The sequence below is a fragment of the Rhipicephalus microplus genome, chromosome 8 (genome assembly GCF_043290135.1).
Source record: "Rhipicephalus microplus isolate Deutch F79 chromosome 8, USDA_Rmic, whole genome shotgun sequence".
Classification (NCBI taxonomy): domain Eukaryota; kingdom Metazoa; phylum Arthropoda; class Arachnida; order Ixodida; family Ixodidae; genus Rhipicephalus; species Rhipicephalus microplus.
This window is the reverse complement of record NC_134707.1, coordinates 68268298-68340386: the sequence shown is the minus strand read 5'-3', so window position 1 is coordinate 68340386 and position 72089 is coordinate 68268298. Positions and strand designations below refer to the sequence as shown.

Sequence of the window (72089 nt, the reverse complement as noted above, 5' to 3'; positions counted from 1 at the left end):
TCGTTGCGGAAGTGTGACGGTATCGTCGGCAATGCGAAGCGCAGTCTTCTGCTGATCGGTATCTCTACGCTTTGGACCATAGTCGTCAGCAAACGTTACGAGGCAGTCTTGAAGATTTATATAAGCGCCGTGCTTTCGAAGGAAATCATCCCAATGATAACTTTCCGGGAGCATTTGGGAAGCACAACAATAAAAACAATGAACGTCGACTTACAGATTTGCAGCCTTGCGGTACATCTCTTGATTGGTGTCAAGGCATGACCACCTGCTGTCTGAAGGTTTGGTCCATTCTCCCAAGGAGTCGTAACCTTCCTGAGTTCAGCCACAAGTTCAGCGCTGATAACTGAGTAGTCGGGCCTGTGTCGACCGGAGCAGTTACCGGATGGTTGTCGACAAGAACGGCAATGTGTCGGCTAAAAGGAATTGTCAAAGTCGGCGGATGGGTCGGAAGAGGTTGTTTTGACGATAGCTTAATAGCAGTCCCAACCCTGGAGGCCACTGATCCTAGTTTCCCTGGCGTGGACTTGAGGACCTAGCGGACCATCTCGCAACAACATCGGTGAAAGTGAAGTACTGATACGAGGACGTAGAGCGTCGATGAGACGGAGAGCGATTGGCGTCACTGAAGATTGGGAGACGGTAGGCTTGCCAAGTCTTATGCGTTATCGCGGGGTCGTTCCCCATCTCTGGGCTGACGAGTGTCAGGCTGAAATCTAGGCAGGCGCATCTGTGTGTACGAGCGCTCCCGGTACAAGTGACCTGGCTCACCACGGTGGCAGCAAAGTTGCTGATTGTTGGAAGCGCGCCACACGCTGGATCTCCACACATTAGGTCACGGATTCTTATAATGTGGCGGGCCTGAGAAGTACTGTGGCAACTGCACGCAAGTCGGTCGTGTGTTTTCTTAGTGTGGCAGGCCGGATAAGTGTTGCGGCGTCTGCAGGCTGGTCGTTTCGGGAAATAGCTGGCTACCGGCGCAGGAGTGCGCATAGCTTCCGCATACGTTAGCACAGGAGCATCAGTTGGAGGCGCCGCTAATGGTCGTACCAGCTGCCGTACCTCTCCATGGACGACGTCTGTCAGAGCAACCACTCGAGGCGGCGAAGGCACTGCGCGAAGCTTTTGCAGCTCGTCGCGCACAATGCTACGGACTAGCTCAGCAAGGTCTCTGACGCTCGTGACGTCGGGGCTTGCCAAGGGTGGTGACGGACATGCAAGGTTGTCGGACCGCTGATAATTCGAAGACGGCTGTCTTAGCACTCGCTTCATTGTTCTCGCTTCAAGGAGGAATTCCACCACAGTAACTGGTGGTTTTCGTACTAGTCCGGCTAACAGCTGCTCCTTGACGCCCCGCATAATAAAGCGTACCTTTTTGTCTTCCTTCATTGCGAAATCAGCTCCACGGAACAGACGAGACATCTCCTCAACGAACATGGCCACGCTTTCATTTGGTCTTTGATTGCGAGAATTGAGGAGACGTTTTGCATGTTCTTTCCGCTCGGCACTACCATACGTGTTCCGCAGCTGAGTGCAAAACACCGGCCAGGTTGTCAGGGTAGCTTCGTGGTTCTCAAACCAAATATGCGCTGAATCATCCAGATAGAAATAGACATAATGAAGTTTAGTAAAACAGCTGACAAGTGCATCATCGCGCGCTTTTGTTCACGCGAGAAGAAAAATGAGTTCCTTCGCAAAGCGCGTAAGGCGCGACTGCGTGCTTCCCAGTTAGGACTATCTGGAAGTAATGACAATCCAGTCTTTGTCAATGAACATCTTACCATTGCCAATAAAAAGCTGTTTATCAAAGCGCTTGCTCTAAAAGGGGAAAGTAAAAGGTGGTTCCTCTGGACAGAGAATTGTCATATCAAGGCCCGCAAGACATAAGACAACAGGTTATTTTGGATTATTACGGAATCTGATCTCAACCTATTCACGTGACGTTGACAAATTTCGTTCGCTTTTCCCACCTCATAGCTTTCGTCGTGTATCATCATGTCGTTGCTTCCTTTCGAGGAAACTAAATCCCTCCTTGCTAATTCTACTTGTTCATTGCTGCACATCAATCAATGCGCGTAGTTTGCCAAAAAACTACCATAACATCATTGGATTGACTGACTTACTCTATCATTCCTTTTCATTTTTATGTATTACTGAAACATGATGGCCATCTCGTGATGGCCATCTGTACGTATTTCGATCGTTTAACTCTCAATATTGTCACCGCGATTCGGGTCGCTACGGCGGCTCGGCCATATTTATATCGCCCGAGATAAAGTACAAGCGCAGGACTGACCTATCTTTGAATATACCGAACTGTGAATCTGTATGAATCGAGCCTGCCTTCCTCTCCTCTGTTAATCTAAATAAAGTTATCATTGCATGCATTTACCGTTCTCCATCTTCGTCTATTCCGCAATTTCTACATAATTTAGCTGCTGTACTCGTCATTATCACCACAGAAAATAAGGAAGTTGTTTTGGTTGGTGATATCAACATTAACCTAATGGATACAGATAACAGCACCATAGCATATAGTGTTTGTTTTCTTGGCTTCGGGCTTGAATCCTTAATTTCATCCCCTACTCGATTTTCACCCACTGGAACAAGCACGCTCATCGACCACGTATTAAGCAATTTTTCGCCAACCCCTAGCGCAGGAGTCATTGATGTGTGCATCACTGATCATCAACATGTCTTTGTAACTTTCGCCGTAAATCTACCTCGCCTTAACACGTGCCATTTCACGTCAACCTTCGATCAGGAAAACTTTATCAAGGCAATTTAAGGCTCTGAGTGGTCTTTCATTAGCACCTTAGAAAATCCTGAAGAAGCACTCTGCAACTTCTGCTCCCTATTTCTTAAAGCTGTGCATGCCAACACTAAAACTGTTAAATGCAAGAAAATATATAGGTTTCAACGTAATCCCTGGTTAACTCAAGGCTTGTCGACTAGTATGCGGAAAAAAGATAATCTTTACAGGAAAACAAAAAACAGCCATTTAATGTGAATTTAAGACTTAGGTATAAAAAATATAGTAAGATGTTGAACAAACTGCTGAAACAATCAAAACGACTTTATTATGAAAAAGAATTCTGTAAAGCAAGAAATGACCCCCCAAAAAATGGAAACCTTTCCATTACTTTTTAAACAGACCTCAGGTTAGTAATGTAATTGATAAAATTAGGTATAAACAGCAAACCTGTACTGAGTCCTCTGACATAGCCGAGTCTTTTAGTGACTACTTTTAAGAAATATACAATGATAGGCCCAAAGTATCCTCGTACACCCTTACCCGCTGTATCCATTCATTCTTTCTATTTCCTCTTACCATTGACGAAGTCTATTCTACAATCCTGAGTCTAAAAAACTGTAGCGCTGGACTAGACAATGTGTCGGCGTTTCATTTAAAACTTGCTGCTCCAGTCATCTCAGAAGACTTAAGCAATATAATTAATGTTATTTTTAAACATGGTATATTTACGAGCTCACTGAAAAAAGCCAAGTTAATCCCAGTACACAAAAAAGGTGATACGACAGACGTCCGTAATTACCGCCCTATTTCTATTTTGTCTTCTATCAACAAACTTATTGAAAAATTATTTCTGAAACGTATTAACAAGTACCTCAATAAATTTAAGCTGCTAAAGCCTTGTCAATTCGGTTTCCGGGCTGGTAGTTCTACGAATTTAGCATTGCTATCATTAACCGATTTCTTGAAAACGTCCATCGACAACGGTAGTTTCACAGGGTCTGTATTTCTTGATTTCACGAAAGCCTTTGATACCATTAGTCATAACATTTTATTTAGCAAATTAGAGTCCTTGGGTATCACTGGCCCATCCTTGACCTTCATAAAAAACTACCTTCTTGATCGTGAACTATCAGTCTGCATGGGGGGCGTTAAATCTAATGTTAAAATATATAATCAAGGGGTCCCACAGGGTTCTATTCTTGGACCTTTACTATTTTGTATCTATAATAATGATTTGCCTGACTGCCTTGAAGAATCTAAAGTTATTCTTTACGCTAATGATACGACCATTTCCATCTCGCATAAATCATTACCTACTCTGATCTAAATGTTGAACAATGAACTGACTAATGTCGTTGAATGGTGTCGCTTAAACAGCTTAATTTTAAACCCGCCCAAAACTCAGTTCATGGTTTCTAAAACATCACGAAAATGCTACCTTTCATTCCACAAGTGTTCATTGACAATCATTTCATTCCTGCGTCTAACTGTGTGTGTTTTCTGGGCGTAAAATTAGACCCTCATTTAGAGTTCACCAATCATATTCTTTACGTCAAACAAAAAACAGCGTTTGGTATAAGATCACTCAACAAATTTTGTCCTTTATTTTCACTTGAAGCCTTATTGTCTTTATATTTTGCCTTCATACATAGTCGCATCCCCCATGGCATTACATCATGGGGAAATACATATAACATTCATATTTCGTCTGTACAGCACATTCAGAATCGGGCCATTCGCATTATTAACAACAGTTCATTTTATTCTAATGCTACCCCACTCTTTCAGGCTAACTGTATTCTTACTGTGTCTGGTTTATTTAATTTTCACTTATTCATATTGTTATATAAACAACTTAACAAACAGCTTGCGTTTGATTTAATCGATGCTAGTTTACTTACTAACATCAATAGCACTAGATTCGCCCACTGTCACAACTTCCTTTTATCTAAATGTAACACCAATTATGGCAAAATGACGCCCGCCTTCGCGGTTATTAACTTGTGAAATAACCTGCCCTATACACTCAAATCATCATCAACTTTTTACGCATTCAAACGTGAACTTAAAAACTTCATCTTGCATAACTAGGTTGACAACGATGATTACTTAACGATTCTTATGTATCCGGGCATGAAATTGGAAAGTCTTTGCAAATTTAGGTTATTGCTTTATGGCCTGATTATGTTTTACTTGTACAACTTATTACTATTGTTCTTGTGTCGCATTCTGACTGCCTTTTTTGTTCGCTTGATGTTATTTTATGTACGTTTACTGTTTACTCTTCATTGGTGTTGCGTATTTTACGTGCTGTTATTATTAATTATTTTATTGTTATTGTTAACCAAGGGTCCCACTGCAGTCGCTTGACTTTGGGACCCTCGTCTGCATACTACAATCCACGAATTTTGTATTTTGACTGAATCAATAAACTGAATACACTGAACTGAAATTCTTTGAGAGCTTTTCACACGAGCAGTATTGAATAAATTTGCCACATTCGGAATTCTTTTCGGGGATCATGGTAAGTTCCAAGAATACAAATAAAATATGTGCTGGTGACCTGTCAATATGCTTGAAATTAAAAATAATTTAGGCGCTCATTGTATAGCAGATACTTTGAAAAAAATTGTGATTGTCACTTTGTTTGGGAAAACCTCGCTATTCAGCATCAAAAACTTGCCTTGGTGGTCGGAATATAAATATGCACAAAATTTCATTTCAAAGCTCTGTGGACAAGCTAATTATAGGCGGAATTACTGCAGGGTGTTATTTTTCAATTCAAAAAAGTTTTTTTCGAAATATGTATCTGCACCATCTTTTGGCCCACGTAACTCAAGCGACATGACACACTCGCAAGGGTAATCTTGAGCAGAATCTCACTGACCCGGAATACAGAGAGCGAATTCGGTGCTCTCTACAGAATAATTGAAATGAGAATAGGGTTATCATCTGCATTCTATCGCCGATGGAGGTGTGATACAAGGACTGTGTTCAGTGTGGTGACTTGCAGGTGAGCCATGCAGCTTTATAGATATAAAGTCAGACATCCTGCTTTTCTGGGGAGCACTGCCCAATGCAGTAGGTGTGTTTTATACACCTAATAAAATATTTAGTCCTATTCAGTACATATGTCTTATAGCATGCTAATAGCATTGATGCAATACACTGATAAACACTAGCGTAAAACAACCGTTTCTTATTCTTATGGCTTTCACGAGAGCACCCTGCACCCTGAGACTCAAAGCCTGTCATATGAATAGAGAAGTGAAAAAAAGTAATTCACTGAAAACTGGTAGCCAAGGCGATAGTCCTGTTTATGGTGTACATGAGGGATAGTTGTGTACTGTGTACTTTTTAACGACTTGATGGCTGATCTGGGAGTCATCACCTGTGGCGTAGCCAGGAATGAAGATGAGCTGCTTAACCCCCCCCCCCCCCACCTCCAACACAGTTCAGGTATTTTTTATCTTAAAGCCGTGGATTGTCGTTCTACTGTGACCGGTTTGTGACTGTTTAGTTTATCGATGACTCAGCAGAAGCGCTAGTGTGAGTCACAGACTGACAGGGAGATTCACGGTTACCGATAAAACCCTCTGAAGCTTCGCTCCACACATTATCAATCACTTCGTAGGTATGCTGTGATTTTCTTAATTCTGCATGTGCATATCTACATGCCCACATACAAACACACAATAATGTACCTGAAGTATGACCAAAGTCGCCTTCCCCTCACACATTACCCCCACGCGAAAAATATCTTTTTGCTACGCTACTGGTCTCGTCACTCTAGCGACATTCATTGTAGCGCACCTCTGTTGGCAATTAAATGCAGATGATGGCCCCTTTACAATTTCAATTGCTCCACACCAAGCTTGCTTTGTGTACGCCAGGTCTGTGGATGTCTGTTGAAGATTGATCTTGCGCGTGCTTCATGTCGCTTGAGTTAAGCAGGGGTAAAGTGGTGGTGGTGACACATCATTTCGAAAAAATACTTCTCGAGTTTAAAAAATAATACCCTTTAGTATATTTCACTTACCTTGAGGTAGTACATAGAGCTACAAATTGAAATGTTGTGCATGTTTTTTGACCGACCACCAAGGCAAGCGTTTTGATGCTAAATACAGAGCTTTTCCGCAAAAAAGTAGAATTCGCAGTTTTTTTAGACTATGTCCTGAAGTTCAGTGCACAAATTTTTAATTTGTAGCATGTCAGGAAGGTCACCAGCACATATTTAATTTGTTTCGTTGAAATTTGCCCTGTTACCAGAAAAAAATCTCAAACCTGGCAATAATATTCAATATTGCTTGCAGGAAAAGCTCTCGAAGAATTGATATAAAAAATTAAGTCATTATTAAAGACGATAATCTTTCTTGGGGACTTTCGACGCAAAAATTTTGGTTTGTCTGTCTGTACATTTGTTTGTTTGTCCACTCTTACCGGCATCGGGTACTTGAAACGGCAGACCTTGTTCGCAGCGCCCACCAATGTTGCTCAAGGTTGAGCGTTCATGCTTGTGCAATTGTCAAATGAAAAGCAATTATTGCGCATGTCTGGGGCACCAAAACGACTCACAAATATTCTGCGTATGCACCTCAAAATATAAAACGCATACATAAGTCATTTTAATGACCATAGCGCTTATCACACTACACTTACCGTGCAACGCTTTCACAGAAGAGGGATTGTTTTCAATGCTTTGTTAAGACGAGATGGTGGTGGCACCTACCTGTGACCTCGCGTTCTACACCTTTCACCTATGAGACAGGCGCGCGTGGCCATGCGCTTTGTTTTCCAAAAGATACTGCCAGATGGCGCTCATGTATGACGTGTGACGTGACTTGATGCGTTAATTCGCCTCTGCTGCACACTCTACGCACTCTATCGCAGCGCCTCCGGAATACCATTCACCGATTTTCTTGCGCAGAACATCAAACAAATGTTTTGTTCACTCTCTCCGCACGCAAGACTACCGTCTTTCGACGACTTTTGCAGATTACTTGCGGATATGGGGCCAATTTTTTTTTTGCTGGATCAGCTATTACCTTGCTAGAAATGTCATTTTTGATTGCATTCCTAAATGACTTCTGAATCAAATTGTTGTTTGATGAATTTTAGCTCTCTCCTAACTAGTGAGCAAAATTTTGGGCAACAGAATTAAGTCACGAGAATGAGTTTCCAACTTAAAGAAACGAAGATTTTCCCACCATATTCATGATGGTGAAAAAAAAACGCTGCGTGATTTTGCATGCCATAACCCTAACCGTTGTATTGTTTAACACATTGAATTATTCCTCGACATCTTTTAAAGTCACGAGAATGAGTTTCCAACTTCAAGAAACGTGAATATTTTCCCACCATATTCATGATGGTGAAAAAAAAACGCTGCGTGATTTTGCATGCCATAACCAAAACCGTTGTATTGTTTAACACATTGAATTACTCCTTGACATCTTTTACCTTAACTAGTATTGTTAGCCAATATTTTGGTGTGTTTATGAAGTTGTTTGTGGTTCCCGCCATTTTATTCTGTATTGTACGTATTTTTACTTATTGTGTGATCATTTCTGTTTCTTATGCAATCCAGTGCCTCTAACAAGGCCTATTAGGAGTCTTAAAATGAATAAATTATATGTGCTCGCACCGTTTTTTTCTCTGTACTCGCCTGGTGTGGTCTTGTTGACAAAATGTTTTTCCTCCTTCTCAGAAAAGAAGTCTGCAAACTACTGTTACAATAGGGCCAAAACACAGGTGCTTTGGGTATCTGGAAGTTATCATATTCCTCCTTCGTATTTTAAATTCCAGATACAAAGTTACCAAAATAAAATGAGTTTTTGACAATTTTTGTTCACACAGTTTGTAGCATGCCTGTGCTGTGTTTCGTTTTATGGTCATGGGAAAATGACATTAAATTTAAGTGAATAAGAAACTTTCCCTGATGGTTTTTAAACATTAGAATTCACTTCGTAAATTTTTTAGCATGTGCAGTTGCCGTCAAAAGTTCTCAGGTGACGCTGCCATAGGATTAGTTGGAATAGCAGCCTGGAAATTTTTGAATGACCTTGTTCTTGCAGATAAAAGATCTGCTGATTAAGTATGCATCATGATGAATTTGATGAAAACACGTTTGTAATTTATGAACATGTACCAATAGTAATATGAATAATGTGTGAGAAATGAACCTACAGAGCAAGTGTTCTTCCATAGCAGCTATTACTTTATTTTTTCAATGCGAAGATCTCCGTGAAAGTTGAACGAACTGTACCTTCTATGCCCTCTACGTGATTTCTGGTCTACTGTTTTCTTTTTACGGAAGAGGTGATCAGCATGTTACCTATGCCTTTTTACGTAATTAAGGTAAAACATTTTTTGCAGTGTAGTCACAGCAGTTGCCGCAGCAAAAACATATCAATTTTTGGTCCCATGCAGGTTGTTAACAAGACAGGAGTGTTTATTCGAAAGATTACGTTCTAGTTTTAGCTACAAACATTTCTCTAGATTTTCCACTTCTCTCAAGTCGTGCTACAGGTAAAGATACAAAGCATAACTGTATTTGATGCGCTGAAATAAAATACGTGTGACGGCACCAATAAAACCTAACAACGCGAGCGGCAACTCACTTTCTTGAGCCAAGAAATGTTTTCTTCGAAAACGTGCTGAGCAGCACTCCAAACAGTTTTTTTCGTGCGAAGCAATCCACGAAACTAGTATGTGAAATGAAGAGCACAAAAAAAGCTTTCAGCGCAAAAGAGCACAATGCGAGAAATGTTATTTCAAGGCTTCAATGATGAATGCAATACACACTTTACAAAATAATTATGGCGTTCGTGCCCAGCGGCAGTGGTCTAGTGGCTAAGGTATACTCGGCTGCTGACCCGCAGGTCGCGGGATCAAATCCCGGCTGTGGTGGCTGCATTTCCGATGGAAGCGGAAATGTTGTAGGCCCATGTGCTCACAATTGGGTGCACGTTAAAGAACCCCAGGTGGTCGAAATTTCCGGCGCCCTCCACTGCTGCGTCTCTCATACTCATATGGTGGTTTTGGGACATTAAAACCTACATATCGATCAATCAGCCCAACGATATCGCCCTGCACAATTACAGACGATGAAGACGGATTCAGGCTATAATCACGGTATCAGAACTTATAGGTATAATGCACTATAAAAGTTACCGCAGTAAAGAACTAGTACGTGTGTTTCCGTGAAGCTGTAAGTGATGTGTTGCCACCTTACGGCTGGCACGAAGCTGTGCAGCACCGCCACCGTAAAGTAACGTGAAAATGACAAGAGTGGTCACTCGGGTAAAAAAGCAGCTGAGTTAAGCAGCTTCACCCCAGCCACCAGATGGCAATAAACTCCTTACTGTTTTAAGGCAACACGCGTACTAGTTATTTATTGCAGTACCTTTTGTAGTGCATTATATGTATACGTCTTTTTGCGTATGTGATTGTTGCCTAAATCCGTCTTTATCGTCTGTGATTGAACGGTGTGATCATGGCAGCCTGGGACCAGGCATGAATTGGACGTGAGAGGAGTGCACATGATGTGAACGTGACAGCAACGTTATCATGCTCCATGTTCATAACCATTTGCGGCAGCGAAAAAGCATGGGCACCAGCAGGGAGATGCCATAAAAGATGTGCTATAACGTGCCTGGTGTGTGTCGTGGTCTTCGCTTGTTTCGGCTGCCTCCCAGCTTGGCCGCTGGTAGGTATGAACGCAATCAATAGTATGTCAAGTGCGTATTGCATTTGTCATTGAAGCCTTAATCTAACGTTTCTGGAATTGTGCTATTCAGTGGAGAGACGCTTTTGTGCTCTTCACTTTGCGTACTGTTTTTGTGGATTGCTTCGCACGAAAGAAAACTGTCTGGAATGTTTTGAGGTATTTTTTCAAAAAAATTCTTTTTTGGCTCAAGAAATTGAGTCGCCGCTCGTGTAGCTAGGTTTTATCTGTGCCACTACATGTATTCGAATACACTGCATAAGTGAGGCTTGGTGAAAAGCCCAGCTTTGCACAGTATCGTTACCTGTGCCGTTCGCGAATTTCTTGAAGCTCTAACGAGCGCAATAGGAGACAAGTGATGAATCTAGGGAAATTTTTGTGCGCTAAAGCTATAGCACTGTAAACAAAAATATAGCCAGCTGGGAGGAATCAAAGAAGGATGCGCCCACTCTGCTCCAGTGGCCTAACTCAAAGCAGATTACCGGAGCAAATACATTCGTTTTCCATCATTTTTTTCCCGTGATCGCTGGACAAAGGAAACCGGAGGAAAACGCGGTCAATCCCCTGATTATGTTCCCGTGGTTTCTCCATAAATGCTCCCGCGCACCGCTTTTGCCTCGGTGGATGCTCCGCCATTGGTCCGGGTGATTGATCACTGGCATTTATTGGCGGTTCGAGGAGTGGCGTAGGCAGCCTCGCTGCTGGGAGGCCGCTCCCCACAAATAAACAAGGCGCAGACCTAGCCGGTGCAGTAAGGGTTGTGCGAAGCGTTCGGCCGCGTTGTAGAATTGACATCATTCTGAGCACCTTCTGAATACAAGAAGTGAAAAGAAGCAACGAAGTTTATCAATGACAGATGGGAGTTGTGTGAACGGTAATCGTGTGATGGTTCCTGAAAGCGAACGATACATTGTGATCTCGCGAGTGTTGAGGGAGCCGGTGGTTGCTGGTGCGGTGGAAAAATGGTGAGTGAGCTCTTCATGAACTACCTATAGTTTTCTTGTCAGGTAGTGCTAAGATTGAATATTGTAGGGTTGATAAATCAAACATGTGATCAATAATTGGCTACTTTACCAAGAAGTCAGTGAAGAATCAGCATAATTTCAGTAATGCCTTGTTTGGACTATATACGTTTGTTTTTTTTCGTAACGTAACTTCGATAAAGCAAAATAGAAAGGTGAGTGAGTTGCTACTGATTCATTAGGGCGTAAATGTAGTGCAAAAAAAAATTAACACCACAAGCATTTGTGGTTATTCACTTTCTTGTTCTCGTCCTTTTTTCCCCAGCTCTAACGCCAGACTAGCTTCGGAGAGTTGAATCAAGTCGCTATAACGATTGCAGCACTGATTAAATATGCAACAATATAGAATATCAATGTTTTAGGTTGATTCTCTCAAAGGTTAATAATTGTTATAGGTAAACCTAGCTGGATAAAATAGATTTTTTTCTTGTCTTTACACATAAGTGTAAAGGACATTAGTCCGCTTTCCATATCAATAGATGCAGGGTCAAGGTCTACCATTGCGTAAAAGTTATTTTGATATAATATGTAGGCTGAACTAATAAAACTTGAATAACTAAAATCAGTGTAGATTCTTTAAAAATGTAGTGAATTCAGGTAGAGCAATGTAAATGATACATGCTTTTAAAACGCATACACGCACTCGTACTTGTGAAAAATTTATTTGGTTGTATAAATGGTATTTGAGATAATAATTTAGTAGTATACAAGACTTTGCGGGCTGTGGTGCTTTCAGGGATAGAAAGAGAAGGGCGAAACAAACTGACAATACTAAAGACGAGATATGCAAAAAAAACGTTCTCCGCCCCCTTACCGCAGTCTCACACCCCCGCCAGCTATTTATTCAAATCGGTCACCGTCTCCTAGGCACCGCTACCGTTCGCCGCCTCCGGAAAACTAGTCAGCGCGACCGTTGGAGGTGAGGTAGCTGGACAGTGTTCGATTTTCACAAAAAAACTTCCTTTAATGTGCATTTTTAGAAATAAGGTTCAAGTGCTTATCGACGGTGTCTCAACAATGGCCTCCGTGGACACAGGTACAACCATATGAGTGATGAGTCTAGCGTTCAAATTCCTTCTTGGACGAAAGATTGTGTTCCGTTGGGACCGTGCTGATACGTTTCGTGGAGTAAGCGGAGATCTCTTACAACCTGTTCGTATCTGCGCAGTGACTGGTAGTTTAGGGGGACAGAATTTAATTTCTGATGTTGCTGTTCTCTTTCATTCAACGCATGATGTAATTCTAGGACTCGATTTCCTGAATTTTTGTGGTGCCTCTGTCGATGGTCACACAGGAGAGATTACAGTATATTCTATTGTTCCGGTAGCGTTTATGAAAAGCCCACCCTGTATAGAAAGCACCCTTTGCGTGTCTATGGACACAAATGTACTACCATTGTCGGCCAAGCGTGTTCCTGTCGTCAGTTCCCTGCAACCGAGATGACATTTGCTGCCATCGTAGAGCCCATTCACATCAGCTGCATAAATAAAAATTTTCTAATACCCTATTGAACGTTGTCGGTTGTGCAGGGGCATACTGATTTGTGGGTGATCAACGGCTCCCATGAACCTTCGGTACTGCCAGAGGGTCTACAACTTGCTAAGATCCATCAACATCGTGTTCTTCTTTGCCATCGTTGCAAGGAGCAGTGATCTCCAGATAAGCCCGATTCCGATCATCTGCACGCTAGGGACACCTTCATAATAGCAATGATTGACAAGTCTCTTAGCACCAACGAGAGTGATGACCTGGTGAGTATTCTGCGCAAACATGCTGGTCTTGTCGATTTTGCACAGCTACAGGCTCCACTATCATTCTCTGCTTCTCGTGTAAAACACCGCATAGATACGGCATACCATAGACCTCTCCGACAAAAAGCCATACCGGGTATCGCCTTCGGAACGCGCAGTGATCAATGAACATGTTGGCGAGATGCTAAAGAAAAATGTGATTCAGGAATTATGCAGTCCGTGGGCCGCTCCTGTAATATTGGTCAGGAAGAAAGATGGAACATGGCGATTTTGCGTCGACTACTGCGATCTCAACGCCATCACAAAAAATTACGTATACCCACTTCCACGTATTGATGGTGCTTTAGACTGTCTTTCATCAGCCTCCTACTTTTCGTCTGTTGATTTGAGGTCTCGCTATTGGCAAATTTCAATGCACGAGGAAGGCAAAGAGAAAACGGCATTTGTTACACCAGATGGGCTTTTTGAACTCGATGTGATGCCATTCGGACAAAGCAACGCGCCTGCAACTTGTGAGCGCTTCATTGACAACATTCTACGTAGATTGAATTGGGTAGTATGTATGTGTTATCTGGACGATATGTTATCTGGCGCACATTCTGTGAGCACAACAAACGCCTTCACCTCATGCTGAACTGCCTTAGCAAAGCACGCTAAGTGCTCAACTCAAAGAAATGTCACTTCGGAAAGCGCCAAACACTCGTACTTGGACACTTGGTGAACAAAGAAGGCATACGGCCGGATCACTTGAAGACGGCTGCGGTGGAGGTGTTCAAGGAACCTCACTCAGCGAAACAACGACGGTGCTTTTTAGGCATCTTCTCATACTTCCGTCGATTCATTCGTGGGTTTGCCAATATCGCACAGCCCCTCATGTGCCTGCTTCAGAATGGCATGCCTTTTGACTGAACTCCGGAATGTGCGTCCGCTTTTTCTGAGTTGAAGTTGCTTTTCACATCCCATCCGATTCTTCGACAATTGAATCGTCTAGCTCCGACAGAACTTTACACAGACGGTAATGGTGTCGGGGTAGGCGCTGTGTTGGTTCAACGCTTGGATTCCAAAAAATATGTCGTTGCGTATGCAAGTCACTCGCTAAGCAAGTCCAAGCGTAACTACACCATCACAGAGCAAGAATGCTTCGCAGTAGTCTTCGCAGTGCAGCGTTTGTGGGTGTACGGACGTCCATTTACTATCGTGACAAATCATCATTCACTCTGCTGGTTGGTCAATCTGCGTGACCCATCTGGTCGACTAGCGCATTGGGCTCTCCGTCTGCAGGAATACGACTTTACGCTTTACTATAAAAGTCGTCGTCGTCAGACTGATGCAGATTGTATTTCGCGAGTACTGCTTCTATCGACGGACTGTGACGCGGCCAAATTCAACCCTAATATCGCACCATTGGACCGGCTATTTCCTGATACTAATGCTTTAGAATTGAGCAGAAAAGGGACCAGACCATACAGGAGCTCCTTTCTACAGAGTCAAGATCATCGGTGACTCGGTTTTGCGTGTGCGACGGGCTTGTGTACCAAAAGAACTATGCTACGACCGGCTTACGATAGCTTTTCGTGGTTCCGAAGAGTCTGCGCGTTTCCGTCTTGCAGGCTATGCATGATGACCCAACGTCCGGCCATTTATGCACAGCGAAAACTCTTTGCCGGCTTCAAGAAAAATTTTACTTGCCGAAAATGCGCCAGATGGCGAAACAGTACGTCTCTAGTTGCAACGAGTGCCAACGCCGCAAGCGCCCTACCAGTGCTTCTCCAGGGCAACTAAATCCTATTCCACCCTCTAGAACTCCATTTGAGCAAGTTGGGATTGACCTTCTAGGTCTCTTTCCGAGGTCTTCTAATGGCAATCGCTGGATGGTCGTATGTACCGATCACCTAACAAGGTGCTGCGAGACAGCTGCTTTACCGTCGGCAATTGCAGGTTACGTGTTTTATTTATGCTGTGTTTTGTGGTTCTATGACATGGACCCCCTAAAATTGTTATCAGTGATCGTTGGCGACAATCCACTTCAGACGTGGTGGAAGAGATGCTTTGTCTATGCGCTTCAAGCTTTCGGCACTCTACGCCATATCTTCCGCAAACAAACGTCTTCACTGAATGAATTAACAGGACTCTCACTAACATGCTATCTATGTATGTCGCAGCACATCACAAGAACTGGGACGGCGTGCTACCTTTCATCAATTACGCAATTAACACAGCACAGCATGAAACTACCAGCTAGAGTGTTTTTTTTTCTGTATGCTCAGCTGCCTCGTCATACCCTAGATATCGTCTTCCCGTTTTTTGACCACAATGATTCCGGTATATTTGAAATCGTCCGCCACGCCGTAAAAGGCCGATGACTTGCTTGCCTGTGCACCCTGCTCCGCAAGATCGCTCGAAGACATGTTTTGCCCGTGAACGTCAACACGTGACGTATATTCGCGGAGACCTCGTGTTGCTGTGGGTGCCAAATAAGAAACGTGGGTTGTATGAAAAATTGCTGGCGCGCCATAAGGGACTTCATGTTGTTCTAGACCGTATAGGCGATTTAACTTACCGCGTAGCACGCCTTCATTCAAATGGCCGGTGGTGTGCAAAGACTGAACTTGTCCATATAGCACGTTTGAAGCGCTATATTCTCAGAGAGACTCTTTAACTCGCCCGGTGGGCTTCGTCTGCAGGGAGGGAAATGTTACTGCATATGCAAATCGGGTATGAGCCTCTAGGTAACGCGGAAAAGGCAGATTAGAGAATAGGACGTTCAGCTAGTGAGACAGGCCTCCGGTGCACGACACCTTCAAGTCTTCCGCTACGCCACAGTGGAATGAGCACATTTCTAAACATAACAGTATGTTTATTTTTTGTGTGTAATATATAATCTTGACATGGCAGTTGTATTTTCGCTTCTCTCAGTGCAATCAACCTCTCTTTGTGCCTGCATCTATCAAAAATCAACAAAGGCGACATGTCCTGACAAAGATAATCACTTGAAAATTGAAGTTTGCACTCCTCTAAGTATTGTCATGTTTTAAATAAATTGTGTGAATAGGCACACATTGACATCGTGCGCTTGCCGCTCTAGCGGTGCGGCTTACACGAAGCTCATCGATGCATGGAAATGGCGCGTTAAAAAAGAAATTAAAGTATGTTCCCAGAGATTAGCACACACGTAAAGTGGTCTCGGAGGCTGTATAATAATCCTAGTTAGGAGAAGATGGCCTTCGAGACAGTCTTTTCTGTGGTCTGCCATCTCTGAGGCTGCAAAGTTTGAGCACAGCCATTTGGTGCACCACGAACCAAATCAGCCGCAGGGGTGTGTGGAAGTGTCCTCTACCTTTTATTAAACTCTATGCCGAGTCTTTTGGCCCGAGTGGCCACTCTTGTAGTTTACTCATGCCCAAGCTATTAAGCTTGATTTCATCTTTTGTTTACCTAACCGTTCGAGCCCAACGTCGGAATGCTCGCCCTGCTGCTGCTTCCGCGTTAACAAACAGTCATTATGTTTTTGTTGGGATGCGTTCTTCTCTCTGTATGGCATCCCACGAAATAATATTTCTATACTCACTTTATTTCAATGTAACGTCACTATAACATTCTTAGGTAACTAATAACTCTTTACTCTTCTTTTAAATTTTAAGTTATTTTCCTCCGTCAGTGACCGTCGGTGTAATGGAAAACCCATAAGTGCAAGTAAGCTAGCAAGCAACAAAGCGAGCAACGCCTTCAGTCAATACAAAAAAGCAAAAAAAAATGCTGTCGACACTCGAAAATAGTGCACTTTTTGCCAGGGTGGACAACTCGGCATTCAATTTCAATAATTGCCTTTACGCCCATGCCAGGAAGCACGGCCGCGATGTAAGCACAACAACGGTGTTAACGCTGTCGGAAAGAATTGCTATATTGTATATCGAAATATTTTTAGACCAATCTCGGTAGCTCTTTCAAGCTACAAATAAACTTTCTAAACTATAAGACAGATACAAGTTTCAGTCTTGAGTACCGACAATGTTCGGCTACGTAGGCTTAAGCAATGATATTGCCACGTTCCTTTCTTCATTTGAGGCATTTTGGGAAGGTAAACGTCCAGGCAAATTATTGTTTGAGCAGGCCATATTACAATGTCAGTTACAAAAACTGCGTCCTTTTCCGTTCCCAGTATACTAAGAGGAAATCCGTCTGCTAAGTATTGTCCCCGTCCAGCTGAGCGGGCGACGAGTTGAACAAAGACAGCGACACCAACCTCATAATGCAACGTCTATTCAGCTATCACCTTCTGTTAAACGAGCAAAAGCATCCCGCCGCGAATTTGATACGGTGCGCACGCACACCGACATGTCTCGTCCCCCGATGCCCAACGTCAGGTGGGAGGGCGATGCAGTTTTATCTGAGTGCGACCACCCCTCGCAAGTTCCGACTTACCTTACCAGTGGGTGTACTTCTGTGATATAGACATCACGTGTGGTTGACGTCAATTGCAGCAAAGCGCCGTGCACAAAAGTTGGTATTCGCAGCACTATCTAGCGCTACCATTTTCCAAATACAAGCGCTAGATGTCAACTTGCAGCTTCTAGTTTTGGTCATACCCATGCCGCTGTTATTGTTTCGTAGCCGTGGACTTCTTATGAAAACATATGCGACTCTTCAACATATGTCTGCGTGTACTGCATTGGTACATATCTCACACGTAATTTCTTGACGTTTAGGTTTATAATAAACATTACAGTACAGCTACCTTCTCTCCACATGATTCGCATAACCTAATACCCCATGGTAATTGTTGTTAGCTGAATTTTTTTCACATGGTTGGTAGTCTGCCTATCATGCAAGGAACCATTTAGGCAGCCTCCATCGCGTTGACAGCCTGAAGCGGGCGCTGCGGCTTTCTGTAGGTCCAAATTATTTTGGCATTAAAAAAATTGATTGAAATAAACTCTGCGTTTTCACATTATACAAAGATACGTTCTGCGAGGTTATTTGTATACTGTCGACAGCAAAACTACGGGGAGCTCATCGGCGGCATCATGCACAGCACACAATCGAGGCGCGTTCTGTAGAGGACGACTCCGTAGGTCGTCACCTTCTCTAGCTGTCTGAATTATAGCAGCACTAATTGAGATTTTTTCACAGCAATAAAAGCGCAGCCAGGATTAGCACCCTAGTTAATTTAGTGAACGCGAAATGACATCTGTATTGTAGGAGTACCTATTTATGTGCACTGCTTGTTATACTATTATAGGGCTGGCACTTCAAACAATTGACGTTGCACAAATAATACACCGAATTAGCCTTTTTTCAAAGCAATTTAGACACCTGCAAATGAAGCACTAGCAGGCCAAGCCAGGCCTACGGACCGAATTGTGCCGGGTAACAGATTGTCAGATTGAGCCTGGGCCAGGCTTGGGCTCATGAACATTGATCTCGGGTGAGGCTCGGGCCTGAGCCAGACCCTCATTAGGCCTGGGTCTCATACATTTCTGTATAATTGAGTTTGTAGGCTGTTTTGCTTTGCTCTTTGAGCTTATCGTTCAAGTGAAATGAAGCCCACTGAAGCAGTAAAATATTTTCAATTCACGTGAAATGTCCTTCCACTCGGGCGCTAGGCCTGTTGAAAGTTAGCGTATTCTTCACTATTCGCCTTTCCTTCCTTCTATGGTCACCATTTGTTTTCCTTTTTGCCACAGATCTCATCTCCTTCATTGTCACTGCCGCGAGCTCTGAGCTTGGAACGATAACCGCGAGCCAGAGGCGGCCAGACTTCGCTATCTAGTTTGCGATGAGGCCTTCAGCCATCAGCGGCTAGGCATCCCCCTCTTCCGCTTACGCTTCCTGCGGGGGATTGCTGTCTGGACACACACCTGACATGCCTCGTTCGACGAGAAGCCCTAAAGAAACCGCTGACTGAGCCTTAAGTCTATTCTTGCTTTAATGCATAACACTTTTGAAGATCGAAAGCTGCCTAACTAAGAGAACGACATAGGCATCTTCTGGGAACAGCGAGGTCAGCGGCTCTTTCTCGCTAATGGGTGTAGCTGGCTTTGACATATATCTATGGCACTGGCGTGGCGGTGATCCGGGGAAGAAAAACGCTGAGTCAAAGAACTTTTCAACTTGATTGTGTTAATGCTCCAGAGCGATTCCGGCACCCATGTCGGCGATGGAGTCTGCTTAAGTGTGAGCATTGTTGGTTGTAAGCGAAAAATCATCTTGTGCGTGATCGAAAAATCATGAAAGATGCAAATATACTTATTATTAAAAACCTACTCAGGATCGAACTAGGGTACTTTGCATGGCAAGTAGGTGTTCTTGCTAACAGTCTTGCCTGTTCTTGGAAATGCTGTGAAATTTAACTTTCCGCGCTTGTAAATTTACGTTAAATAACGTTCTTGCTTTCTAAACACATGCTTTTTAAAACCGTTTTTAACATAACCTTAAATATTGAACCTTTATTGCGTGCTACAAAAATACAATCCCCTTTGGCGTCAGAAAGTATTCTTATCATAACGACTTCGTGGTTTGAAGGCGGCCAAGCAATACGAAAGGCACGTTACTGTGCGTATTTCCTCAAGACCAAGTAATGGGTGCATAGCAGCTTCGAAACCATTTCACGTGCACAATTACACGTGATTTAATGCAAGCGACCCATTACGAATAATTGAGTCATATGTGAAAGCTTCACTTTCAAGTCATTTGCAAATCTATCGATCACATTGTAGTAAATCACAATTCGAACTTCTATAACAACAATATTCAATAAAAATAGACTGTAAGCGGCTGAAGTCGGCACTAGTGACAAAATATTTTGTTATCGCGTCCAACTTTTGAAGACGAATTTCGCACCCCACCTTCCCCCTATCTCAAGTTTCGCTTTGAGCTTGAATGCGTAATGTGCATTGGGCGCAGTTACCTGCCGAGAAGTTGGCACAGAGCTTTATGTAACACTGCCCAGCCTGGTGTATTCTTTCCGGAATCAATAAGAGCACGCTTTTATTATTGTTTTGTGCCATAAGTCAACTTTGCAAAACAATACTTTTCTTCAACAGCCAAAGCTCTTATGCAAGTTAAGTAGACTGAAACTCTAAATGTTTGCCACTTTTTCTGATTTACGGGAGATAATATTTCACAGTTGTTCTGTGAAATGCAAAAAGAAAACTACGTGGTTAGCCCTGCGTAGATGAGGCAGCTAGCTATGACGGCAATTATAAATTATAATGTCCTGCAATACTTTCACAATGGGTTACTGTGGTATTAACCAAAAATAAGCGCAGGCCTGTAAAAGTTGAGACAAAATAGGTTCTCAAAACTGCAGAAAATATCTAGTTTGCGGCAGGTATCTTCAAAATAATTGATCATCGGACAATGCCTTGTTTACGGTCAATGCATAATTCACCGCCATGCGCAAACCTCGAAAGCCTTGGTCGAGTACCGGCCATATTTCAAAGCACTGCGCTCAGGCGGGTCGGACCATAGCGTTTTCGAAGCGTGCCGGGACAGGGACGAAAAAAAAAACAGCCCGTGCAATGAAGAAGACCTGGGAAAACTTAGGGTGGTATAACTGACTGCGACGTATAATGGTTGGGTTTGATTCATACTGCAATATGTTCATTTTTTCATTCGTCAGCACTGCAGACTTCAGTCTGTTCAATTTTATCGCATTTAAATAACCAATGTATATCCTCGCCATTTAAAAATAGAAAACTGTCACTGACCAATGGCGCGATTGTGTTCCGCTGCCCGTGGCTGATGGCCAGGTTATACACGTGTCTAGAAGAAAGGGTTTGGCAGTGCACGCGACAACGTTGTCCAGCTATTCAGGTTCCAAGTAGAAAGCCACATTTGGCTGATCGCCTTACGCACCGATGCAATTTTTTATACGCGGCGTTTCGGACGCAATCCAAGAGCACCGGATAGGTTGGGAGAAACGCCGATTGCCTTTGGTTCGCTGATGAGTTCTTTATTTTATTGATGGCTGCTTTTGCCACATCAATGTGAATCCTGCTTTTTGAAACCACAATGATCGTGCGCCAGACGCCATTCTATGACGAAAATGATGAAGCCACGCATTCATGAGCAATACAACATTAAATAAAGTAGCCTCGGCCCAACAATATTTACGCGTAGCTTGCTGATGCTTAAAATATACACGTGTGCAATGTAGCTCTTATTTCTATGTCGAGTAATCGAATAGGAAAATTGATTACTTCTAGAAAACTCTCTGCTGACCATACTCATTTTGTTTGAGGTTATTTTCTCTGGTCAGAACTAGATTCTTTTATGCCAAATAGTATAATGTATGTTGCTCGACAACAATCATAAGGAACTTTCACATCAGAAATATGTAGACTAATTGCAGAAAACGTACATCTCAAAACCTAACACTGTAAAGTGCGTCGTGCACCAGTCCCATAATTTTATTCTGCTGGAAAAAACGTGTCTTTAGCAACCTCTGGTGGCTACTTGCTACCAGCCTATTTCCAGAATACAGTTCCGACTGCCATCGTTGCCACCATGTCGAAGCCGCTTTCAAAAGCTACTCCAGCTCTCCAACCAGAGTGAAAAGTTTTTTGACAATTAATGCATGGTCGAAGACTCCAGGTTCTGGGCCAAGAGTTGCAGGGAACGCTTGGCCGTCGAGGTGTTTTTTTGCTGACAGTGAAGCAATATGCCACTGTGCCTTGTTCCAGAAGCTTTGTCTTATCTTGTGCTGCAAGTATGCGGTGGCTGGGTGGCTATTTCCAACACATGCCCTGACCGCATCGCAAACAGCCACTCGTCCAGTTTCGTGTTTGAGCGCGTCGGCATTCCAAGACTCATATGGAAGTTCGTCACCACCCCTCCTCAAGGGATTACGGGTGAACATTGATCGTAACGTTAGGATAACTTGCCTCACTGAGTGCTTGTCTGGATCCCATGAGATTCTTCCGAAAGCCGTGCCCAGCAGTTTCAAGATGACGTCTTCCGTTTCAAATATCTGTAGGTGAAACTTGACATTTCCGAAGTCGGTGGTCAAGAAGCGCACTTTCGGAGGTACAGATGGATATCTGCCGGGTAATCTGATAAGAAAATAAAAATAACCACCCTCAAACGGGGTGTTCCTCGGCCCGACAATAATAACGTGTAGCTTGCTTATGTCATTTTCTTCAGCATCGAAGTACACTTCTCGCATAAGGGGAGCTCGAAACAGTTCTGCTAATTCCCACTGGATTCTTCGTATGGCGTCAATAGAAAGGATCTCGTCTGGTGACCATGCCCAAACGTCAGGGCCTCCGCCACAAGGATTTCCGTCGCATTCATCGTCAATCTGCACAAAATAGTAATGTTTATGACGGCTTTCCTTTTAATAATTGCATGCATCACTACGGAACGTGCGCCAAGAACTAAGTATGCCTAAGCCCAGGAGTGCTCATACTTGTTGCTGTTATTTTCAGTCTTCTTAATACACTTTATTTTTTTCACCCTACGCTGCCCTTTTCTGCCCACTTAAAATCGTAATTTCCAGTCCGGAATTCCTTAACAGTTATCGTGATGACTCATTTTAATATTACGAATACATTTTGCTCGCTGAGATAGGCATCAATATACTAAAACACGATACAGTGAAAGAGCTGATATTCCGGATATTCCGGCGTTGGCATCGTTAGTTGTGAGCGAAACATAGTAGTCCTATGCATAAAAAATTTAGAATTATGCAAATAAATATATTAAAAAAAATTGGCATCGCCGTCGTGACGCGACAAAACGAACGCCGGCGCAGCACGCGTGCCGGCGTTTGTTTTGTATTTGCGCCTTGAGTGTGGCATGTAGTCAAGTTTTAGTGGCAAAGCTCCTTATAGCGGCACCCGTTTTGTATTTGCGCCTTGAGTGTGGCATGTAGTCAAGTTTTAGTGGCAAAGCTCCTTATAGCGGCACCCGTTTGTCCCTCATATTCGTAGTAGTCGTAGTGTGTAACAAGTCTTACATTTTGACCTCCAAGGTGAGGCCGGTGAGAGATTTCTTGTGTGCGTTGAACAATAAAAAAATGCAGCGTGCGCGTTAACTAAAAGCCAAATTCTCCTGTCTCTCATTCCCCTTTAGCAGCCATTGGCATGTACATTGAGCACTATCTGACAAGAAAGCGTTGCTACGTTATACTCGCTGGGCATAACCTCCTTGCTTTTAGAAAGGTTTAGCGAGCGTTGGGTCGCAATGCCATAAATACAGTGAACTAGTATATACCATGAACTCGAGGTGGTTAAAGATGGGAAGAAGACACGAAGCGCAAGCCATAAGAAAGTGTGCGTGTGCCAACTCTCGTTTAGTCCCTGGAATGTCCGCTGAATGGCCGTGCATATGCGGAATATATAATGAAAAGATGCGAGATGGTGGTACTTGGAGTGTTGAATAGATGGACGAACGGACACAGACAGATGCAAGGACGGACTCATGAATGGCTGCACCGACGGATAGATGCATGGACGGAAGCAGGGGCGGATGCATAGACGAAGGCCGGGATGGAGCACAGATGGACGTGTGGACGCACGAACATACGGACGCACGGAGGGGAGAATGGACACACGGGCGGTCACATAGACGGACTCATGGACGGACGGAAGCAAGAACGAATGAACGGACGGATGCTTCGCCCCACTCTCCATATTCACTGCGTGGATATGCTGCCATTTTTTACATGACATGGATCTTATGATTATCATGTTTGCACCAGTCACATATCTTTTATATTCATTCACGTGACGTAATACCAAATCCGGCATTTGTGAAGCCAGCGAAAGGGCCGTGAGCGCATCACGAGTGTGGCATGTAGCCATGCTGTTACTTGACACGCATGTCATGAATATTATGTATGAACGTGTCATTTCCCTATGTCGCCCGTGCGCATCACGTAATACCGAAATTGGTATATTTGAAAATAGCGAAAGGGCCGTGAGCACATTATGAGCGTAGCATGTAGTCATGCTGTTACATGACACGCATCTCATCAACATAATGTTTAAACCAGTCATATACCTTCGCCGTTCAGTCACGTCCCGTAATACCAGACTTGGTATATGTGAAGCTAGCGAAACCACCGAGAGCACATCATGAGTGTGGCATGTAGTCAAGTTGTTACATGACACGCACCTGATGCTTATCATGTTTGCATCGGTTACGTACCTTCGTCATCCAATAACGTCCCGTAATACCACATTTCATAGAAGCGTAGCTAGCGAAACGACCGCGAGCGAATGATTACGGCATGTAGTCATGTTGTTACATGCCATCGCATGTCATCAATTTCATGTTGGGGTCTGTCGCTTGTGTTCGCCATGTATACATGTCATAAGATGCCAATTTATCAACATGTAATGCAAACGAAATCATCGCAAGAGTAGCAACACTATGAAATGTAAATCATGACGTTCATGACATACATGTCATGATTTTCATGTTATGACTAGTCAAGTATTCTAGTCATACAGTCATGTTACGGCATACCAAGTTTTATATTGATACCAATATGGAAACAGCCAGGAGAGCTAAAAGTTGTAGATAGATAGATAGATAGATAGATAGATAGATAGATAGATAGATAGATAGATAGATAGATAGATAGATAGATAGATAGATAGATAGATAGATAGACACGCTGAAAGTCACTGAAGTTTGCTAAGAAATGCTTCGCATTCAAATCCTGGGTCAGACTAGGAATCGAACCAATGTCGTTTTGGTTCCAGGGGGATTGAACTCGTTTCGATTACAGGGCAAACGGAGGTTTCATCACACAGTCTGCTGGTACATACGGCGCAAATAGCTTCTCCTGCTTAGAAAGGCAGCACAAGTAACATTCCTGCTTTACAAACATAGGCGTCCTCTATATATGCTTAACACTACAACATGGAATAGTGCACTAACGATGAGTGGTACAAGCGTCCATTGCCATAGGCCGTCAGAACATGTCATCATTTTAATGACCTCGTGTTAAATCATAGGGGATTATGACGGCGCGCGCATAAGAGCGACACCTCTAAGCTCGTGTCCTACGAATGTGTTTTCCTATACTTTGTTTCATACATCAAATGCAACGCTGAGAAGGCTAGCGAGACTTCTTGCAATAAATGCATTCGCACAGAGAAATAGTGTGGTAACTTTTTATCTGAAACATGATATATCAACCTCTTTGTGATTTACGCGTCGTGGACAAAAGCGCCTCGGTGTACGGCTTCTCAAGTTCCCGGTGTTTTATTTGAAGGCTTTCGCGACGCTGTCCAGAAGCGTTCGTGCTCGTCTCGCACGAGCGTTTACAACGAAGAAGGCAAAGCGCGAGAAGCGCTACGTTACACGTATTTCTGACCAAATTTCTCGCATAGCTTGGTCGCCGAGTAGCGAGAGCATGCGACGGACGCGAATCACATCGGCTCCGGCTCAGGTTCATTTTCAAGAAGAATTTCTTCCTGGCGACCTGTCGCAACAATAGGAACTTGTTCCTAGCATCATCACTGTCAAGCCTATACCGGACTTCAACCTGTGAGTGCGTTTTAAACGTTTTAGCGCTTTCGAAAGTTCTTGAAGAGGCCCACCTCGCTAACACTAACAAGCCGGAAACGCGGCTTGGACAGAACGCCGCCCCGCTCTACAACGGATGGCGAGCGTCTCTGGGAGCGTCGCAGCCGACGAGAAGCACTCACTGCCCTCTCGCTCCACGGACCACATGATGGATACGCAGACCAGTCAAGACGCCGATACGCAGGTGAGCAATGAGCACAACGCGAATCCATGGATCACTGTTACCAAGAGAGTGAACAAACGCCGACAGCTGCAACCCCATAGCGTACCGACTCAACAGCTGCCCAGCACGCCGTCGGAGCCCGCTCTACGCCAGAGCCGGCCTAAGACGCGTCTACCAAGACTCCCACCGCTCCCTGCCGAGGACTACAAGCTAGCAATCCGTCCCCATGGTGGATTAAATCTGAGCAAGGTTAGCCCCAAGACATTACTTCTCGCCGTAGTTCATGCAGCAAATATACGCAGTGAGAAGCCTGATATCAAGCTTCGAGTTGACGAAAATCAAAATGTGCTAACAATAAGCACCTCATCTGAACACATCGCCATGGCACTTGGACAAATCACCAAAATTACAGTGCACGCAGCAACCTACGACATCACCTCTTATGGAATTGCGCCTGATAATTCGTGCAAAGGGGTGGTCAACGGAATAGGCCATGAAATCACACCAGACGACTTCCTGACAGAAGTTGAAGTACCGGGCTACGAGGTCCTTACGTGCAGACGCCTCGGCAACTCCGGAGCAATGGTGCTCACATTTTGTGGCAAGCGAGTCTCTTTCTTCGTGAACACGTACGGACAGGCTCTTCGCTGCTACCTCTACAAACGAACTATTCCCCACTGTAGAAAGTGCAACAAAACTGGACACCGTGAGGATGTGTGCCCACAGCCTCCTGACACACTGAAATGTCGAGTGTGCGGGGATTCACTATCACCCAACAACCACGAGTGCCGCCCTTCTTGCATGCTTTGTGGTGGCGACCACCCGACGGCTGCCAAACCATGCCCAAAGCGGTTCTTGCCACCAGTCAACCGACGCAAACCACCCCGGTCAGCTACTCCCACCAAGAAGGCCCAGTCACCATCTCCCAGCCCCGGACGGCAGAGCAGTGCGTCCGGGAGTGCAGCCAGGCGAAGGAGCCATTCCAGGGATAAGTCGGGGCTCAAGCGAGGAAACTCGTCATCGCGGAGCGGTTTCGCTGGCCAGCCGAGATCTCAAGGCTGGCACACGGACGGGACAACGCATCATCATGGCCAGCAAAGCGGTTCCCACAAGAAAGCACAAACGGTAAGCTGGGCAGGGCAGTTCCCTCCTCTCCCTCCCTCCCCACACCAGTCCCACTCCCTCACACAAACATCAACGCAGGAAAGAACACCACAACCAACGCCACCTAGACTACCACAACCCATGTCAGTAGACACTCAGCTTCACCCTGACATGTCGTCAACTACGGCACGATCCGACTAATGCACACGAGAGGCGTTGAACGAAATGGCTACTTCTTTAAGGAACGAATTCGCATCTATGATGCAGGTAGAAATGCAGAAAATAAAGGATAGCATTATGGCTGAACTAACAGCTCCACTCCAACAATTGATCCAGCAGGCCCTGCAACCTGCTGTCCAGCAGATTGTAACGGATGTTAAACAGCAGATATCGGCTGCACTTGGCCAACCTAATATTTCGCCATCTGCATCAAAACGCACCACGTCTCGGACACGTGAAACACAGCGACCGCAACCTTACATACGCCCCTCCCGTTTCCTATCACCGTCCCGAAAAACCGTCCCAACAGCCGCAGCTGCTGCAGTCCCAATTCCCACCACCCTCCACCAAGATTCAGCACAGTCTGAAATGCCTCCGTGTACTACCGAGGCCCCGCTATTGCATGATCATGGCGAGAAACCGTAGGTCAACGCGTGACACGCCTCAACTCCTACGTGTGTGGCAGTGGAATTGCAGAGGGTATCGTAGGAAACGCGGAGCTCTAATGCAATTCATTGCGACGCAGCAGATTACTCCCGATGTCATAGCGTTACAAGAAGTACAATGTACCCCTACGCTTCCGGGTTACACCACATACACGGACGTAACGAACAGTACACCACATCGCACAGCTACATTAGTTTCTAAGCATGTCACTGTCATAGAACACACCCTTCAAAGCACCTCCATCTCACACGTACTTCTCGAATCAGTCCCGTGCTCTTGTTCCAGTAGCAGCCTGTACGTGCTTAACGTTTACAGTGCACCTAACGCCAGGAACGATGACTTCGGTCATCTATTTGCACAACTATGCAAGTTGGGTAAACACATAGTTATTGTAGGAGATTTCAATGCCCCCCATCCGGCTTGGGGCTACGCAACAGAAACGCCTAAAGGCCGAGGACTCGCACAGGTTCTCGCAATTCATCGCATGACCCTGCTGACAGAACCTGATCAACCCACTCGCCTAGGTAATAGTGTGAGCAGGGACACATGCCCCGACCTCACGATAGTCAAGGGGGTTAGTCACCATTCCTGGTGCAACCTCATGGTGAATCTAGGCAGTGATCACCATATACTAACTACAGAGCTCCAAGTAGCAGCCACGCGTGCCCCAGAGCGCATCATAAAACTAACAAATTGGGATGAATTTAGGCGTAATCGTACAACTACCCATCAGGACTCTCCTTCTCTAGAGGCTTGGATATTACAACTTCACTCCGATTTTCAAAGAGCTACCAAACTCATCGCTGCGACGACAGAAACGCCGGATGTGGACTGACATCTGCTACATCTCTGGGATGCCCACAGAGGCTTGACACGGTGGTGGCGGCGACAGAAACATAACCGAAAACTTCGTCTCAGAGTCGCCAAACTAGCTACTGAGGCACATGACTATGCGAACATCCTCACCAGCAACAATTGGCATAACTTCTGTGATCGACTCAACGGCTCACTAAGTACACCTCGAACGAGGCGTATACTCCGTGCTCTTTTAAATCCCACGCAGACAAAATCACACACTGCTAACGCAATCCGCACCATTCTCCACAAATCAGGGCTCGACGATAACACTCTGCTGCACACCTTAAAGCAACACTATGTATCCACGGGCCCCCGTCCCGCCTACCGTGATTATCCACACGTACACGATACGCCTCTAGATGAGGACATTACAGAAGCAGAGGTTAGGGCAGCTTTGCAAAGCATTAAGCGCAACACAGCACCCGGTACAGACGTGATTACATACACACTTCTGCGTAATTTAGATGACCAGTCCATTGAATATTTAACCGCTTTTTACAACGAACATTGGAAAAACGGCACGCTACCACAGGAGTGGCGACACGCAGAAATCATACTTATTCCAAAGCCTGGCAAGCCGCTATCCCTCCAGAATCTTCGCCCTATATCCTTAACTTCATGTGTAGCTAAACTCTTTGAACGCGTTGTCCTCTCTCGACTACAACCATTTCTCGAAGACAATCACTTTTTTCCTGATACACTATTCGGCTACCATCCTGGTATCTCTACACAGGACGTATTATTACAGCTTAAGGAGGACGTGTTAGATAGCCCCACTTCAAACCAGGTCCGAGCTATTCTGGCCCTGGATTTGAAGGGTGCTTTTGACAACGTCTCCCACGACCTTATTCTTGACAATCTCGCTTCATCTCAGTGTGGCTCACGTATCTACAATTACGTCAGGTCCTTTCTTTCTGACTGCACGGCCACTATTGGGATTGGAGACCTCCGTTCGGACGTCATTCGTCTCGCAGGCAGAGGAACACCACAGGGCTCGGTTCTCTCGCCCACTTTGTTCAACGTGGCTATGGCTAAACTCCCTTCCCTATTACAACAGGTTCCCAACATCCAGCATGCCATATATGCAGATGACATTACAATTTGGGCAACCAAAGGATCAGACGGAACCATTCAGGACGCCCTACAGGAAGCTGTGTCTGTGGTACAAGACTATGCTGCTGCCGGCAGTCTTACGTGCTCAGTGGATAAGTCGGAGTTGTTATTGGTATACAAGCGGCGCCGCAAAACCGCTGATTCTCCTGACATTTCGCTGTTTCTTGATGGCCATCCTATCCCTCTGGTACCACGAATTCGCATTTTAGGCCTCTACCTTCAGTCCGACGGCAAGGCCTCGCACACTACACACCTTCTGGCTCAGCAGATAACTCAAATTACACACATGATCCAACGCATCACCAATCGCAGGAGAGGCCTCTGTGAGAAGGATGTCCTCCGCTTAGTACAAGCACTCATAGTTAGTCGGCTCACCTATCATCTTCCCTTTCACAATCTCACGCTAGCTCAAATAAAAAAGATGGACATCCTTCTACGGACAGCTGTGAAGGCGGCTATTGGCTTGCCTCCACACGCATCTACACAACGCCTCCTTCAATTAGGAGTCCACAACACCATAACCGAACTCATCGAGGCCCAGCACAACAGTCGGCTCCAACGGCTCAGGCAGACCCGTCAGGGCTGCGCCATCCTGTCTCGTCTTGGCTACCCGATTCCTCGAAAACCCGCACAAGTACCGCGACATAAACTTGCTTCTACAATCCGCGCACTCATCAAAGTGCCTCCGATTCCACGCAATATGAATCCCTCCCGCCACGCCGGTCGTCGACGTGCCCGAGTTCAGGCTATGACACGCGTCTTTGGTGATGGTACTTCAGACTTACAAGTACTTTACACTGATGCAGCACGCTACCCAGAGAAGTCAGCCATGTGTTTAGCCGTGATAGATGACACAGACGCCCTTGTGGCGTCTGCCACATTTCGCACTACAGACAGTGGTCTGGCAGAGGAGGGAGCTCTCGCTCTGGCAATTGTTCACGCTACGACACTGTCACATGACTCCCCTGTCACTATTGTAACAGATTCACAAGCTGCTTGCCGTGCTTTCGCTCAAGGACTTGTGGCTGCACATACACACAATATCCTCTCTTCTGTCTCACCGTCTGCATTACGTCCTGTGCGTATCGTCTGGACTCCTGGACACGCTTCTCTCCATGGTAATGAACGCGTTCATGCGGTTGCCCGAGAGCTGACCGGCCGGGCTCCATTGGAAGAGCTGTCTAATCCAGACGACGCATCGACAGAACCACTAAACTACAACGCTACGCTGGAGTACTACCGACAGAGCCGTTATACATATCCTCCCCCTCATCCTTCACTTAACAGAGCAGATGCTGTCGCTTGGCGGCAACTACAGACCAATTCATTTCCTTGCCTTTATATGCTAAATCGCTTTCATCCGACTCTCTACCTCTCCTACTGCCCCTTCTGTGGATCCGTACCGACGGTGTACCACTCCACGTGGGAATGCGCTGCCCCACAGGGCGTTCCTCCCATTCCCAATCCCACCCCTTCCTCTTGGGAGTCTGCACTGCTCAGCTTACGCCGGCAGGAACAGCAGCAGCTGGTCCAGTGGGCTCGCAGGGTCGCGCAAGGCAATGGAGCCCTGGACTGAGGGCCCCACCCAAAGAAGACTCAGTGTGCATTTGTTAATAATAAGTGTTTATTCTCTCTCTCTCTCGCATAGCTTCTACGGCGTCGCACCTCATCAAACGAAGGGTGCAGGGCAGGTGACCCTGCCCCTTCTAGTTTTCTGAGAGTCGGTTCGTGAAGTCTGTCCCGTTCTATAGTGCCTAAAATATTCTAGGCACTGTACGAATGCTATAATTTGATTGATAGGAAGTAACCATTGCGAATAACTATTGACCTTCCCCCCCCCCTGAATCCCGGCTGCGGCGGCTGCATTTCCGATGGAGGCGGAAATGTTGTAGGCCCGTGTGCTCAGATTTGGGTGCACGTTAAAGAACCCCAGGTGGTCGAAATTTTCGGAGCCCTCCTTTACGGCGCCTCTCATACCAGTTCAACATGACTACTTGCCACACTCATGATCCACATGCGGCCATTTCGCTAGCGTCACATATACCAAATTTGGTATTGTGGTATGTGAATGATTGACAAATGTTGACACTCTTTGGCTAGTGCAAACATGATGATTGACACTCCATGATAATTGACACTGAATGATAATTGAAATTGAAACTTGATAATTGACACTGAATCACTGACACTCCTTGACTAGTGCAAACATGATAATCATTAAATGCGTTCATGTGACAACATGTGTACATGCCGCCCTCATTATGCGCTGGTGGCCGTTTCGCTAGCTTCACTTATACCAAACTTGGTATTACGAGACGTGAATGAATCACGAAGGTATGATACTGGTGCAAACATGATTAACATGAGATGCGTGTCATGTAGCAACATGGCTACATGCCCCACTCATGATGTGCTCGCGGCCGTTTCACTAGCTTCACATGTACCAAACTCGGTATTACCCGACGCGAACGGACGACATAGGTAAATGGCACCTCCAGACATGATATTCATGACATGCGTGTCATGTAACAACATGACGACATGCCACAATGATGATGCGCTCGCGGCCATTTTGCTAGCTTCACATATGCCGAATTTGGTATTACGTGACGTGAATGGATGACGAAGGCATGTGACTGGTTGAAACACGATAATCATGAGATGCGTGTCATGTGGCAACAGGACTACATGCCGCAGTCAAAGCGCCAATACATTTCGACGTGACGTGGTGCGCGTGCTCGCTGGCGTTCATTTTGTCGCGTCACGCTTGCGTTGCCACACCAGGCCCGGTCCTGCCGTATACTTAGAGTTACTGCATATGCTACCTTTAGATAGCAGTGTTGCGCCACTGTTTTCCGGGCGCCGCTCACTCCGCCTACAGGAATTCTGCACCCCTATTCACCGAGCGCCATAACGTGGCCATAAGTGGTTCAAATGCACTGCGGAGGAGCCACCGCTACGATGATTCCGGGCAAATAAAGCGTGGTTGACATCGGCTGTTCTTTCACATCAGCTGTCATGAGCCGCGATTGTAATACGAGCGCAATAGAGAGCCGTGCGTAATATGGGCGTCGCATGGGCACTCTCGATTGCTGTTGAGCTCGATTAAGTTGAAGGAGATACAACTACACCTGGCTCCCTGACACAGTTAACGAATGAGTCCGACATGATGAAAAAATTTCTCCCCTAACTGGTTCAATTGCATTCAAAAGTGAAACAATAATTTCATCTTTGTAAATGAAAAAAAAACAGGGAAAAAGGTGAAGCTAGTGTACTCAACCATAAATATGTATCTCACTGGTTCAACGAGCTACGCACTTTGTTTTATTATTACATAACATGAACGTAAGCATCAAATCAAGGTTTCCAGGTGTGAAAAGAGCAAGCGAGTTTCTCTCATTTATGAAAAAAAATGAAAGAAAGCAAAAAAATAAATAAAGCAACGCTAGTACTATAATCCATCAATATTGAGAGACTGTAGCACTCTGAAGCGCGAGCATTGCTCCTACACGGGTTGTGAGTAGCTTTCCCGCAAGACATTCGACCTCAAGATGGCGTACCTTAGCGCAAATCTGCTACCTAAAGGTAGCATATATAGTAACTCTACGTATACTCACAGGTGCGCGCCGCGCTGCGTTGCTTTCACGCATGCGCGTTTCAGCTCGTTCGGCGTCCCTCATTCACGAAAAGAGTGCAACGCAGTCTTGTCTGGGTAACGCATCATCGTGCATTTCGCGCCATTTGCCGTCGGGCCGCGCCGACGGCTGCTGGTCGGGCCGATAGCGCCTGGCGTTAGACTATATAGTGCTCGCGTTTTGCTAACGTAGTGCGTTGTGCCCAGCCTGCGAGTGCGTCCACGCTACTTTGAAGTATATAATGCGGTTCTTCATGATGCGCTCGTGGCCGTTTAGCTAGCTTCACATTTACCATATTGGGTCTTACGTGACATCAATGGATGACGAAATATATGACTAGTGCAAACATGATAATTCTGACAGGCGTTTCATGTAAGAACATGACAACATACCATGGCAATAGCATGCCCGCGGCCGTTCCGCTAGCTCCACATATACTAAATTTGGTATCACGTGACGTGGATAGATGACACATCTAAACATAGTAATCATGACATGAAAGTCATGTACGGCATCATTTACCTCCATTTCGTAACGTTGTGCGGATTTCAAAGTGACATATCAACTTTTCTTATTCGTGCTTTGCATATCAATGATTCCCGTTATACGGGGAATCAATTAATTTTTAAATGACGATTGCACAAGCATGAAAGCTCAACCTTGAGCAACATTGGTGGTCACTGCGGAAGGGTTCGGCCGTTTGAAGTACCCGATGCCGGTAAGAGTGGACGAACAGATAATTGTACAGACAGACAGACAGACAGACAGAGCAAAATGTTTGCACCATCTTTAAAACACCATAGTCGAAATCAAGAAGAAGAAATGAACATGAACAGGCATTAAGGATAACTGACTGGATTCTCAGAAAAGGCAAGCTGGCTGGGGCAGGACAGGAGGAAATTAGATTGGTAGATGAGATTAGGAAGCTTGCGGGTATAAAGTGGCAGCAGCAAGCATTGGGCCGAGTTGCCTGGTGGTGCTTTGGAGAGGACTTCATCCTGCAGGGAACGTAGTCAGGCTGATGATGATGATAATGATGGTGATGGCATACGAAACGCAGCAGTTGGTATGCGGTTGATGCAAGACGAAGCCTGAGGCTCCATACATTGGTACTAGCTGGTTTGTTTCTGTTTGTCAGGCCCCCGTTTTTTTTTTTAAAGACGTGCGCCTTTTTCGGCGATTTCCGAAACAAAAATTTTGCTCTGTCTCTCTGTACATTTGTAAGTTTGTTCATCCTTAACGATGCCGGGTACGCTAAACGGCATCAGCCGATACTCCATATGGCTGACCGCATCCGCAGCGCCCACAACTGTAGCTGAAGATTCAGCGTACATACTTGTGCAATTTTCAATGAAAAAGCAACTATTGGGCATATCTGAGGCACAGTCACAACACGTACATATTCTGTATGTGTGTCTTACTTGAAAGGGCATACATAAGTAATTCTAAGGACCGTAGCGTTAATCCCGCTGCGCTGAACATGCAACGCTTCAACGAAAAGACAACGGTTTTTAACGCTTTTCTAGGACGACACGGTGGTGGCACCTACCAGTCGACATGCGTTCTACACCTTATAACCTCTGAGACGGGCGCACATGCCTGTATCAGAGCCTCGCGCTTCGTTTTTCAAGATAACTGCCAGATAGCGCTCATGTCTCACGTGTAACGTGACTTGATGCGCTCGTTCGCCTCCGCTTTATGCTCGAGGCACTCTAACGCAGCGCCTCATGAATACCATTCACCAATTTTCTTGCGCAGAACATCAAATTTACGTTTTGTTCACTCTGTCCATACGAAAGGCTATCGTTTTTTGACGACAATTTCAGTTTAACGTGCAGATACAAGGCCAATTGTTTCCTTTTTTTCTTTTCTAATTTGAACATGTTAATTTGCGGTGCAGAAAGAGGATCAAACGTAGTTTAGCCCAAAATTTCCATTTGTAGCTCTACAAATCGATGCCAGTTCACGATAAAATCTCGCATTTATTCACGAAATCCAAGAGCACTGCTGCAATCTGAAATGTTTAGCTCCCCTTTTTCTCAAAATGAAGTTGACAATAAGAAGAGACCAGCACATCAAAGGACTTGCTTCTTGTATGCTTGCGAGCACGCAGGCTCTAATTGCCCGCCGGGACGACAACATTGGGTGGCCTTGCACCCGACAAGAACCGGCACACGAAATATTAGAATCCGACATCTACTTCTCGCACCTGGGCCATGCTTATCTGGTGTTTTCCAAGTAAAAATTTTTTGGCGAGCACAACGCACTAAATATTTTAAGCAGCTCTGATATAAGCACTTTGACGCTACCATTCCTTCCTGTCAGCTCTACAATGAGAGAGAGCCAAACTACATCGTGTAGTTGATGCAATCATCTGCTCCAGCGTCCAATTGCATTGCGGCTGCAGCTGCCGATTATATGATAACCTCAGTTATGCAACTACCAAAGTCCTCATGGTGTTCAGAAAATCACTCCGGTAAAAAGGGTATATTCTCTCCCCTATGTAAGGATGCAAAAATCACTGACTCCGAAACCAAGCAAAGTGGTTAAAGGGGCCCTGCAACACTTTTTGAGCATGCCGGGAAAGTACTGCTGATCGTAAGTAAAGGCTCTCTACAACACACGAGCCAAATATTAAAGCACAGCACGCGGCCTGGAACTTACAATAAATTATCAAAGCTAAAAAGATCTTCTGTCGACAAATGACCTAAAACGCTCGAAAACCACTCCTAATAAGCTAATCTATCAGCCATTGGCTGATTTGAACATGGTGCGCTCAATCGTTACGAAGATCGCCGTGAAAGGCCGCAACCAACACCTCCTTGAAAAACTATGCCTGGAACGTCGCTTTCTTTTCAATTGAGAGCCTCCTGACAGCACTTCATTTCGGAGGCCATGCCTCTGGCCTTGTGTTGCGACCGGTCGCCGCATGAGACCACTCACCTCCGAACCACTCGGTCACGTGACATCACGTCGCTCGGAGGTAACTGTGGGGGCATTGCTTTCTTCGCAGGGAGCGGCCGTCAGAGACGCTTGCCGTCGTACCGACGGAGGCGAGAAAAGTCAGAGAGGGTGGAGGAGTGCGTCCGCGGCTCACGTTCCAGGCATAACTTTTTTAGGAGGCGTTGCCGCAAATTGTCCACGCATGTGCACGTGATCGCATTGAAAAAGCCGCGCATTGAAAGGGAAAAAAAGTGAACAAATTCACGAGGCGCGCCTGACGTATTTTCTTTGAGCCTGCCATTTCTCCCGGTTTAGCTCCCAGCACTTACATTGGGACGAGAGAAGAGAGAATGCAATTGCAGCATCTGACAAAGCTTTGTAAATTTAGTCCCATCGGACCGGTTCTTTAACTTTTTGCGCCATTGAATTCGTGAGGCAATAAGCTCGTTCAGTAAATTATTTCAATAGTTACTTGAAGAAGTTTCAGGGCACCTTTAAGATCGACAACCCTGCACTTACAAATATCCAGTGCGATATCTATAGAAGGGTGTTTACCACCGTCTCCAGAACATCATATAAAATCACTCACTCCTTGTATGATTTCTGAGATTGCTTAATACTCAAGATATCCTGTCTCCTCTTTATTATCAGCTCTAATTAGAGTGCCACCATGGAGCTCACATCCTTCTTACCCTGGATATGGAAGGTCCCTTTGACAATGACAATCCTTCAGTATACTTGCATCTCTATCTCTCTCTCTCTCTCTCCAGTATACTGGACGAACTCACTGCCCCCAATCGCAGCTACGAAACGGTTGAATGCATAAAAGCCTCACTTAGAAGCCACACTGTGATAACAGGGTTAGGTAGTTTCCGTTCCCCTCCACAAATGTCGCTAAAAGGGAACCCCTTACGAGTGTGTCGTTTCACCGCTATTTTTCAGCAAAACATTACCAGGCCTCCCACATTAACTACAACAAATTGAGAAGATTCTGCTACGCTCTCTCAACGAATCATACTACAGTATAAACCACACCTGGCTCCCATGCAGAAAAAAAAACATCTGCAACAAACAACGCCTCTATGTTGAGGACAATAAGCCTTGTCGTAGCGTCACCTGCTTATATTATTTCTCCTCAAAGTCTAAAGGGACGTGAATCGTACCATGCGCTTCTGCTCAGCCATAATCAACGTTGTTATCACCAGCCTCACTATGGCCACTGCAAGTCAAAAGCTCGTGCCATGCTTCGCCTTTATACTCAATCCTGTGCTTGCTGCTGTCACGTGACACCCACAAACTTCCTGATCTCATCTGCCCACCTCACACGCTATCTTTTTTTCGCCCGCTTGTCCTTTCTTGGAATGCATTATGTAATCCTTAATGATTAAATGTTGTTTCGCGTTCGTGCTACGCGCCCTGCCCATCACCGTTTCTTCTTCTTGATTTCAACTATGATGTCCTTAGCACCCGTTTGTTCCTCGATTCTCTGTGCTCTCTGCTTGTTCCTTAGGGTTACACCTATGATTTTCCTTTCCATTGGCCGCTGCATGACCCTAACCTAAGGTAAACCCTCTTTGAAATCCTCCAGGTTTCTGCTCCGTAGGTAAGTACTGTAAGATACAGCAGTTATATACCTTTCCCTAGAGGGATGATGGCAATCTACCAGTCAACATTTGAGAATGCCTACCGAATGTTCTTCACCCTATTTCTATTGTTCTTGTCACTACAATTCCGTGGTTAGACCCACGGTTACTACCTGTTTTAAGTAGACCCAATGCTTTACCACTGCTTTACAACTTCATACGAACTGCGACCTATCTCAAAGCACTATTCCCTTCCGACATTGTTGCACTATACACTCGTTTCCTGAATATTGGTTTTAATACCTATTTTTCTGTTATCGTTGTGTAAATCAGCAATCGAGAATTGCAATTCACCCCATGTGTTACTTAGCAGTGCAACATCATCCGTGATGCGCAGCTTTCTAAGGTTCTAAGGTACCCTATATAAACTCGTATTTCTTACTTTTCCAATTCTAGACCTCTGAAAGCTCCTGTAAGCATACGGTAAATAGCATTGATGAGGTCGTATCCTCTTGTTTGTCTCAAACCCTCAGCCATTTTGCACGATAATATCATGTGGGCTTTTACGTCCCACTACCTTCATATACCTGTCCTTCATATATCTGGACAGGTATGGCGTATACCTACATGTTATACCTGTCATCTAGAGAGCAATCTGTGTTTATCGATGACGTCAACTCAGATTCTGCCTCCGTCCACTCCGGCATTCCCCAAGGCTCCGTCCTTGGAGCATCATTCCTTTTTTTATCTTCATAAATGACTTCTCTTAAGATATACCGGCAAAAATTTGTTTATTTGCAGATGACTGCATCCTGTATGATGAAATCCACAGTTCTGACGATCAGCTTTGCCTTAAACAATCATTAGCCCAAATCCAAAACTGGTGTACCTTGTGGCAGATGCAAATAAACCAAAGTAACACAACAGCTATGGCCAGCACCCGTAAGAACAACCCCCCTCAGTTTCACTTATAGTATGAGCGGCAATACCCTATCTATAGTCTAGAATTATAAATACTTGCTGGTTGTCATTACAGCTGATCTTCTATGAAATGATAACGTTACCTACACAGCAAGAAGTCCATGCGATAACTAGGGCACTTACGGCGAGTGCTTTCGAAGGCTTCAAAGGACGTGAAGCTCTTAGCTTACAAAACATATATAAGACCAACACTTGAATACGCTGCAGCAGTATGGGATACGCACACGAATACAATATACAAAAACTAGAAAATATTCAAAGAAAGGCAGCTAGGGTTATTTTTAATTCATACAGTTGGAAAACGTCGCCTAGCACTCTTAACTTCAGCAAATCTAGAACCTCTACAAAGCCAACGCTATCGCAAAACGCTTAAAATATTCTCTTTGATATATCATGACAAGCTTGGAATCAGCAAAAGCACGTACTTGAAGCGCTTTATGCAGAAGCGTCCCACCCAGTCTTCCCGCTCAAACAAAGTCAGCGAGATTTAGTGCAAAACTAACTCTTACATCAATTCTTTTTTCTCTGTACAATCTGAGATTAGAACCGTTTGTTGAGAGAAGAAATCGAGTGACCTTCTGTTTCCGCGTTCACTGCCGCAATTCAAGGGGCATAATGATAGCGCTTTTATCACTAGCGCTGTAGCAATGTGTCATAAGAGCTTCGCTCCTGAGTCACTCATCATTGCTCGATGTATTCTTTTTTAGTTATACCTTTGATATCACGCATTGTGTTAAAATGCGAAATTCACTTAAGAGGCACTTGATTTCTTTTTCCATGATTTGAAGGATTCGACAATGCATTGTATTACGTGCCACTACTCACGCTGGAAAACCCATTGTTCGCCTATACATATCGTAATATAGTATGGCAGTTCAACAACTCACACGCCATATGGTCTTTTTTGCGATTTTGTTTGTAAGCTCTTTTTATTTTTTAAGTGCATTTCCACAGAAAATGTAACGCCTCCACTCCTGCTTAAGGCCTGGAAATTCAAGTCAGCAGTATTGAATAAACAAAAAAATAACTATGATTGCGAGACGGCTTAGTGGAGAGCTCCAGAAACTTTGACCATCTGGTGTACTGTACCGCGCAATAACATCGCACATTATGCGGGCCTCCATCATTCCGCCTCCATCGATATGTGACCGCCACAGCCTTCGAGTCAGCAGTCGAGCACCTTAGCCACTGTTCCCCTGAGAAGGATATGTTATCACACCGAAGTGTATCACTGAAGGAAAAAAGTGTAAATTTTATTGCCCTCTTATTTTTTTGGTATACACACTATGAATGAAAAAGACAAGGATGCGAAGGAAGGTACAGAGGTTGTAATTAGAAATACTTTCAATGTAAACGTGAACAACGTGAAATGAATGAAAAGTAGGGCAGCGGACAGGAGCGGAACCTGTGGCCTCTGAATAACGCGTCAGATACTGTATCAACCATGCTATAGCGGCAGTCATTACCTTTATAATGAAGGATTATATGTATACTTGAACCTGGAAGCGTCAACTGCGTCGTATGAAGTTATGACGACAAAATCGAAACACGTTTTTTTGTGCTTGCAGGCACCACGAAGCACGTGATTAGTTTAGGAACTGGCTGCTGAGCAATAATCCTTTGTTTTGTTCGAGAATGAATCTGTTGTTTTGTTCGAGCCTGTTTTGTTTGAGAATGAATCTGACTCATAGTTGCATCCCTTTATATTGCAATGCTAACTACACCGAGATCAAAAACTGTTGGAGTAGTAGCCCACAGGAAAAGAGTTCACTTCTAATGTTATTTTGAATTTATTCACCACCTTGTATCATTCACCCTCTTTACTTTAATTGAAAAGTTTACAAGGAACTATTTAGGAGCATCTCAAATTTGCATTTGTTTCATGTTTTGTTAGGAAGTCTGCAATGGTACTGTCAAGTGTGGGTCAGTGGTAAGACATTCATTTTCATGCATACAAAAAACCTAATTGACTTTTTGTATTCTTTTCAGAAAGACATTTATGGGAAAGCCGCAGGAGTTACACACCCACCTGTTTGTGTACAAAACCGTGTATTGGGGGAACATTCACCTGTGTTTCACTGGACACCAACTCGAAATTTTCGTACATCTTACAGTATTTGGAATAATACCCTAACTATTTTTGCTATATACACAGAGTGTTATGCATGGTACTGCATAGGGCCTGTCCAATAGTGTGCCCATTTCAAAGTTTCGCATTGTTAGAAACGACACACAGTCGAACCGGCTTTATACAGCAAACTTATTTATAACTTATTTATATATACACCTTAAGGGCCTCTCGGGCATTATATAAAGGGGGTTTTATACAGTAATAACTAACAACAGCAATTTTTTAACAAAAAAAGAAGACAAAAAACAAGGAAACATGCGCAGGCTACACAGTCCGTCAACGAAGATACCCAAGAAATAGCCCAGCAAGGTTTTCACAAGCGAGCACATTGAAAAATCTGCACGGCACGTTATACAGCAATGCCTAAGATTGTCCAACACATCCAAGGAAGGCAAACAATACAGACTGAAAAGATGATTGCTGTGTATGCATTACAATGCTGGCAGGCAGAGCATTCCACTCGGTTATCGCTAAGAGAAGGGGTGAGTATTGGTGTTTTTTGTGCGAGAAATTATAGGTTCAATTTTATGATCATGGTCAACGCGCGTGGAAATGTACAAAGCAGGGTGAATGAACGTAAGGCAGAACGGCGAATCACTGTGGTATAATTTGTGGAAGAAAGATAGGCGGAAATATCTCCTGCGCATGGCAAGAGGGGGGAGATTAATTTTTTCCTAATGAATGACACACTTTCATAGCAGGAATAACATGATAAAATAAATCGCGCCGCTTTATTTTAGACAGTTTTGAGGGTATCAGCGAGGGTTGCTGTGTGGGGGTGCCATACTACGGAAGCATATTCCAGGGTGTGCCGGAAAGCAGTATTGTATGCGTGAAGTTTGGTGTCTTTGTTTGCAAGTTTCAGGCGGTGCTTAAGAAGACCAAGTTTTCGTAGTGCTTTCGCGGTAATGTATTCTACGTGGCTAGTCCAGGTTATATCAAAGTGGAATAAAATACCTAGATATTTAATAGGTGGAACTGTCTGAATTACCAAGTTTTTTATGACATACTCATTGGGCGAAGGATGTGCAACGGATGAAACGCGTACGTATTTAGTTTTGTTTACATTTATTTCCATTTGCCATAAATGGCACCATTCTGATAATTTTGTCAAGTCGGACTGCAATATGTTTACGTCGTTTAGTTTGGTGATTTCCTTATAAATTACGCAATACTCTGCAAAAAGGTGCAGTGAAGAGTTAATATTAGATCCGATATCATTATTATAGACTAGAAACAACAAAGGGCCTAGTACGGATCCCTGGGGTACCCCGGATTGGACAGGTCTGGGAGTAGAGATAACGATGCTCAGCTTAACTGACTGCACCCTGTTAGTAAGGAAACCGCTTATCCACTGGGTTGTTTCATCGTCTAGCTGTTGATTACAGATTTAGACATCAACCTTTTATGTTGCACGTGGTCAAATGCTTTAGCAAAATCTATAAAAATTACGTCAGTGTAGCGGGAGTTATTCAGAGAATCATTAGGATCAGTTACCAATTCGAACAGCTGAGTTTCGCACGAGCGGTTATTGCGGAAGCCATGTTGGTTGTCTATTAGCAAGTTATTTTTTATTGAGGTGAGATACGATGTGCGTAAACAGAATATGCTCGAGTATTTTGCACGGAATAGAAGTAAGAGAGATTGGCCGGTAATTATTAGCACACGATTTTAACACAAATTTGAATATAGGTACCACTAATTGTGACTTCCAATCATCTGGGACGCAACCTGTGTTCAGTGACTGCTGAAATATTAGTTTCAATAGGTACGATGACTTTTGAGCGGTTAATTTCAGAAGTTTGGAGCTAATGCCATCGGGCCCTGGACTCGTCTTGTACTCAAGTCGCTCAATGACACGTGCTACGCCATTTTCGGTGATTTCTATTGGAAGAAAGATATCATGAATGACGTTCTCTGGTAGGTCGAGAAAATCTAATGGAAGCTCCTTTGAAAATACCGATGCAAATTGATCACTGATTATTTCCGCAGTTTCTTCAGCTGACGGAGAATCGCCATGCTCACCGTCTAGCAAGCTCAAAGAACCAGTGCTTTTAGGGTTTACCACTTCCCAGAATTTTTTAGGGTCAGTTTTGAGGAGTTTAGGCAGTGTGCAATTAAATTTATGTTTGGCTTCTTTAATGATGGCTTCGGTTTTTCTTGATACATTCCTATAGTTATCCCAATGTACTGTCAATTTTGTCCGGGATGCCTTCCTAAACGCACACTTCTTTTTATTAGGACTTCTTTTCACATCCTGTGTGAACCACGGACCATTTTTGTTTAATCTAATAGCCATTTTCGGTACGCAACTATCTTCGATTTGTTTTATTATGCCACGAAATTTAATCCAGTTTTCATTTGCAGTGCACTTTGCAAAGCTGGCTTCGAACTGGGGTGTAAACTCTTCCAGCATATGATTCATGTTCTCGACATTGGTGCGTGCATATTGAGTATGTGCTTGTCCGTTATGGTTTTATCGGGCAGTGGGATAGATAAGGAGCAATGTACGCCGCGGTGATCGCCGATTTCCTCCAGGACATGAGTAAGTGCATCATGAGGCTGGTTAGCGAGTATTAGGTCTAATAAGTTGTTTCCGCGTGTTGGTTCCGTCACGAGCTGGGACATGTTGTGCAAATGTGCTAGGTTTATGAAGTTAAGGCGCTCTTGACGATGGCTAGCACAGCTAACAGTGAAAGAGGACCAGTCTATGTCGGGGTAATTGAAGTTCCCTCCAAAAATCGCAACAGAGTTTGGTTGCTTGTTTAAGACATAATTAATGAAATCATTCAGGTGTTCAATGAACTCTGGGCCACTCTCGGGAGGTCTGTAGCACACGCCTATGACGCACGGTACATGCCCTTAGCGTGCCGCAACCAACGTAAATTCAAGGGGCGAGTCATAGACTATGACGGAAGGACGAAATTCTTTCCTAATGGCAATAATCACGCCTCCACCATGACGAGTGGCTCTGTCTTGTCGAAATTTTGTGTACTCCGCAGGGAAGCCAAGTTCACTGTTTTCCGTGTCAGAGTTTAGCAACGTCTCCATGCCAAGAATAACATCAGTATTGCACGTGCGTATAAGGGCTTCAAGTTAGTCAAGTTTGCTATATATACTGCGAAAATTCGCAAGGATTATTGATAGTTTTTTATTCGCAGTTGATTTCTTAGCGGATGATAGTGAGGCGGATACTTTGTGTCAAGCCGTTACAGGTCCATAATTTGTGGCTACGCCTGCGCTGTTCTGTTCCCCCGTATTATTATTTGCATAATTTTGGTATTTGGCGGGTACTTGGACGATACCATCTGTGCTAGATTCATACCTATAAGAGTTTTTACGAAAGTAAAGGAGGTTGAAGCGGAGTGAATAGCTTTTATTATCATTGCGAGTAGCTTTGACGAAGTCCCGAAGCTTTTTGCGCGCCTATTGTACTTTAGGGGAAAAATCGTCGTCGAGCCAGATTTTCAGGTTTTCTAGCTTATTAGGTTTAGGAGCATTGCGCAAAACATACATTTTTTATTGAAAGTTGAGAAATTTTACGATTATGAGCCGGTCGACGTTCGCACGCCGCTGACCCAATCGGTGAGTGCGTTCGATGTCTCCAGTTTGTACACCTAGGTGAGTTGCAAAGAATTCTTTCACGATTGCTTCTGACTCTTCGTACCCCTCGTTTTCTGTTTCGGCTATGCCCGTGACAATCAAGTTGTTCCTTCGCATTATGTTATTGATATCATCAACTACGTCAAATAATTCATCGTTTACCTTTGTGATGCTTTTACCTCACTTCGCGCACAGAGTCGCCTACATTCTCACACTTTGTTTCGATTTGTGACAATTTACTCAGGTTATTTTCTATTGCACAGAGTCTTGAATTAATACTATTGATTGACTGTTTCATCGTGATCAAAGTAGCTGTGTTTTCATCGTGAAAGTCTTTCATTAGGGCGAGAACATCATCGATCTTAGGACCAGGGTTAGATTCCACGTCACCACAGCAGAGCAGAATGAGTGAAAGAACAAAACCTAGAAGCAGGAAGGTTGGTCTAGGGCACAGAGATCCAACAAAAGCGGAGGCAAAGCTAAAGCGAGCATTGCGGGACTTCCTAAGTTGCCGGCAAGCAACAAATCAGCCAATCCTCACGCGATAGGTCAACACCCATCACACTTCCAAAAAAAGCAAAAAAGATACAACAGAGTGGGTTAAGCGGCCATACACTCGAGGAAACGTATAAAGCAGCAACGTGTGCCAAACTACATGCCTAGCTAAAACAGTGAGAGCAGAACTTAGCCGTGAGAGCCGTTGGCCGCGGATCCGAGAGAGTTGATGGCCGGTACTCTTTTTGTAGCCCACGGTGGCGCTGCTCTTTTTGTGACGTCAGTGGATGAAATCACGAGAACAACGATGATGCAGGAACGGAATGAAGCGGCCCCGATTCTCGGTGACGACAGCGGCTGGACATCAATCAGCGGCACGAGGCAATGGTAACTGAAACAGCGAGGGCAGAACTTAGCCGTGGGAGCCGTTGGCCGCGAATCCCAGAGAGTTGATGGCCGGTACTCTTTTTGTAGCCCACGGTGGCGCTGCTCTTTTTGGGACGTCAGTGGATGAAATCATGGGAATATCGATGATGCAGGAACGGAATGAAGCGGCCCCGATTCTCGGTGACGACAGCGGCCGGACAGCAATCAGCGGCACGAGGCAATGGTATCTAAAACAGCGAGAGCAAAACTTAGCCGTGGGAGTCGTTGACCGCGGATCCGACAGAGTTGATGGCCGGTACTCTTTTTGTAGCCCACGGTGGCGCTGCTCTTTTTGTGACGTCAGTGGATGAAATCATGGGAATATCGATGATGCAGGAACGGAATGAAGCGGCCCCGATTCTCGGTGACGACAGCGGCCGGACAGCAATCAGCGGCACGAGGCAATGGTATCTAAAACAGCGAGAGCAAAACTTAGCCGTGGGAGCCGTTGACCGCGGATCCGACAGAGTTGATGGCCGGTACTCTTTTTGTAGCCCACGGTGGCGCTGCTCTTTTTGGGACGTCAGTGGATGAAATCATGGGAATATCGATGATGCAGGAACGGAATGAAGCGGCCCCGATTCTCGGTGACGACAGCGGCCGGACAGCAATCAGCGGCACGAGGCAATGGTATCTAAAACAGCGAGAGCAAAACTTAGCCGTGGGAGCCGTTGACCGCGGATCCGACAGAGTTGATGGCCGGTACTCTTTTTGTAGCCCACGGTGGCGCTGCTCTTTTTGTGACGTCAGTGGATGAAATCACGGGAACATCGATGATGCAGGAACCGACTGAAGCGGCCTCGATTCTCGGTGACGACAGCGGCCGGACAGCAATCAGCGGTACGAGGCAATGGTATCTAAAACAGCGAGAGCAAAACTTAGCCGTGGGAGCCGTTGGCCGCGAATCCCCGTTGTCCGCGTTTATGAACAGTTGGGCGAGTCGATGAGTAAAAGAGTGAGAGAAAGAATGGAAAAGAGGGCAACATCGTAGTGAAATGAGAATAAAACGCTCGAGACCATGCGCTACTGGAAAGGGAAGTGTGATGCCAACCACAAAAAGATACACATACATAGTATGACAACATTACAAGATGCAGAATGAGTACGAACGTGACTTAAATAACCATACATGCGATAAACTTCACCTTATAGTACTGTATATATGTTGTTTATTTGTTTCTATGTTGGTTGTTATTTCCGTTTCTATGTTGGTTTGTTATGGCACTTTTTTTACTATGGACTGAAGTCCTAACTGCTTTGTACTCCCTTTAAAATTGTGGTAAATTTAGTTTCAACCTCATGGCATACCAAAAACACCACATGCTAAGCACCATCTGCTATATATTGGAAGTCTTAAATTTTAGGCCTGCAATTGTTTAATTTCAAGTTCTATGCAGCCCGGGTACCTGGAATATTTTAATGTTGTAAATATGCATAATCCATGAAGTGAAGAATTGAAGGTGACGAACTTCTTATGTAGCAGGTGACATTGGTTAGCATAAATACATTGTAAACATTTCTGTACTAATTATGTACAAATAAAACACCGCTGTATTGCAGCTGTGTGATAATGCCGACAAGTTCCCAAGCATACGTAATTCCAGAAAATTACGTTATTTTTCAGCTATGAGTGAGTAAACTTGTGAATAATTGTACGAATACATTGTTGTTATTTAGTTGGACTGAACATGGTTGATACTCATGACGCGCTAGAACTGAACACTAAAAGACACACTGAGGCAAAGGTAGGACACACATGAGCGTGAACTCACAACTGTTTATTCGATGCAAATATGACAAACAAATTAAGGGAAAAAAGGAAAGAACAAAAGAAAGAGCGTAAACCTGTGCACTGCCCACTACAAGAAAGCAATCATCTGTGTGACATCAAATCTGGTGGCCTTTTCAGCTATCTAAAATATCCACGTAAAAAAGCATATTAATTGTTGGACAAATGAGTAGATCGTACAGTAACACACTTGTCTTCACCAAGCCTGCACACCATGAAAGCTTCTACAATTTCTCTTCCAATTTCGCCTCTGGATTTTGACAAAAGAATGAGGCTTTCAAAGTTTGTCTTACAGTGACACTTCATGCGACTGGTAGCTAAGGCACCGTGGTGACTGATGTGCTTGCAGTTGTAATAATGCTCGTGTAAACGTGAATCAAAGCAGCTACATGTTTGCCCAACGTACCATTTTCTGCGTGGCTAAGGAGTACCATAAACAACATTTTTTCCACATGGTACCAAACTTGTTCACATGCTTAACAGAACATGTATGATTGTTCTTCTGGTTGTTGCTGTTTATTTGGTGACAAAGAGAAACTGATTTGTGAAGTGCTGTAAAGGTCACGGGTATGTCATGCCTACTTGCAATTTTTTTCTGTCCGTGCGAAACGCCGTGGACGTAGGGCATAACAATAGGCCTCTTTTTTGACTTCTCTTTTATTCCTACGTTCGTTCTGCACATGTTGCCGATGACTTTCAAGAGCCTCTCAGCCAAGGCTGTGATCAAGGCATCAGGGTGATTGTTGTCCCTGCGTCTATCATTTGCTTCATCAAACTTGGCGCTACCGTGTGGTCACACGACTTTCGGCTACTATTGGACATGCACGCATATGCGACGTTTCAGTGTGTTTTTTAATGTTCGATTCTAGCGCGTCATAAGTGTCAACCATGTACAACGAGCTAGCACATACTGTGGCCCTTATGAATGAACACTTTTTTCATAGTTGGGTAAGTGGATGTACGACGAACTCAACAGGTCTCATTTGGACTTTTATGCAAAAGAAAAAACTGAACTTATGATCATATCACACAACTTCTTATGCCATAGGTCAAGCTTATGCAATAAAAAACAACATGCTTATCTGGATGGTTGCATATTTCATAAAGTTGATACTAGCCTTATCATACTAATTTGCTAACGTTCATGTGTAGACAAACACCAAGTTTCGTGTGCATCCCATTTTTTAGATTGTGCTTATATTCTTTGGATTGTGCACTGTAAAGTGTACTTGTTAGAGTGTGTTATCATGAGATTTTTTGCTCTAGTTTCTTCTTGCTATACTTCGGTGAATGATATGTGGTGCTTGTTCTGTGCTGTGTATGTTACTAAGGTTTTGTATTAGGTGTAAGTACTGTATGAAAATATGTAAATATACATATGCGTACGCAGATATGACAACTGATGCTGTTATGGTTAAAATAAAATATTTCAAACACCGCATCTTTAATCATTTGAGGTATGCGATAGGAATTGCTGAAATGCTGCTGGCTCAAATTATGGCTTGTGCTTTTATTACCAAGCAAGTAGAGCAGATGTTTTATTCTTCACAATTATTCTGGAAGAACAATAGGTGACAGGCAAACACCCAGAAAGTTTTTTGCTCACTTGATGCATACAATAGTGGGTGCTTCATCAATCGTAGCATATTTGATGTGGCATGCTGCATAAATAAAGTTTAACATAATATCCAGGGGACGACATAGTGCTAAATTGAGTAAAAGTTTCTAGTTTTGTGTCTATTTCCTACACTCCTCAGCGTTTCTCTGTTATGGCTACGAAATTCTGAATGGCAAAGAAGCCAACCTGTCTTCTTCTGTGCGTATGGTATACTAGCAATTAAAAATTGTTTAGTGAAAAACAGCTGTTTCGTAGAGGAAGCTGTAGCACTGCATTTCTTTTTATTTCGTGCTACATCATCTGTGCAACAGGAGTTCCGAATGCACGTGGTCGTTCACAAGGGCAATGTCCTTGTGAATTAACTTTATTATTTAGCGGGAGACCGTTCAACTGCTAATTTGTGGTAGTCGTGCTTGACATTGGGGCACGCGTTAGGCATTGCTTTTAATGCATTTGTCTAATATTTAACAATAAAGGTTGATAGATAAGATTTTAAGTAGTCAACGAGTGCTAAATCAAATAAATATTGAGTTTGGTTTAGAGAACCACTGTGCGGCGATCTAAAATACGAGTTGCGAATAAGTGCTAATGTCGGATATAGATTATCGTTCGGCTGCTCATAAGGCCCTGCTGCCCTTGCGTTTGGCTCCCGACAGTACACGTGCAGTAAAGTTACTTAGTGTAGGTGCGTTACAGTGTCCTTGTACCTTTGGTACCGGCATGGTACCAGCACACAAGAGTGGGGGGCACCGTCCCACGGGTGCTAAGTCCGCTCCGTACATTGTGACTAAGTTGGAAGGCTGGGCGCTGCGACAAACATTCGCTTCTCCCCTCTACCGCTGCATAGCAATCCTGTGCACGCATAGGAGCATCTCCTTGCGTAAATTCCATTTTTATATGCTATGGGGAACGGCGGCGTTACTGAACACGCCGAGGGCAGACGAGAACATTAAACGATGGCACGCTCGCGCTCAGCGGCTGCTCATAGTCGCGTCAGAGTCTTGAAATGTCAGAGATGTTTCGTCCTTGTCTCTGCAAATTCTATGCTGCGGCAGTCCCAGACATCTATCTACAATGAAAACACAGGTGGTCTCGAACAACTCAGAACACGCCGACGCCATGGCACGCGTGCAGGTCAAGGCACTGAAAAAAGCTTAAATAGTGAAAATAGCTCCACAGCATATCTCCATAGAATGCACATATGTTTGGCCATCTGAAGATTACTTTTTTCACGCAGGTATCCCCACACTTCGGGCGAGTGAAGCACTGTCGATGTATGGAGAAGTGGTCAAGTGAACGCACGTTCACCATATTTCTAGCGGCACGAAACGACGAGCCGAATAGTTTGAAGCCGAATATGCTTACCATGGCCTGCATGACACCCTTCAGTTAAGGTAGTGGCCTTGCCAAGCGCTGACATTGCCGCTGCTACGAGAATGGAAATTTGAAGTCTCACCGACGTGTTAGTAGCCGCTTCGTATGTACATATAAACTCCCGTGATAAACCAGACGAGCTAGTGGTGGCACTGTGGTGTAATGGTTATTGTGCTTGCTTTCAGTGCATGTGGTCGCGAGTTCGATTCCCGTGACGTGCGTATTTGTACGCAAACGTGTTTTTGCGTGATTGCTAGACTTACGTTTTCTAAAGTGTTCCTGCTATGAGTAATAGCAATTAACGCCTCCGAAACTCTAATTTTGTTCCTGAAATACTTTTTCCGGCAGTGTATAAAACGGCGGCTTTAAGGCTCTGAAAAGAAGCAGAAACACTTCCTCTGCGCTCTATAAAGCCCCCAAATCGAGTTAAAGAAAAACACCAACGTTACCTCCTAAGTTCCCTCTTTTGAACCCATTTACTTCGTAAAGAAACCTTGGTAAGCCTTCTGCCAACACAAATCGGCCGTGTATCTAAAAACGAAGCTATTTTGTCGGTGATACACAGTTAGCGAAGCTTCATCATTCAATTTTAAATCAAATACGAGCAATTTCTGTCGATGAATGAGTTTAATAAAGCAGACTGACCACAGGAAAGATTCGAAGTGGATGGCTTTCACTTCAATATGTGCCGCCATCTTGTTCTACGTATCCCCTTAGCACGCTGGTGTCCAAACGAAGAAAACAAAACTCGCCAGACACCCTACAAAAACACCGTAGACAGGGGTGTCAGTTAAACCTCACTTTAATGGGCGTTTCACTTACTACCTTTGGGATGTATGCTAGAACACAAGCCAAAAACACCATAAAAGGTTAAAACATGTTTACAGTGAATGTAGTGCCATTTAGTATGAGCATTATCGAACCCAATTCAAAACTGGTGAAAAGACCACCAATTTTCAGCGCTACCCACCTGTCAGCTTTTGCAGTTCCGCTCTAACCACGTCACCGCACGAAATTGTGGAGCGATTTCAAGTACACATTCGTCTGCTCGGCGTGCACGTGTATAGACATGGCTTTGCCATCCCATTTTCAATGTCGCCGCTATCATCACATCCACAAGCCACGATGAATATAGCGAGAAAGGTGGAATAGCGTCCATTCGTGGCGTGCCAAATCATTTCTGGTTCGATTCTCTTCTGAGAAGCGATCCTGAAATTGACACCGCATCAAGCAGCGGCAAGGCAACGGGAGACGCACGCTTAGGCGCGCCAAGAGTGCCACGCTAACTTCATATGAACGTTGCATGCGTATGACGTGTTCGCGGTGACCGTAACTTCAAATAATCACGTTCGCATTGACGACTTCACGAAGAATCGCCCGACGTGGCACAACGAAAACGCCGGATCGACATGAACGCGCGGCTCGAGCCACAATGAAAAGCAGGTGAAGCCGTTGCGATGCAGCCAGGTGTGACCATTACACATGTACACATTGCGATAACAACTCCAAAATTATCGACGTCATCGCTGCTAAGTATCGTCACACCTCGCCTGAGGCACGTCCTAGGAGAGCTGAACCAGTCTAAAACTGTCAATGTCTCATCGCCGGCAAAGCGCCATTAAACCCTAAACGATCTTCTTACTCGAAATAAAATAGTTTCTGTGTAAAAGACGTCATTCCAGATTTGGAAAAAAAACTCATGCATAGTTAGCAATCGTCGAACGCCACATCTCGAATTTGAAACTCGCCACTGCTGCTTTATATTACCGTTTAAATGTTCAGAATAACAAATACGTCCCTCATAATTGTGATTTTAAGTGTTTTCGTTGAACAGTAACATTATGAAACAAAATACTTCAATGAGGGGGGGGGGGACATAATGATTGGCATTATCGGCCAGCCTATAATTTCAACATTCTATAAAAGCTTGTCATCTCAAACCACACCGCTGAAAAGTTCCTGCAACATAAACTAAATTTCCAGGGCATGCTCTGACTAGGTGACATCGATGGAATCTCGGCTTTCATCCAGATGCTGTGAAGGATCGGAATGATTGAGGACGGTGCAGTGCCCATCATCTTCGCCCTCAGTGGTTTCGTCCCGTGACACCCGCTCAAAAATGCTAATGGTAAAGTGTTTTCGAATCCGTAGCCTTAATTACCCCGTCCTAAGCTGAGACAAACCTATGATTTACTCTTACTTGAACTGACATGATCCTTACTTGAGGAGTATTTCATACAGATGAAAGAAAGCAAGAAAATTTTATCCAGACGCCATGAAGAGGTAATGCCACGAGTACTGTTTAGTGGGCAAATGACTATCTCGAATTTCTTGGTTTCCGTAGGTTATCTTGAAAAGACGTGGTAGGTTTGATCCAAGCACGTAGATTTGCCAACAAATGTCAATAAGTTACACAAGGTAGGCGAAGTACAACAGGTATAACTGATGTATAATCATGAACACAATTAATGAGGCACGTTTCCTACATGTGCGTATCATTCTTTACAGAGATACCTACGCACAGAAAGAAACTCTAGGCTTGTCAAGAAGGCATTTGTTTTATTTAGGAAAGCACAGAAGTGTACTTCCGTGCTTCGTTGGTTACTCCCATCTGCGTACGTGTCGATTTGTGTCGACACGTACGCAGTGGGGCATAGCTATTCGCTAATATTCGCGTTTTCTGAGACATAAATTGCTCTGATTGCCAATCATTTCATGCGCATTGGTTAGGCAACCTATCATTCGTCTGGTAACCGAGACTCATCGACACATTTTTTCTCTGTATTAGTGAACAAACAAGGCACTCTCGCTTGAGATGGTATAGACGGTTTCAGGATTGCAAGCATTGCACCCCAAAAAACTTGCTTTCACCTCATTTATACCGACTCCTAACGTCTAAGCTCAAAGTACGCTTTCAAGTTTTTTTCTTAGGGTAAAGAAAGTATGTTTAGTTTTTCAGTTAAAAACAACGAGCACAAAGTTCAAGAGAATGTCTTATAGTTTTTATAAAGCCCAAAAGAACACATATATAAATATAGTTGCTGAAATAAGGGAGAGATATTGTAAAAAATTTGCGGGCTGTTTTCTATGGCTCTTCTTGCTCACTGATACTATTGCAATCAGGGCACATCAGTGGACGAAACCAGCTGTCATCAGGAGCCTGTGTTTGTAAACAGTGAGAGGGCCAACATTGTTTAGCACTCTGTCACTTATAAATATTGCTTCTTTCTTGCTGTAGAATATATAATTGGTACTTACAAAGTGTTCTAAATGTTTGAAGTCGAATGTCTTGTAGACTCTGAAGATTCCACGCGGGGAACCTGACGATGAAGTTGACGGCACAGCGGGGACCTTCTTGGGGTGTGTCTTGTGCACATGCAAAAAAAAATATGTTTACTTCGTTTGCAAATTTTACCGAATTTGCTGAATTAAAAAGTCCTAGTAGGAGAGAAGAAACATTGTTCGTACCTCCATTCATGATGCAAAAAAAACTTCCTTCACCCTGCCTCCACCATACGAGTGTTCGAATAATAAAAGTGTACGATGTTTTCAGCTTACATTGCTAGACCCTGATGACTCTCTTCACCATACTCATACACAACGATAAGTTTACGCGACACGTATCGTTCACTAGAGTTGATGATTGTTTATTGTACATCTACTCACAGAACTTTCTCAATGTATATTGGAGTTTTCACGCTATAGCGCCGTTTGATAAGGATGCGCGCACGTTGAGACCCAGTGAAACAGCTATATCTGGACCACAAACATCTATGGTCTTGATTTGTCTTTAGTGGTAGAGATCCAGTTAACTTCCACTTGGCTGCAGCATATAATGAATGCCGCTCAAAAGTGACATCAAGGAGCACATACCAACGGTAATCAACATGCAATTGTTCAAAGCGTTATCATTTCACGAAAGAAATGACATGAAGCCGCTTCCCAAGAAACAGGATAACCTATGCCTGTGTTAATGCACAAATGCGTGTGTAGGGGTCCCTTCAGGGAGTGAAATTTCGTCGCAGCGACCCTATTCGACACTAATGAATGTATGGGGCTGAACTTGCACCCCCACAGGTGACTAGGAGGGGTGGCCGCTTCGCCCCCCCCCCCATTCGTGTGCATGCCTACGCTAATGAATACATTATGATATGTGGAGCTCTTCCGGAACACGAGGGACAGGTTTCGCAGCTCAATCTGTAAGTGAAAGAAAGTTTTGTTTTGCGCTGGTTTGTCTTTCGCTGAAAGAAAGCCCTTAGTGCACGATATTTGCCATTGAGGTGATCGCTTTTGGGTGTCGCTCATCGCAGCTGCTTTATTAGTAGGTGCTATCACACTAAAAGTAGTAGGCTGCTAACAGAGACCGCTGGTGTATGTGGACGCTGCACTGGTCTTGCGCTGGAAGTCATATGCTGACAGGGTGCGAACGACGCGTAGCACGTCATGGCTGCACCGATCAACCTCGACGGATTGCACCGACCATAGCGTTTCATAGAATAATGCATGGAAATCATCTGTTGCGCCTAAACTACCTAACCATTCCTGGTCGGCGCTCATGAGAATCGCTCGGTCATGCTGTTATGAGGCCGCATAGTTAACCTCACCGCCTTCAAGGTGTAGAACTGCACTCGTCAATCTAAATTACTAAGAGAGGAAAAATTGTGAGATAGATATGGCACGTTTGTGTGGTTATATAAGTGCGTGTCGGTAGCACGGTGCATTGGGTTATCGGGAAATTTGTGGTCCAATTATCGACCATGACCGATTATGGAGGACTTAGTGGTCATGGTAAAAAATGCATGGAAATCATCTGTTGCGCCTAAACTACCTAACCGTTCCTGGTCGGCGCTCATGAGAATCGCTAGGTCGTGCTATTATGAGGCCGCATACTTAACCTCACCGCCTTCAGGGTGTAGAACTGCACTCGTCAATCTAAATTACTAAGAGAGGAAAACTTGTGATATAGATAAGGCACGTTCATGTGGTTATATAAGTGCGCGTCGGTAGCGCGGTGCATTGGGTTATCAGGAAATTAGTGGTCTAATTATCGACCATGATCGATTATCGAGGACTTAGTGGTCATGGGTTGGACTCCAAAATGATTATAATTAGTGGAATTTTTGTCATATGTTCGTCGGCATTTTGAAATCAGTTAAGTTTAAAAAAACCTAAACAGGTCCCTGTCATAGCCACATCTCACTGATGCAGATGATAGAGAACTGGTGACCAATGGCCGACAGCAATGAGGTAATAGTATAATTTTTTCTTATACTTCGAGCGTTAAAGTGAATTAACGCCCTAAATGGTTGAGACATCCGTGATGAAAGTTCAGACGGTGAAATATACGCCATCCTGCAATTGAATAGACGCTACAACTGCTAATGTATGATATAACTAGGAGATAATGGACAGGTCGATCTCTGATTTTATGCGAAATACCCTGGTGTCAGTAGATTTCTTTGCTTTTATCTGACAGCTATCAGTCCAAAGAAACGCCCAATGTTTCTCTTTTTTGAGAACAAGTGCTTTAGCAAAAAGCTTCTTGTTATCCGGCGAGAGGTGATCATTAACAAAGACAGCATGGGTGTCCTCTCCAGAAAAACCAAGAGCACGTGTATTCAAGCGAGCTTTACGTGCCTTCCTAACAAACTCATTTTTTTGCTCTCGTGTACAGAAACGGGCCACAATATTCTGTTGTCCAGATTTAGCTGGCACTCTGTGAACAACGTCAAGATCAGTGCCTGATACAGAACAGTCGATTTTGTTACCAATCGACTGCACTATGCTCCACAGTCCACCCCTTTGGAAAAAGGAACGCCCTTGATCTCGACGTTGTTCATCCAAGTGTACTGCTCCAGGTCCGCCACATTCTTCTTTAATGTCTCGTTCTCATTTTTCAAAGCTTTGTTAGTAGAACAAAGCTTTTGTTGTTGAGTACGGACAGTCTCTACAATGTCATTAAGCATTTTCAGGCCAGCATCCATACCTTTAACCTCTGAGTTTAGAGCACCGAGATCAAATCCCTTCTCTCGAAGCTTTGTCGTAACGTCATCCACAATTCTGTCCACGAGCTTTGTCAATCGGTTGTCAAATTTTGCCTTAAGGTCCTCGATTCTCTTAGCTACTTCGGCATTCGTAAGCATCGTGATACCACAAGCAGGAAACTTATTTCAGAACACAAGTGAACACACGAGCGTGCGAATCATACAAAGAGCAGCAGCAGCAGCAACAGTGGTTGCGGTATAAGACGGAGCTCAATACCAAGGGTTGCGTCAAGCCAACTGACCTGTAGAAGGCAGGAACAGCAATGAGACAAGTGTTCGCATCCGCAACCACCACTGCTTTGACGCGGGCGTGCCTCCTGCCACTGCTTTTGATGTCTACACTGAGGATCCACGCAGGCGCAGGACGAGGACAGGAATGCTAGGAACTGTAGATATGAAGCGGCCAGATTATCCAGAATACAACGTTCCACGTTGACACGTGGATGATGAAATGACAGGTGCTGCAGCAGTCACTATCGGGACCCTGGCCTGTCTAGGACGAACACCTGTAGAAGGCAGGAACATCAATTAGACGAGTGTCAGCATCCGCACCCACCACTGGTTTGACGCTATTGAAGACAACAAAAAAGTTTGTTTATTTGTAAGCTCCCTACAGTGCAAATCCTCAAGTTATTGATTGGAAAGCACTTGAAAATGCATTATTTTGCTTATTAGGTTGAACTCTCCGAAATTTGAGGTGGTATCGACGAGGAAACTGTCAAATTCACCTCCTGATAGCTTGACTTTTAATATGCAAAAAATTTGTACTGATATGAGGAATCTAAATATACAAATAATTTATAACCAGAATTTCAATGTAGGCGTGGAGCGTTGCAACCAGGGAGGTGGCGATGACGGCATTTATATTGTTTGAGCAGGTTTTCCTATCCGTGACCAATTTTTTCACAGTGGCCTTTCCTGATGTATTTGCGTTCAACGCTGTATGCCTGAAGTTGGCCAATAGAAATACGAGGGCATACTTCGTGTACAGCTGGACTTTATTGAGACTTTAGCACTAGGTAATTGTCGAGCCAGCGATGAGTTTTGACATTTTGAGACTGAGCTGGCATGATCAACTGGACGCCGATACTATAGTACCTAAATATCGAGGTGCGCTCAAGCAATACTTCACATTGTTGGCTATGAAATCAAGGTAGTAACACTGTTACCATACGCTTGGAACAACGGGATGGCGGTGACAAAACTATTGCACTCTTACGCAGGATAGGTTATCTTACGACTTTGAAAGCTTCGGGCGACATTGTGCCCGTTCCAATGCAAGTGCTTTATCTTGATTTATCGTGTCGCTGACGCAGTTCAGGGTTTTCAAAACGTGTACACGTAAAGCGGCCTTCCTCACGTTTGACTACCTGATTTTGTTGCTATAACAGCTGCTAAACTACACGACAGAAGGAAATAAAAACGAAATGCGGCGCCTGGCGCGGGTATTCCGAGTTATTGTGCTCAATTAAACCGAATCGCTGTGAAGCTGTTTTGTCTCTTCAGGTGCACTGCTCTTAAAGCCTGGTCAGCCACAAAAAGAATTCTTTAGAGTTTAGAGATTTTTCATTCGCTGCTTTCGAGTATGATGATTGAGTGTGCGCCAGGTTTACCAGCTGCTCAAGTAATTCAGAAGATGTTCAGCGGTCGACGTGAAATACATCAATCGCAACCCACGACAGACGTCCTTAATGACAATGCCCGACTGCAGAAACAAAGCTACAGAAGAAAGACAGCAAAATATTCACTGTAGATAACATTGAAGATCAGCGGCAATATGATCATGATGTATAGACGTGCGTCACTAAAAAAATAGGTGGCTTGGAAAATCGTGTGAAGTGCGATCACTTGCTTTTTCTATTGCTTGGCAGAACATAATGATAATTATGAGGAAGCCCTCTTCTGAGTTCATTCATTTTAATTAAGTTCAATGTGAAGCTTCAACTACGTTCATTACCGGCTGATCGTGGACAGAGGCGAAAGGAAAACTTAGCCCATCTTCATGCGCTATAGCTACTTCAAAGACCTCTAGATGGTACTCGCAAATAGATTCAAGCATAAGATATCAGTCGTCACTGTTTACGAAAACTCCTCCCGAACAGAAGGTAATACGAGAAAGAAAGTATAGGTTAATGGCCATTAAAATTTTTCACGAAGTTCAATACTAGTTTTGAAGTTCGACAATGCTCATTTGGAGAGGAGGTGCTTTCAGGGGGATTGTGAAGCTTAAGTTGCACGGACGAAATGATAGCGTTCATGTATTACGGCGATTCGCCCCGTTTCGCATTTTAGTGACGAAGTTAAAACTGAAAATGTAGCATCTCTAGCGCGTATGTTTTTACGTGCTCCATCATAATTTTGGCAATCGGGGGGGGGGGGGGCACATTAAAACAAGCGCGCTGGAGTCTCTACTATTTCCTTTGAAACTCTACCACAGTTGCATTGGTGACACTCTCGTTATCCGAAAGAGGGTAAATCTGGTTGCATGAGACACTGAACAGTGTACATCCTGTCATTTATATTAACCATAAAGAAGAGATGGACAATATCTTCCCATTTATCGATATACTTGTCCGCAGGGCTCATTGGCGTGATGAGAACAACAGTGTACCGGAAACAATGCAATACCGGAGTTCTTTGTTCTTCCTTCCACTCATATCACCCGGCCAAGCACGAACGGTCCGTCGTGGGGAGTTTCCTGTCTCGTTTTGATGCTGCTTGTTCTGATCATCACTTGCGGTGACATGAGATAGAAAAAGTGGTCGGTGAGTTGTAACAAAGAAATTTGAGGACGTTTGTCAACGGTGCCCGCAAACGAATGAGAAGAAGAAGAAGGAGTGTGGCGCGAGAGAACAGAAGATAGATTTTATCCATTCCTTACGTTCATAGTTTGCGAGACTCTGTTCGGAGACCACTTCGTCCAGTAAGCAATAAAGCCGTTTTCAAACCTCATTGTTCCTTGGGGAACACGTCCACCAAGTGGAAAGGCTGCACTCCTGCGAACAATTAAAGCGAGATTGTTTGCAAGGTACCATGCGTGGGCGGCAACGCCACGTACATCACCGAAACTGGAAGCGAGAGGTCAACGAGACTCAAACAGCGCAAAAGGGACGTTGTCAAAGCCACCCATGCCAAACACTCCGAGAACGAACTCGTCAAACACTGCTGGACATCGGGACATGCCTTTAACTTCACTAATATGTTGACACTGACTCGGTAAGAAATGTGGCGCAAGAGAAAGCTCCTGAAGTCATGGTTTTTGTACCGTGACGAGCAGGCGTGAAACTACCGTGACTCCTTACCGTACGTGTACAGAGACACAAGAGACTTAAAGTAGACGTAGACACCGTCCCTCATTTGGTGCCAGTGCATACTGAAGATGCCACCCGCATATGTGGTGAAACGTTTGTTTAGTTTTTGTTGTAATCTGTTTTTTATGTCGGAGTATCTTTTTATTCGTGAACTCGCCCAGCTTTGGAATAATTTGGCATTCTAACAGTAATGGTACTGGCTCGCTTATATACTTTTCTTAAAAGCGTTATTAGTGAGGGCAATCTTATATGTGAGGAAAGTGGAACCTTTTGGGTATTGATTTGTCACCTGATGTACGAAGCAATGCTGCTTCAGGAGGGATTCTACCCCCGGTCTTTCTATATTTCAAATAATAACAAACGTAATCATATTGTGCGCGATCCATTTCATACTGACAAAAACATATGATGCGTTCGAGCTCTCGCTTCATAACATTCTCAATGCTGCAAGCAATGTGGCGATCTGGCTGGGTTGATGCTGCCACTATGTTCTTCTCACCCACTTCTTCATTCAGCGTGTGCTTGTGTAGAGGGACGGGGGAGGCAAGAACATGTAAGTTGTGTGAACTTATAATAGGACCCCCTACGAGCCTATTAGTGCTGCTCTTCCGAATAATCATTTTCCTCTATGTATCTTCGGAAGGTCGATTTGAATACCGGACGACTACGGCCTACACATAAACGCAGAGTGTCCGAACTGGGGGAAGTTGTGCTATCACGGGTTATGCCAAGTAAAAAAGCTTGAAAATAGTATGGCTTTAAAATATTCTGAAGCAAAACAAGCAATCAATGCAAACGAGAGCGTCAAACATAGTTCACGATTACTCGTGTAACAGGGCTATAACACGCTCCACTGTCGGCATTTACGTCAGAGCACTTATTAACTAGCTGTTAATAAAAACGCACTAGAGCATGGCGCAATATAGGAATATTCTGACGTAGGTGAAAGCACAATAAAAACAACCGCGAACAGCAGGGCACATGAGCACCGTGCTATTCCCATTCCTTGTGGTCGCCCTGTAAACCCGAAAATATGGGGGGTACTGGTTTGCAGAAGATGTGCAGCCGTACAACAGGTCAAAATGTCACATATGAGAATAATGTCTTGCCAATTATTCCACAGATATTGAAGCCACACTTGTGATTAATCAAAATTTACTTGAACAGCTCCCTATTTTTTGCCTTCAACAAATTAAAGCACCAGTGTAGCTGTTTCCTGATGCTAAGAAGGGTTGAAGCCCCACACAATGGCAGTCCTCATACAAAACCTCTCATCCAGAGAGAAATGAGGCAGGAATCTAATTTCAGGAGGTCTTTAGGAACAAGTATGCTGTGTATATGCCGTTGCACACACAGAAAAAGATAGTTTCGCCCTAAGGACGGAGCAATGAATGCGATTGCGACACAGTGGGATGTCACGTGAAGAACGGCAACTAGAACAAAACTTGGACCACGTTAAGGGACTCATGAAAGGAACACACATAGGCGGAGAGCGCACTAACAATGTTTGTTGCTCGGAACTTGGCTCACTGCATGAATTCATAAGACGCGCGCAACATAAACAAGACAAGTGTGAAAGAACCAGCGTCACAAGTGTTACTTCATAGTGTTCTTGAACACTATGACTGTTCTTGAACGTAGTAGGAAGCACAGTCTACGGGGAGCTCCAGAAAATTTTAGTCCCTGACAGACCTACTGACAAAACCTTCGCAGAAATACGGGAGGTTCTAGAACAACAATACAGTCCTGAATATTCTGTAATCGCCAAGCGTTGCAAGTTCAACAAACGCATGCAGAAGGAAGGAGAATGCGTCAAAGTCTTCATAACAGAATTGAAATATCTGGCGCGTAATTGCGAGTTCAAGCCGTTTCTAAACGATGCGTTAAGAGATCGACTCGTGGCAGGACTGCGCGACCAAGAGACTCAAAGGATATTGTTCACAACTGAAAATATAACCTGTGAAAAAGCATGCAAGATTGCACATGAAAAAGAACATGCTGCCAAGCAAATCATGTAGCTACATTTTAAAGCATAACGCTCGACCGATATTGATGCGGTCAGTAGGAAGACACAAGCAAAAACCAGGCCGTCGGTACATAGGAACAAAAGGGGTCAAAGAAAGACCACTTGTTATTGCTGTGGGAAAGTGCACGATGCTGAGATGTGCTGGTATCGCACGCGAAGTGCCGCGCGTGTGCTAAAACAGGGCATCTGCAAACGATGTGTCGAGAAAAAAAAACCGTACGGTGAACTACGCTGAAGCGACAGACGAGGAATCGGATGATTCCCAGACGTATCACGTCGTTATGTGTGGTAGAGATGGAATACAAGGCTACAAAGTGTCTTTGCTGATTGAAGGGAAGCCTATTTCTATGCTTTTGGATACGGGCGCAGCTGTCACATTGATGCCTGAAAGTACGTTCAAGCAATTGTTTTCGCAAACCGCATGCAAACCAACAAAAGCAGTGTTGAAAACTTATACAGGAGAGCCTGTAAAGCTGAGAGGACAGGCGACCGTAACCATCGAGCATAACGGCTGCCGAAACGACCTTCCGCTACATATAACAGAGGACCAGGGCAAGGCTATGCCTACGCTTCTAGGGCGAGATTGGCTTGAAAAGTTGCAACTTGACTGGAATACGGTCAGTGCTGTCACACAAAGTGCGGATGTCAGCTCTCTGCGGGAAAAATTTCCAGAAGTCTTCCGTACGACACCGGGAACAGTTCGCAACTTCAAAGCCAAAATGGCCAGGGACACAAGTTCTACGCCTGTGTTCTGCAAAGCCATGTCTATGCCTTTCGCTACTAAAGAGGCAGTCAGCGAAAAACTTTGGAAAATAGAGAGTCCAGGCATCTTAACGAAAGTAACTACGAGCAAGTGGACGACTCCCATCGTACCAGTTCCGAAGCGTGGAGGTGGAATAAGAATTTGCGGAGACTACAAAGTAACAATCAATCGAGTACTCAACACTGATTGCTATCCACTACCGCTTTCTGAGGATTTATATTCGATGCTAGCTGGGGGCAAAATATTTTGGGTGCTGGACTTATCCTCGGCATACCAGCAAGTTCTTCTCAGTGAAGAGTCCAAGCCACTGCTCACAATAAACAAGCATCAAGGCTTATACGAATTCCAAAGACCTCCACATTTGGAATTGCCTGCGCACCGACCTTATTTCAGGCCATGATGGACAAAGTCCTAGAAGGAATTTCTAACGTAGGATGCCATATAGACGACGTTTACATCACTGGACACAGTGCAGAAGACTGCTACACAACTGCCACAAAAGTCCTGAAAGCACACAGTGACCACAACATAACGCTGAATAAAGAAAAATGCAAATTTTTTTCGCGATTCTGTGGTTTACCTCGCGCACAAGGTCTCGGAGGAGAGCATCTACCCCACCGCTGAAAAGATAAAAGCAGTGCGAGATGCGCCAGGGCCAAGTGACATCGCGGAACTGAGGGCTTACTAGGTTCTTCTAAACTTCTATGGCAAATTCTTGTGAAATTCGGCAGCTGTGGTGGCACTACTTTATGAGCTTCTTCAAAAAGACCGCAAGTGGGAATGGACGCAACAGTGCAAGAGGGCATTCGAAGAAACTAACGAAATGATTCTGAACAGCGGAGTATTAGCCTTCTACGATGTCACAAAACCAATCGGACTTAGTTGCGATTCTTCCGCTTGCGGCTTGGGAGCTGTGATTTTCCACGAAATGCCTGACGGAACCGAACAACCGATCACATTCGCTTCGCGCACATTAACCAGCAGTGAACGCAACTATGCTCAAGGGGAAAAAGAAGCCCTCGCACTCATATTTGGGTTGCGACGATTCGACGCAACCCTGCTGACAGCGAAAGACGTCGCTCGAGAGGTCTTTTCGAAAGGCAACGTGTCAAGCGAACCTTGGCCAAGAAGACAAGATCCGACTCAGGCTACATCATCAGAGTTAAGAGTTTCCAGCGACAACCAGACTCTCAAGGTCCTACCACCAGAACCACCTCTAGACGCGTCATCAGGTACAGAAATAGGGAATGTAGGGCTTAACAAGACCGGATTAGCTCCCCAGCAGTTGAGCAGCCTATTCCTACAAGCAACGAGTCATCGTCAACATTACTGCAACGAGGCACTCGCGTGCGAAAGCCACCTGAGCGGTATGCTGCAAAAGACTTCACGAAAAGAGCAAGTTTGAATAAATGACCGTTGTTTGACTAAGAAGGGAAGAGTGTGATATCGCTTATCAAACGAGCCATGACGATAAAGCGCTTTAAAAGCAGAGCATTCCTTCAAAAAAGCGCCATTCGTTCCTGTCTGGTCCCGGCGTCCTTGCTTTTCCTCGGCCACGATAGAACACATAGTAATAAAGCTTGAATATAGTATGGCTTTAAACTATTCTGAAGCAAAACAGTCAATCAATTCAGATCGGTAAAGTGTTGTCTTATACCACTTGTGTCATTATTTCATCATCAGAATTTTCGCTAACGCAGAAAAAAAACTCTCTGGGCGTAATAACACCAGTGGTTTCAAAATATGTTTGCCCTATTTGGCGACATTAGCTTGAATAAATGCCCAGAAGCCTGGTATAAGTCTCTCAGAGGCCAATGTATTTCGTGATTACCCATTAGGAGCCATATAGGCCTTAGTACACGACGTAATTTTATGACGTCAGTGCATTTAGGAACAAAAGTTCAAAGTGGTTCCACCGTATGCAGATTCTTCTTGTTCGTTTTCTCGCGTATAAACCCTAAAATAATGAAAGCTAGAAGGAATTCCACTTACTTGACAAAAGATGACACAGCCAATGGCAGACTTGATCATCGTGAGAAGTTTTTTTCTGGCGTTTTGTAGCACATCTCGATCACCGTTTAAATGCATCTGTAATCACGCTGGAACACTTGCATTTTTTCTTAAAATATTTAGGCCAGCAGTATGGAATAAACAAAGAAATTAATAAATAATAAATAAATCGTTTGAGACACTGCAGCCTCCACCCCATGCGTCCATGTGAACGCGCTGGCACGTGATCACATCGAACAGAAGCAACGCATTGACAAAAGAAAAAATAAGTGCTCAATGTGATAATGCACCTTGACAAACACACCGATATATTCGCGCCCTGTCATCTCCTTACCTTGCGTTGCTTTCCGGGTGTTCGCTGGCACAAAAAGAGGAAGGGCTTAAAAACTCGATGCTGCTCGCTTATACGTGATGGATTCTTGCGGTGGTCAGTTCCTGTGGCAGCGAATTCAATTGATGAAGCCCTCGATGATCATTACGAAAAGTATTGCAAGGTACCTTGATGTCTTATACATAAAAAAATGATGTACTGCATTATTAAAAAAACTATTATTGTCACAATGAAGAGCGGCCGCAGAGCTTTGGCTCTCGCTCTCGGGCAAGCGCAAGAAGAGGAAGACTAAGCTAGAATAACAACATTCAGCCCACAGAAAGGGTGCTGTCTCTTGTCTCTCTTTTTTCCTTGCATGATATTCCGGCGCCAATGTGTAGAGAGGAAAAAACAACGTTTCTTCTTTCTAGACAACTGTAGAGAACGACGGAAAGAAAGAAAACACACCAAACTTTTTCATGCAGCACGATTTCTAGATTACGTACCGAGACTGGCCTCAATTTTATTTTCCGCAACATATTGCGTCAAAAAAATCTATCTCAGACTTGACTGAATTATCAACGAATGTAATTGCGAGCGCCTTTGAAAAGAGCATGTTTCCACGTGTTCTGCTTACGAACTTCACCAGTTATGCTGCTACATGTAAGTATGAGACGAAAAGTGCTACAGATTACGCCAAGTAAGCATTGTTGGTTCTTTTTAATGATATGAGTCAGACGCTAAAGCAACAATTCAAACTGCTGCGGCAACATGAACGTCGGAAATAAAAAGTTTTTGAGACGTGGGCCTCACTACAAAAACGAACTCACTGTCTGCTTATGGTGCACCGCTTTTATTGTAGTTCCTAACTGTCTAAGTAGCAAAGCGTGCAGTCAAACTGTACATAATGAAACAGTCAATTACGTTCCCATACAATGCGGTAGTAAAACTTTCACTTAAAGTTCGCTTGCCGCAAAAATTTGTGGGCGGGTGTACGCAACTTCAGGTACTGTAAATGAGAAAGCTGTACATCAACTGCCCAATAAAGGAACTCTATGCGTTCCTGTGAACGAGTGAATAAACAGTGAGGTAGCCAATGAAGCACTGAGTGAAATTTGAGAAGCAATATTGCAAAATAATTGATTTTGATCAAACTTCGATCTGTACATATGTATTCGTTACTTAAATGACATTGCAGCAAACTTTTGTCTAATGGGGCTGTATAGGGTTGCACATATTCTCAATTGTATTCAAACTAACCATGTAGCGTTCGCACAGGAAAAATCGAAAAGCACAAGAAAAAATGCATAGCGTTTTATCTTCATCAATGTGAGTTCAGTTCAAACAGTCAGAAAGGGCAGACCTGCAATGTATAATACGACTTTAGAAAAACCGTTACATAGCTGATTGTGCTTTGCACTACTCCAGAAAACCAACAGAGAGCTTGCAAAACGTGGTGTGATTATGCTTCTATGGTGATCTAAAATATGTTAAGATTTTTCTGACATGGTGGATTGTTGATAAGAAGTTCACTGGGACCAGACGTCACCATTCATAAAACCTTGAATAGCACGTGCGTGTAATGTATACACCATTTCACAAGCTGTTTGCAGTGCTCTGCTGGGTAGGGGCGTTCTCAGCGATCGTGACAGAGCGCCCCACATAATTGTATTACCACGCGAATGCAACGTCCGTGAATCAGGCTAGTGGGCCATTCTGTGTGGGCAAATAAATATTATGCCAATCAGCTTTCTAATGTTGTGGTAAATGGCGCTTGGCATCCTCTTGATCTGTTTTGTTTATTTCTCGATGGGCCTACACGTCTTATAAAGAATCTGGTCTCACGGTGTGTGAGACCTTCTATCTATCTATCTATCTATCTATCTATCTATCTATCTATCTATCTATCTATCTATCTATCTATCTATCTATCTATCTATCTATCTATCTATCTATCTATCTATCTAGTTATTTATCTATCTATCTATCTATCTATCTATCTATCTATCTATCCACCTACGACCCTTAGCTATATCTATCTATCCGCCTACGACCATTAGCTATCATGACCGTTTGAATAATGGTATTGATACCGAATTTGGTATGGCATAACATGACTATATGACGAGCATATTTGACTATTCATAACATGAAAATCATGAAGATGTCATGAATGCCATGTTTCACAATTCATGGTCTTGCTGCTCTTGCATTGGTTTCGTTCGCTTGACATGTTGCAAAACTGGTATGGTATGACATGATTGCATGTAGAACACAAGTGGCAGACCCTTACATGAAAATCATCACATGCGTGTAATGTAACAACATGACTACATGCCACGCTCATGATGCGCTCGCGGCCGTTTCACTAGCTTCACATATGCCGAATTTGGGATTACGGGACGTCAATGTATGAAGAAGGTATGTGACTGGTGCGAACTTGATACTCATGAAATGCGAGTCGTGTGAGAACAAGACTACATGCCACAGAGAAGGCGACAATACACTTCAACCTGACCCCGCACGCGTGCGTGCCGGCGTTCGTTTTTTCGCATCACGCCGGCATTGCCGCGACAGGCGCTGGTCCTGGCATATACACGCAGGCGCGTGGCGCGCATTGTTGCTTTGACGCACACATGTATCAGCGCGTCGCTCCGTCTCGAAAAGAGGCAGACGCAGTGCTGTCTGCGTAACGCATATGCGCCGAATGGTGGTGGTAGAAACATTTTATTACAAAAAGTGTACCAGAGAGTTGTGGCAATTGAATGATTTAGTGGCAAGACCCTATTCAGGGATGCCAACGGAGTTGGCCGCTGCTCGAGCGTGCCTCGCCAAGGAGCGTTGAGAATCCAAGGTCGAGCAGCCGAGCAGGTACTCCTCTTAAGCCTATCTAGTTGGGATGAGAAAGTGGGTGAAAAAGGAAGGTGGTTAGTAGGGCACGAATCAACGACGTGGTAGGTGTGGGCCATGACCTGCCAGGTCGTAGCCGACACTTACCATGCTTGGCGACCGCCGGACTGAGATAGGTGTTCGTCTAGCTGGAGAGCAATCTAGGCCACACGAAGCAGCGCAGGCGTTCACCAGAAGGTCAGTCCTCTGTAGGCTTTCTTCGATTTGTGCTGGGGAGCCGGTGTTGGTCCAAATTTTAATATTGTTGTCGTATAGTGAGTGGTGTATTCCCTTGACCACGCGCAGAAGGAACTGGAGGTTCTTCATAGCCAAATTAAAGAGTAGGGGTGAAAGGACTGCACCTTGGAGTGTGCCCCTTGTGCCTAAAAGGTACGGGCCATGTTCGATAGAATTGAGGCGGATAAAAGCGGCGTGATGAGATAGAAAGGCTCAAATGTATTTGAAAGTTTTCTGGCCACAGTTTGTGGTAGAGAGGCTAGAAAGAATAGTACTGTGTTTGGCATTATCAAACGCTCCTCTAAGATTGAGCGCAAGCACGACTTTATCGTTACAGTGCATTGTGGTCGGTTTTATGATGTCATGTTGAAGCTGGAGCAGTATGTCCTGCGCCGAAAAATGCGGGCTAAAGCCAAACATCTTGTCAGCAAAGGTCCCCGAGGCCTCCAGGTAGACAGGAAGGCGTTCGCAAACCATGGTTTCCGTGAGCTTTTCCGGCGCAGGAGGTTAGTGAGATTAGTCTCAGTGTCTCAATGCTGACTGGTTTTTCTGAATTGGGTGTGAATGTGACGAGTGATGTCGTTCATTTTGATGGCAGCGGGGAGCCATACCGTATCAAATTTGTCAGGTGGAGTAGCGAGTGGTGTACCTCGTGGAAAGGTTAGCCAGAAGTGACTCTGTGATGTCATCTCGCCCAGGGGCCTTGCCCCATCGCATTTTCGCCAGTGCAGCCCGTAAATCTGAAAGCGTGTATGGCGCATCAAGCTTAGCGTTAGGGGTGCCGCAATACGTATATTCTTGGCCTAAGGGGTCAGTTGTACGACAGATGTATCGGTCGCACAATGCTCGCGTGAGTTGATCTGTAGTGCCCTGATAGGCATGCAGAGCATGGCGGAGCTGGCATTATTTCTGTATCTGTCCGAGTGCTGGAGGGATCCAGAAGGCTACGAAACAGCCGCCAGGTGTCTTCAATGCACATCTGGTTCGTCGCCTTTGTGCAGGTGTCAGCCCAATTTGAATCGGCAAGCTACGCACAGTATGACGCAGCCTATGCAGTGAGCGCCTCAATGCGAGCGCGAAGTTTTCGATTAAGTTTGTTACGTTTCCAGTGCTTTATGAGCCCTCGACGAGCGTTCCAGATGTGTAAGAGGTGTGGGCTGATTGCAGGAGCCAAATTAGAGGTTTTGAGGGTGCGAGTGTTCGTCCGCTGCATATGAAGGACGTAGGACGTCAATGCCGCGTATTCGCCTGAGCTAGAGATCATTGGAAATGACTGCCTTCTAAATTTAACCCAGTCTGTGAGACAGGACAGGCCCCAGTAATGGTGCTTTTTCTGCCGTGGTGTGATGGAAATGCGAAGCAAAAACTGGTGACTTCGCAAAGTCTTGTCTAGGTTTTCACATGTAGCATCGCGAATGTTACGAGTCAAGGAGAAGTCGGAGAATGTGTCGCGTGTGACCGAATTTCCAGAACGCGTGGGCTGTGCTGAATCGGTAAGCAGCATGAGGTTAAGCGAGCAGACGACCTCCTTGAGTTCACTTCCCCGGACTTTCTCGTAGTGGTAAACCCAGTGAGGGCTGGAAGCGTTGAAGTCCCCGACAATAACCAGGGGTTGATGGTCTGCCGGGCGCAGCGCCCTGTGATTCGTAAAAGAGGTCCTCGCAAGACGAGGGAGACAATACATGTTTAATATGTGAATTAAGTGTTGGCCTCTCTGTTGAGACAGCACTGAAATCATACAATAGTCGCATGGGAGATCCAGATCGAATTCAATCTGTATCACCGTTTACGCCTTATGCACAAGAAGGCATTCAGTGGTGCCTCCCACATAGGAGCATTATCCAGAAAGAGTTGGTGTTGCGCCAGATTCTTGTTGTGCCAACACGGCCGGCTCAGAGCCAAGTGAGTGGAGAAAGAAAGAAAGATGCGAGTGCTTTCGCCTGTTCCCAAACCCTGTAGAGTTTCACTGTATGATCTCAAATTTTCATGACAAACTTGAAAGAGATGTACGGTTGGTAGCCATCATGAATATGCTAGGTTTTATATTTCAGCCTCCATGTCTTGCTCAAAGCCTTGAGAGGCAAGGAGAGGTACGGATGCCAGATTGTCTGTCTGCGACGTGTTGGTAGCCACGTTACGACGATGCCAGGGAGCTGAACCCGTATTGCAAACAGGAAAGGAGCACGAACGTGATTCGTTGGGTTAAAACGGAGTGATTGCACAGGCTTGAATGGCCTGAGTGACCTCTACTACTATGCGTTGGGCTGAGAAGTTATCAATGAGGTGACCAATCGATGCTTCGACGTGCGCAAGGTGATCTTCCATGCGAGGGCCGCGTTCTTCACTGGAATGAAGAATTGGGGGAGTCGGCAAAGGATCCTGAAGTGCTGCAGTAGCTACCGGAGCTTCCGGAGTATATAGGTGCTCGGCTACTGGAGCCGGAGGGTTATTCGGAATGCGCGTAGCGTGGGGACTAGGCTTGGAGACTGCAGGCGTAGCCACCTGGAGAGGGGCGGCCGTACCGAGGGGCTTTGCAGAGCCTTTTTGTTGGGGAGCAAGTTGCTTAGTTAAGAGTGCGAGCTGTTTTGTTAGAAATTTGTTTTGCTTTTCAAGAAGCCCAACCTTCTGGTGAAAGGTCACAAGTTCAGGTAAAAGAGGATTGACAGAGGGGGGGACAAAGAGGCTGAGAAGCAGCAACCCCTGCCCAACTGCTCACCTGAGGTGACGCTGCCGGTTCAAAGAGTGGTGGGAGGCCTTGAGTGTTGGCCGGTTCTGAAGGAGCAGTCAACATCAGACGGGTGCCTTCGTTCTGTTGTGACGAGGATGAGTTGGGCGCTAGATGCGATGTTGAGGGTGACTTGGCCTTCCGGTATTTTGCCCCTCAGCCACTAGTCCCAGTCTCGTGGGTGCCGTGGCAGAGGAGGCACTTCGGGTGGCGATCATGTTTACTGAGGCCTTCCGGGCAAGGGTGCCACACTTGGTACATTGTGTGGGCAACTTGGTGCGCTCCAAAGTCACCACCACCGCTATGGAGTTTCAGAGTTTTCGGACCGCGAGGATAGTTCATCGAGGCCAATACAGTTCCGATTTTATCTTTTCCGTGGTTTCAGCAGGGTTGAAGGAGATGACACCCCTGTATGTATCCCCTGACGCCTTGGCGTGGCCTTGACCAGGCAGCTGTCGATCCCCCACTTGCAGCTGGAAGTCACCGAGGAGTTTATCTGCCATAGCCATGAAGGTAGTACTGCAGACCAAGATATTTCGCTCCCAGATCAGCCACATTTCAACTAGTGTGGTGGTCCGATCGGCCAGTTAGCTCAGGACTGCGTCGCCAGCGCGATCAGCTGGGACACATGTGCGCAGCTCGACGGAAACGCATGGTTTTATGGCCACGTTGTAGTCATCTCGAGGGCGACGAGGGGTCTGGCATGGACGCCACTTGCGTTGCTTCATCGGCAGCGATGGGGGAGCCGAGGTAGACACACTACCGGTGGCTCGGGGCACCGGCGTTCCTTGCACAGCTGGGGAATGATGGCCAGCTGCGGCATCTCGCTGTTGCTGGGACCTAGACTTGGTTTCAGCTTGCTTATGTTTCCATATTCGCACCATGTCCTTGAGATAATCGTCTTCTGACGGCATACCTTGTCCAGGGAAGAAATATCCATGGACACTACTTGCGTTGAGACAGGGTCGTAGCCACGTTAGTAGCCGCCATCGCTGGGCAGGGGCCGCCACAAGGGGCCCCCCTAGCGAGGTGGCGTAGACGCCGGAGTGAAAATTGCCTCAAAGTGCCAAAGCTGGGTCCACCTGAAAAGAGTGGTGTCTAAGCGCAGGACTTGCTGGTGACGAGAAACCCAAAATTGAAGGGTGTAAAGGTGGTGATCCCCAGAAATTGAAAAAAAGTCCACGGAGCCGTCGTGGAGTGCGTCCGTCAGCATTGAGCGCTCACAGCACTCCCCGCAACAAATGGAGCATGTCGCATTTTGCACCGGTTTCCCGACTGACGCTGGCAGCGCAGGTTGCACTTGGCATCATATTATAGAGTGCTCGCGTTTCGCTAACGTAGCCTCGATGGGCGCAGCTAGCGCGCGTCAACGTTAAGTTGGAGTATATTCGGCCCTTCTTGATGCACTCGAGGCCGATTCGCTAGCTCCACATATGCCAAATTCGGTGTTACGTTACGTCAATGGATGAGGAAGGTGTATGACTAGTGCAAGCACGATAAT

At 44.8% G+C, this 72089-nt stretch overlaps 1 long non-coding RNA gene across 1 annotated transcript; it reads right to left on the bottom strand.

The window, feature by feature from the left end:
- Positions 1 to 21624: 21624 nt before the first annotated feature.
- Positions 21625 to 56811, bottom strand: LOC142769134 (uncharacterized). Its single transcript, XR_012885678.1, has 3 exons — positions 56560 to 56811; positions 53532 to 53639; positions 21625 to 22552 (listed from the first exon to the last, which is right to left on the bottom strand). It is a non-coding gene; the product is annotated as an uncharacterized LOC142769134 (long non-coding RNA).
- Between the last annotated feature and the right edge of the window lie 15278 nt (positions 56812 to 72089).